This window comes from Coturnix japonica, chromosome 2, assembly GCF_001577835.2.
Source record: "Coturnix japonica isolate 7356 chromosome 2, Coturnix japonica 2.1, whole genome shotgun sequence".
NCBI classification, from domain to species: Eukaryota; Metazoa; Chordata; class Aves; order Galliformes; family Phasianidae; genus Coturnix; species Coturnix japonica.
Genome location: NC_029517.1, coordinates 24,327,947 through 24,388,894, shown reverse-complemented (window position 1 = coordinate 24,388,894; position 60,948 = coordinate 24,327,947). Strand labels below are relative to the sequence as shown.

The following is a 60,948-nucleotide window of genomic DNA, read 5'->3' as shown; positions in this document are numbered from 1 at the left end:
TAATGCCTTAGCCCGTAGTCAAATACTTTTAAAACTCACAGATGGTTTTTTATTTCCAGCTCACACCTGAACATCTTTCTCAAGTATTTGTGCCTGTACACAAATTGGCAAATACTGCTGATTGGTATGCCTAGCATGTTTACCTAAAATGCTTAAGGCTAATGTAAATGTAAGTAGAGATAGCACAACTTAGTTAAATACTGTATAAGATATATATTTTGCATATATGATGAACTTCCATAATGACCTTGTTTTCAGCACTGCCTAAGTGCCTGCTCCTTGTCACCCAACACGTCCACTTTCTCCAGTTTATCACCATCCCATCCCCTCTTTAATAAATCAGTCCTCTGCCAGTGAAAGCACTTCTGCTCCAGCTTCATTCCAAGCAGAGCACAGCTCATTCATGGATAGAACTGAAGAGTTCACCTAATATTGAATATGTATTTGAAAGCTTCAAGGAACAGACTTACATTGCTGGGAATTAGCCCTTGGGTAATTTTCAGAGCTAATCTTACCTCTCTCTTTAATTACTCATACAATCCATTTTTGGAAAATGCTGCTTTGTGTCACAATGTCTAATTGCTCCTTTGCATCAGTACTATTGCTGCCAACTTTGTGTTTTTAGAAAACTGTAAACTGTCGACAGTAGTGATGTTCTGGACTACATAATCATGCACATCAGTTTAAATTCTCCTTCCATTCTACAACCTTGTTTTATCCTCCCAAATACCCTATTACTTAATAGCATCCTAATAAACTATAACGTGACTTCACAGCACATCTTGAGTTTACCATAGCACAGATCTGTTTTATGCTGCATTTGATATGCTTTAATAAAACAATGTAAATGTATTACTGTCTAAAGCTTGTTGAAATTGCAGCCTGCTGGAAAGATCTATACTGCCACAAGCCTGACTTAGAATTACTTTCTTTTTTTTCTTCAGAAATTCACTGTCACTGACACAACTCTGTCCCCGTGAGACTGAATACTATCTATGGCAAGTTGTCAGCTATTCCAAACCCAACATGCTCTTGCTCTGCTGTTGCTGCAAGTCTGCAAGACTGATAGTGGCAGAGGGATCTGGCAGAGAAAAACCAGGCAGAAAAGATGAAAGGTTTCTTTACTCCAGCAGACATTATTGCCACCTCTTTTGTCTCCTGCATGATCCATGACTAGAGGTGTTAATCCTTCCATAAACACCATTCCATCATGATTAGCAGCGGTCAAAGAAGCAGTTCAGTGTTTAAACTTTGTCAGAGCTTCACAGCATCTCTGTTTCTAGTTCTTTACTTTGTAACATGTTTGGTAAAATACCTCTTACTTTCCTTCTGTCTTCTTTATAAAGACAGACAAATGCAGCCTTCTAGGACAAAAGTTTATCATATTTAGTAGCAATCCAGAAAATCATCGAGACAATTATGACAACTACTCATTAAAACTGTCTAAATGTTTAAGAAGAATATATTTGCCTCAGAGAACTGACAGAAATACAAGACAGAATTCCACGTTCAGATTGCACTAGTACTGCCTTTTAAAACGTTGCTCCTTTCATGGGGCTTCTTCCAGGCCAGATGATGGAGATGGCCCATCCCACAGTGCTGTACCTCTGTCCTTTTCCTGCCCCGTGGCATCCTGAAAGGACACTGATCTACAAAGTGCACACATGACTGCACCTCCTAGAGGCAGGATTGCCCAACAATTTTTGCAGTGTTTCAGTGGCTTGCAGTACGCTGCGGGTATGCAGGGCTTGTGTGTACTCCCCTGTGTCAATGTCATTTGTTTGAGTGAAGTCTACGCCTACCACTAGAGAGCATCCAAGGATATGCTACTAAGATGGGAAAGGATCTAGAGGACAAGATATGTGAGGAGTTGGACTCAGTGATCCTTGTCAGTCCTTCCCGGCTTGAGGATATTCTGTTATCCTATGATTCAAAAGAGAGAGCGAAACATCTCTACTGCTTGCTGTACAACCAGCTGAGTGCAAAATACTTCAGTGCCTGCACAGCCTGGAGATTACCAAGAAAAATACCAACAAACTTACCAAACTTTAAACACTGAGCTCTGTGCCAAACATTTCCAAAGAGAAGCACCTCCCAGCAAGCCTTGTAACTTGGCTGCTTGAAGTCATGTTTTCCATTCCGAGTTAATGGTGCCCAACACAGGAGTTTGTAGTTACGAAGGACCATTATAAACTACTCTCGGTGACCTAAGGAAATGATCATAGCATAAAGAGCAAATAATTTGAAACTGGCTCATTTCCAGTGTTTAACTGCACATTAGAAGACAGATAGAGCTCTGCGTTTGAGGAAATGACACTAACCAGCTCCACGAGACCCACATCAGAACAACGGAGCACAGCAGCCCCAGCACAGCCCGGCCGGGGCCGGCATGGAGGCGGGCTGAGGGCCGGGCCCCCCAAGGACCCCCGAGGGAGGGGCCGTATTAAGGAGGGGGTAGGAGCCCGTGTCCTTCAGAGCCACGACGGCAGCGGAGCGGTGAGTGGTGGGCGATGCCAGGGGGTGCCCGCTTGTGGCTGTGCGCGGCCGTGCTGGGCTGCCTGTCGGCTGCGAGGCCCCTCCGGAGAGGTAAGCAGGCAGGGGGGTACATGGCCAAGAGGGAGACCCGGGTGGGCGGATGCTCCGCATGCACAGCGCAGGGAGAGCAGAGAAATAAAACAGCCCTTACAAGATCCCCTCTACAACTCTTATATAGTTCTTATATGTATTTATAAATTGTTATGCAGCCACTTACAAACTTTACAGAGATGCCCCTGAGGTATAGAAATGAGTGGTGAAAAGTGTTTTGACACCCTTTCTGATAATGCTTTATCATTGTGTGAATGCTTACTGTTTCCTTCACTGTTCTTTGAGCAGGAGTATTTCTGTTCCTCAGAACTCTCATTGCTAAAATGTCTGTAATCATGTTTTTCTTATGTTTCTCATCCAGACCAAGGGTATGCTTGTGGTAGTTACATTCATTTTTATATTTCACTTTAAAGATGTTACCCTAAATAAGTATTTCAGGATAACTTCGCTCGAAAAGTCACTTCCTTTCTAATTGAATATTTTGTTGAAGTTTATATCCACAAATGTTTGAGCTCTCCTCTGTTAAAAACAGACTAAGCTCTGATTTATGCTGTGGGATGCAGATATACTACTTCCTTTAGTAGTAGATGCAAGAGAAAGGTTGCTCAGGATCAGAGTGTGCACAGAGAATCACAGAATACCCTGAGATGGAAGAGACCACGAGGGTCATTGAGTCCAATTCCTATTGATTGTTTTTACTCATTTATATCCTGACCTTGGGAGAGCAGAATATGCAAGCTGCACCTGAAGAGCTGTGGCACTGGCCTCTGCTCATCAGTGCTGCCTGGGTGCCAATGCCCTTGCTTGATTCACACCAAACAGCCCCTGAGAATTCCCTTGCTCAGGCCCAGCCTGAGAGCAGGTGTAAACCATGTATCAGCCTTTCCCTCAGTGCTTCATAGATAGTCACAGATAGTAGAAGGGCTTGGGTTGGAAGGGACCTTAAATATCACCCAGTTCCATGGGCAGGTTTGCGACCCACCAGATTAGGCTGCCCAGGGCCCTGTTCAGCCTGGCCTTGAACAACACCGGTGGTGGGACATGCACAACTTCTCCAGACAACCTGTGCCAGAGCCTCACCACCTTCTGAATAAAGAATTTCATCCCAACAACTAAAGTAAATCTCCCCTCTTTTAGTTTACAGCTGTTTTTCCCTCATGCTTATAAGCCTTCCTTGATTACTGTAAGGCTGCAGTGGGGTTCCCCACAGGACCTTCTCCAAGCTAAATAAGCCTAGTGCCGTCAGCCTTTCTTTGTAGGAGAGGTGCTCCAGTCCTCAGATCATCTTAGTGTCCCTCCACTGGACCCACTCCAACAGTTCCACATCCTTCCTGTACTGGGGGCCCCAGCCTGGACGCAGTACTGCAGATAGGGCCTCACAAGACCTGAGCAGAGGGGGAAAATCACCTCCCTCTCCCTGCTGGCCACCTTTCTTGTGGTGTAGTCCAGGATACAGTTGGCTTTCTGGGCTGCAAGAGTACACTCCTGGCTTGTGTCAATCTTTTTTCATCTAGCAGGACCCCAAAGATCTGCCAAGAACACTCAGCCTGATGTCCTGCCTAAAATGTTAAATTTTGTGTCTAGACTGTGATTAGAAGACAGTGCTCCAGAAACCACTGGCATTGTCACTTCAGAGATTTAATCTCTGTCTCTCAATACTTGCATTATTATCTATTCAGACAGATAACTGGAAAAATCTACCCAATATGGAAAGCAACTGGGAAAATCTCAGAATAATCCAATGTAATACAGTGTGAAGTTCAGGACGAAACAGCAGAGATGCATTAACTAAAACAATACATTAAAGTTGATGTTTTATTTACAACTCAGGTATTCACAACTCAGGACTGAGTTTAATAATGAGGACCCCATCTTTCAATCGACAACCAGCTCTCCTCTTAAATGTCTGTGATATGAGTGGGTCTGGTCTACAGGGGTTACTTTCTCACAGAAAAAATAACATTGTTATTTTTCGTATTTATGTGCCCATAAATACAACAGTTGTAATTGCATCTGCTCTTGGTAGAGTTAGGCAGCACAGCAGTTAGACACTCAGACAGGAATATTTTAGTCTGTATTACTGACGATGGCAGCTATTTTCAGTTGATTTGCAGAGAGGGTGAGGAAAAATAAAGCAGGAAAAGAAATGAAGCAGTGTGCTAGACAACATGAGATTTCAAAAGAAATAGCTATGGAAATACTAGCATACTTCTCAAAAGGGGGAAAAATATATGAAGAGCTGTGTGACATTTTAAAGTGATGTGCATAATAATAAAAAACGTATAATTTGATCTTTAGTAAGATTTATAACCCTATTACAAGTAAGTACAGTCAGCTGTTTTAGAGATCTATCAAATGATGATCTAATTAAACTGCAGAGGAAAAAAAATAAAGACTTGTCTCATGTCTAGCTTGATTTATTAATGGAAGACATAAGAGATATTAATTGTTTCAGGAGTGTTTCAGTTACAGGAAAGAAAACTAATGAGAGTGCTGTATGGAAGGTAGAATTACAATAAAAAATAGAAGACAGGAAGAAACTTTCACCATGGTTCGTAAACTGCTTGAGCTGAAGCTTGCTTGGAAAAACACTTCAATAACACACATGACTGACCTTTGATTCTTCAAGGGCTTTTCTTCAAATTCCAGTGAGGGATAAATTCTCAATAAGGTCAACTTGTAGGGACATGAATTGCCTACAGGCTACGACAAGCAACTCAGAAGCGCAGTGGTGGCACAGTCAATCACATTGACTTCCATCTGCCCTTAGAGGGTAGAAGATAAAGCTATTGTTACCTGCTTGGGTAGCCTAAAGCCATATCAGATTAAATCTTTAGTCTTTGAAAGTCTATAGGAACCTCATACTGTGTGTGAAAGAAATGAGATCTGTTGTTTAGCTAGGGCATCTTCAACATTCAGAGGGGGATATTATTTGATTTAGAAACTGTCTTAAAATTGTGGTTATCTGAACAGTGATACGAAACCACGTGCAATAGTGCATCTAGTGCAATTTAAACCAAAATATTTTTCTGATCAGTGGCACATTAAGACCATGCGAAACATGGGACAAATATAAAAAGCCCTGGGTGTGAAAACATGAGAAATAGAATAATAATATTCAAAATGCAATATTACACAGCTTTACTTACAGCTGAATGTTTTTAGTTCATCCCTAGTTTGGCTTCCTATACATATTTCTGAGCAAGAATGACCATTACAATTATGTTACTTGTAAAAGCACCATTAGCTGGAACTTCTATTGTCACTATCTTTGGAAGGAATTATCTGATTCCAAAGACTGATCTTACAAATTGTAGGGTTCAGTTCTATTTCTGAGAGTCTGCATTTTTTTTAGAAGTTGCTACAACTTCTACAGATTCTGATCCCTGATTTTACCTACCAGCCATTTTGAGGTTATTTTGAGGCCCGAAATTCACTTAGATATTCAAAAATCTGTTTGTCGATAGTATTTAGTGCATGCCAATCAATCTGTGATCAAGTATCTATCATATTCCACCCTTAATATGGAACATATTTGTTAAGCACTTCATTTTAATGCTCTTGCTTTACAGTTCTTGAATGCCATCCTGGTGGACATCAGATCCTGCAGAGTCCTTATCGAAGTGTTGATTTTGATTCATCCCACCTCCAGCAGTCTGCTATTCAGGATTTAATATGTGACCATTCCCTAGCACCAGGATGGTATCGCTTTATGATTTTTGATAAGCCTGCTGAGATGCCAACCAAGTGTGTGGAGGTATTATTGTATCTCATTTGTTTATGAAAAATATACAAGAATATACATAAAAATAATTACAGTTATGGAGACTAATGTGCAAAAAAGTCTCTGAATTAGACTATATTAAAATATGTGAATTAGGCAATAAAATTTATGTGTTGAAAAATATTACACTGAATGGAGCATGTCAAAGAATATCTCATGTAGCTTTTATAGCACTCAAAAACTGTTGTTTTAGTCTCTTCTAAAGGTGATTTTCTCAGTGCAACATAGCAGGGATGTCCTGTTTTAAAGCTGCATCTGTGTGATCAGCAGTCTGCTCCTGAAGCTACATGCAAGCATAGAAGACATATGATACCAGTAATTATGGAGCTTTTGAAGTGATCATTTTAGAGGGAAGAGATTACTCCTAAAATGACTTGAACTAACAGACCTAACTGCTAATTAGTTTCCTTGTCATCTGCAAGTCCCCTTAGATTCAAGAACTACTTAGAACATGTAGTACTCTAGACTTGTGATGTTTAATTTTGGAACCGTTTCAACATCTTTTTAACTGTTGCTTTTGAAGGAGATATGTCTTTGTAGCCTCCTATTTGAAAACATTTCCTTGTTTTAAAGAAGTGTCACTGTGCGTCGTTAGGATGCTTTATCTGTGAACCTGTGATTGTATACTGAATTGAAGTTGCCTGGGCTCAGTCTCTTTAAAACAAACAAAAAATTTACAAAAAAAAAAAAATTAAAAAAAAAATCTTTTTAAAAAAATGCAAATGAAAGTACAAAAATTACATTGAGTGTAGGACTGCATTGTAGAGACTGCTATTATGCAGGCAGTTACGCTGAAAAAGCTTGAGCAAAGTGTGCTTCCTGAACGACTTTTTCAGTTATATTTAATAGGAATAAATTAACTTAATAGTAGTATTTCTCTCAGCACAGACACTTCTTCACAGAGAATCAGCATTATAAAGCTGGGGAAAAAAACTGTGTTTCTTAGAACACAGGGTAGTCCAGCAAGATAATCTAGGGGAGTTTTGAAAATCTCAACCAGACTCTCTGTGCTTAGTAAATATGTGATCAAAACTGGCTGCCATCCATATATAGAAGAGTCCAAGTAATTACAGTTGGCAAGAGATTGATTCAAATATTATTCAGCAAATGAAATTCATGCCCTGATATCTACTCTTTTGTAACTGTTAGGAAAAACAAGGCCATTATTCTGAAATAATCAAAATCAAAACATTAAAACTGAACTAAAATGGATATCTTGTTTAGGAAGTTTCCTTCTTGTATGTGTTTTATAGGTATACTTAATCCTTGTCAAAAGTTAGGGCTCTGCTTAAACAATACATCATCCTTCTCATGGATTCTGTCTGCCTAGTGGATTGATAGAAGGCCCACGTATTCTAAATGTCCAACTTGCCTGAGTTGCACTATGTGAAGAGGAATTATCTTAGGACACAAAATATATAATATAGTTAATGTATGTAACTAATAAATTTCTTTTTTAAAATATATTTTTACCGAAGCAATAAGAAAAGTAACAGAAACATAAAAGAAGTAGATTGGACAAAAATATGCTCAGGATTAAGAAAAAAGTGTACTTTTGAGGTGAATTATTGCTAAGTGAACATGCAGTAGTATTTAATTTCAGACCAAGAGGTATGAAGACAACATGATTTGAGACCTTGTTTTACTGCCTGGGCTGTTTTGAGCTACATGGCAGTTTACCTAATCTGAAGACATCAAATAGCCACAGTGGTGTCAGGAGGACTGAGGGCTACTCAGCAGCACTGTTCTCTTCACACATTAACAAAAGAGCACTGAGCAAGACTTTTGTATGGGAGAGAGGGAGCACCAGCTTTCCTTCATCACCCATGGTGCTGGCATCTGAACCACACACCTTGTGACATCCTCTACTTCATAAACAAATTTATGATTGCAGAAGTTGTGGTGGCTCCTGGTTAAGGCACTAAATCGTATTCTGCATATACAAAGAGATTTTATGACACTCATATGAGGACTCTTCTATGTCTCTTCTATGTGTATTTGTCTTTAGATTTGAGGTTGTTAGAAAGCAAGCTCTCAGTTATAACATCTGAACTTTGCTAAAATCTAATGCAGGAATATTAGGAATAAGTATATATGTACATCATTAACTGTTCTCTGACATTTTTTCTCCGATGCTTCAGATGAATCACTGTGGTACTCAAGCCCCTGTCTGGTTGTCTCTAAAAGAGTCAGAATCCATGCCTCGTCCTGGTGAGATCAAGCAGCTCACAGCCTGTGCAACATGGAAGTTTTTCTTCAGCACTTCTAAAGACTGCTGCCTTTTTCGAATCCCTGTCAGCGTGAGGAACTGTGGAGATTTCTTTGTTTACTTACTACAACCCACGCAAGGATGCATGGGTTATTGTGCAGAAGGTGAGAAATATGTACACTGACTCATTTAAGAGCATATATTTATTAGTAAATGTGTTTTTCAACTGAACATCAGCATAACTATTTCTTTCATTTTAACCTTCTTAAAAAGAAGTCTGATACATCTTCAGATGTCTAACATATCACCAGATGTTCTCTGGTGTTTGGTCATTTTATAGTTATACAAAAATAGCTGAAAATAACGTAGAAGCAGTAACTGATGTTTCTGTGAAAACGTGGTATTTTGTAAGATATTTTGCTGATTGTGTCTGGCAATAGTTACACTTACTAAAGTTTTCTGCACTTTTAATTTTGATGTGATAGAACAATGATATCCCAAGGGAAGATGGATTCACACTACCCCTGTGTAATTTTCAGTTGATGCTCAATTATTGTTCAGAGCCCCCAAAATAAGGATTTTTCTTTTCTTCTTTTTCCATAGTGTCAGATGGGGATGTAAGGCACATCTAGAAGTCAAAATTTAGACTGCCTATGTTGGCACCCACATTGCATGTATTGCCATTACCAAATGTCTGTAGTGTTATGTGTAAGAATAAATTTTGTTTAATAAACTGAACAAAATATATACATTTACATCAGTTATTGTTTATTTTCATTAGGAATATTTTTCTTTCACAAATTCTTCTAAAGAATTTACAGATATTGTTAGTGACAAGTCCATGTAGTAGGAGATTCTTATCAGTTCCTGTAACACACTGCCAGTGAAAATACTTGCAAAATTTTTATGCACAATATATTGTCTTGCTCTAAGTCATGCTCTCTATTACCAACTGCTTGCAAAATCTTAATAGCAAAACTGCTGGTATTTTTTATGGTGCTTTATGGCCCATCATTATCCCTTTGGAATCGAATGTTAAGTAATTCTCCAAGAGGTAACTGGTAGAAGAAAAAAAAGCCAGAAATAGGACATTTCAGAATGCAAGTGGCTGAAGCCACAAAGAAATCCTGCAGAACGTGACTTTGCATTTGCTTTGGGAAAGAGAATTAAAATGATAGACAGCAGGCTAACAAATTTTTACTGATTGAAGACAAAACAGGGAAGAAATAAAACTCTGGGTTGTCTCTGGTGACTACCCTTAACTCTGAAGCCATGTGTTTAGTATGAAATTTTTCACACCAAGTGTTTTGTATTTTTGTGGTGCTTTTTATATCTAGGTTACCATGTGTACTGTGTTTCCCCTTTAACATTTGATAGCTGTGAACATTTGATGGAGATTTTCAAGCAATCATTCCAGTGGAATACTAAAGCACGGAACACCAAAATCTGCTTTAACTTCTTTCCAACGAGCAAGATTTTCAGTTTTGCTGCTTTTAACTTAAATTCTTTTTATTCCTGTACAAAATATACTGATATCTTCACACTTAATCAAAGTTCCAACACTGATGGTTGTTTTGTTTATTTGAATGATGTTCAAAGTAGCAAACAATAACAGTGCACACATATAGATGTTGCCGATTCCCATGTAGGAAAGACATTTTTTTTTCTCCTAAGTGAGTCTGCGCTGATTTTGACCATCTAATAAATAAATTAATATAATTTAAATAAGTTAATAATATAATTTAATAATAATTTGAATAAGTTAATAAATAAGCATTCAGATTTGGGTTCTGAGAGAGAAAGTATGTATTTGAGAGAATAGATTAATTCCTTTTTGTTCATTAGTAACATCTTTAGGTATCTGCTTTGTACCTCTGCTTTAAAGATACAGTGGCAGTGGTAAAACGTTCTGTACTCTTGCTCTTAGATGTAGTCACTCAACTTGTGTTTTCTTCTTTATGGTTTTGTACTGACTGCCACTGTGACTGTATATGAATCAAATCACAGTATTTTTTTCTGCTCTGGTAGATTATACTTCCATTGGCATTTGTTAATATTTGATGGTATTTCTCTTGTTATTGTTGATTTTTTAAATGTTTTTTTTTCTCTCTCTCTTTTTTATTTATTTATTTTTTTAACATGAGGCAATATTTTAAGAACACTGGTATAGGAATAGTCTGTAAGTATGTAAATATATAAGTTAGGAACAGTTTATAGTTGTTGCAGATGCAAAGCCACAGAGCTGTGATCCCAAGGGGATGGAAATTCGAGGCATCTGCAGCAGTAGGTATTTTCTTCTGACTTTTTTTTTTTTTTAGTTTTTCATTTGCATCCACAACCCAGTAATGCCAACTTTTAGATATATGTTGTCTTTATGAAAAAAGTAGTACATGTTATCAACTTGGTCCAATGTAAAATGAGCAATCTGGAGGTAGCAGAACTGCAATTGCAAAAGTACTTTTGCAGAAGAATGCATGAAAAGATTTAAAAATAATTTAGATCACTATGATTTGCAGATGAATTTTGTACCTGAATTGTGGTGTTGTTTATTCTTTTCCTTCTTACAAAGGAAGAGAAAAAGTTCTCTTCCTTGTAAGAAGAGAAAATATTTTTATATGTCAGCCAGATTCCTTTGGTTGTAGCTCTTTTCTATCTGTTAAAACAATTCATTGCATTTAATTCTCTCAGTATTTTTCCTCTTTAGCACCTTTGTATGATCTAGAATATAATCACTATTAATCATTTTAATCACGAATGCAATATACATGTTTTCTCCGATTCTCTAAACATCTACTTTAGATTTCCATACATCAAGAGAGGTAAATGTTATTATAAGGGTTTTAATTGATAAAGTATATGTAAATGTTATTTTATCTAGTGTTGTTTTTGAACAGAATAAAAAGCACAAAAGACATTTTTGTTTAACTAGGTAAGGTTGCTCCTTCAACATCTTCGTCTGTGTCACCACCACTACCAACCATTCCTGAGGTTGCAGCAGAGTTGATCAAAGGGAGTATTTACCTAAGGTGTACCTTTGGCATTCCTTTTGCAAACAGCTCAGTTGGATTCGTTGTGACTTGGTCAAGACTATCTCCTGAAGGCATCAAAGAAGAACTGAGACGTGAGACGACAGTTCATACATTCTCACTCATAGAGTTAGATGGGATAAACATCAGACTTGGAGAAAGAGTATGTAAAAAATTATTATAATCTCTTCTTATGGCTTTTTTGCCTAAAGGCATAATATTTCGTAAATGCTCAGAAGATATTAATAGTTGTTAGAGATGGAGTGTCAACATTTTGCTGTATAATTTCTCTTGGCAGAAATGTACTGCCACTAGTTTTTGTTTACATCAACACTGTCCCTACAAATGTGGAAATGTCATAGAATATGTCAGTAATTATCACTGCTATTAGTGTTTTGACACTGTCTCAGTACATTATACCATGCCTCCAACAGATGTTTATTCAAGTTGAATTATTTTCACTTTCTACTAGAATTTTCCTGATACTGTAAGTTAAGAGGATTTGGAATGTAACGATCTTAAGTGAGTGGCAAAATGAGTTGTGAGAAACTGTGCTGTTGATTCAGCAGATAGATTTCTCAGAACCAATAATGAACTACTGCTTGATGACTTTATATTGTGGATCAGATATAGTTTGATCTCCACCATCAAACTGCAAATTTAATGGGCAGCAGAATGAATATTTATGTTCACACGGTAACTTTTTGAAAAGTTAAAGCATGGGAAAGTCAACAAGCTTCCACGTGCATATACCAAAATACAGTTAAGCTTTCCTGGCCGAAATGAAAAGCAAATAAGCATGTAGCGCATGTATTAGTACCCAAATGAGTACTGTTTTTCCAAGTTGTTTAATGCTGATAGGGTGATGGGGTTCAAGTAAAAAGCAGACTGCCTGAATGGTTTACCAGACAATAGTAATTGCTAATCCTCAAGTATCCTTTGGGGCATTTGTGAATAGTAGTGTTAGGTCAGTGACAGTCAAAAAAGAAAAGGCACAGTTATAAATTATTGCTGTTGTGATTGTTTGTCTCAAAAACTGCATGTGTGGTCATGACATCTCAGAAAAGGATACAGCTAAACAAACAAAACTAACAAAAACAGCATCAAAAACAGTATTTAGCAGCATGGAGCTGGTTCAGTGTAAGGATATCACAATAAGCTTAGCCTGAAAAGGATAATTCAGGCTCATAACACTGGGAAAAAATTACAGTGAGAAGAGAGGAAGGGGCAATAATTGTTTTGTGTAATCTATGATTGAATGGGTGTTCAACAAAATTAAAAGGCAACAAACATAGAATCAACAAAAAAAAAAAAAGTAAAAAATAAGAAAGTGAAGAATGCATGTCCACAATATATCATGATGTGCAGAAATGCTCCAGGGGCGATTAGTTAAATCTGTGGAAATTCAGGTGCTTGTTAAATGTGATGATTTGTATACCAGGAAGAGATCTTGGAATATTGATCTAATTCAGTCAATTAAACAGCACCATTCACAGTTGGTAACTTTGGACTCAGACAGAAGCTTGGGCTTAACAAGTTCATCAAGCTGACACATTATGGCTGAGTTTTATATTCACACGATCACTTCTTACCAAAAATATATTGTACTGTGTTGGCTTTTTCTACAGGTCTACTGTAGCAGTTCTGCTTTCTTCATGGAGAAGCCAAGCATACAGAGCAGCCCAGTTGAGAGCGAGGAATTTTTTGCTGGCATTAAGGTCATTTGAACAGAAAACAATGTTTTACTTTATTGTAGCAGGAGTCTTTCTGAGCTTTAGTTCAACAGATATTTAACTATTCATGCATTTTCTTTGGGCATGCTAGAACATTTATATGAGTTGATAGTTTGAACATTTATGTAATTATTATATGTTCCGCTCTGATAAGACAAAAGCAAGCAAATCATAATAGCCACAGTAGATAGCAAGTCCCCTGACTATAAGGAACTCAAAATATATTATTGATTTTACAAAACATGTTAGCAGTAGTGAACTCAGATTGGTCAAATAGTGGAAGAAACAAACATGTTTCTATGTTTCCCTCGAGATTCCGGAAGATTGAATCAACAACTTCTGCAAGCTACAACAACCCAGTAAAAGCCTTGACCTCCAGCAGCTAAAGTAGACTCCAGTACCCCCTCTGTATTTGTAAACTAACCAGGGCCATGGCTCAGACTTGAGCTCAGGCTTGTTTTTGACCATTTAGCTGCTCTTTTGCACAATTTTAGACTATGCTATCCTCCCAGAGCATGGCTGACAGAACCTAGGTCAGGGTCCATTCTCATCTGGCTGTGGGGATGAGGGAAGGGTTAGACCAACCTGCCTTGGGTTTAGACTGGGATGCTGGGAAAAGTTTATAGCATGTAGGCATGAGCTGTGCCATGCTAGTTGATTAAGGGTGGAGAGGAAAACTACCATAGATTTACCTGTGGGTACTACTTTGTTTGTTGGCCAGGAATGGCCAACAATATGCACATAAATATTGTGAAAATTCCTGTTGACTTGAGTGAGGATTTACTTCTCATAATGCTAAGTGCATGCTTATATTTCTGCAGATTCAGGGTCCAGGTTAATCTCATGTCAGTGGAAGTCATTTTATAGCGCATAACATCTAAACACATTATTTTCCTTTTTATGTGAAGCTCCTAAGTAGTTTTTTTTTTTTTTTTTTTTTTTCCACACAATACAACAAATTACCTATATGCTGGTTTCAAGAAGCTACACAAAAAATGCATTTTTGTAGTGTTAATGTACTTGCTAATCCCTTTCTTACTAGCTTTACCTTATTCTAACCTGTTATTATCACTCTCTCCACACACTTTTTACAGTGTCCTCATCTTCTCCCCATATGCCAATGCTCTTTAGACCATATGGATAACAAGTGGGCCATGTATCACACCATTCAGTGTCTTTAGGTTTTCATACTTTACTCTTGCCTGATAAGTAGGGGTGCTGTAGATCACAAATGATGTTTGCATTTTAAGCATACTTTCTTCTGTGCTAGATACATCCAGAAACGTATGAGATATCAGAAGATGGCAAGGAATACAGACTGTCAATAGAAAGCAGTATCCCTATTCCTTGTCATGAATTTAACCAGGTTGAAAGTGACTGCAGTATATCACTAAGACTGAATACTGTTGATGAAGGTAAGTATTTTTGTATGTATTTTGTAAGCATTTTGGTACTATTTTGGTAAGCATTTTGTATGTTTATCATGTTTTTCTAAATATTCCCTCTGACTTGCACCTTCAGAGAATCTGGTATGTTATAAAATACTTTCTAAAATATTAAAGCAAATTACGCAAAGGCTGTATGTACTGCTGTTGAAAGTATGGATGAATACAGCCATCATCCTTTTTTTTTTTTTTTTAATTTTAATTTTTATTTTTTACTTACTGTGTTTTAAGTATTGAGTATACAGTCATGAAGTACTCAGCTTTTACTGTCTTTGTAGTATGCCCAAGTCATGTGAACATCAAGGGGATCCTTGCCTATTCAGACAGGCATTTTTGTCCCATCTGCAGGACTACCATGAATTTCATTTGGCTATCAGTGTAGAAAATTAAAACAATTTTCTTGGGTGTGTGTAGGGAGAGGGTTTTCCATGGTCAAACTCAAGTAAAATGCTCACTTATGTTCATTTATGAAAAGAAAAATCATTGCTATTTGTAGATAAATTAGTATTTATATTAAGAGTAATATACAGAATGTGCCTTGATTAGAGGAAAATTCACTAATGATGTGTTTTCATTAAAACAGGTAAAGAACAATTAGGTTTAAACTTGGTTCTTTCTTCTTGTCGTGTGGATCTTCTCCAGAAACCCTGCAGTAATGGAATCTGTAGTCAAGCTGCAGTTTATTTCACTGCTGTGACAGACTTCATGCAGGATGGAGACAGAATTACTAGAATTGCTGTCGAACCTATATCCAGTGAGAATTTCCTGTGGAATGGCTATGTTCCAGAAGGCATAAAGGTTGAAAATCTTCACATTAAGCTCTGTAAAACCAACAAGCCAGGAATGTGGCTGATATATATTAAGTTTGTATTTCAGTTTCACGCTTATTCTCACCAAGATTCCTAAGTAGTCAATTTTCCTTTGCTTTACTTTCATTCAAATGTTGCATTTTCATTTGTATTGTTTCTTATATTTGAATATTAACATAACTACTTAGATATAATATTACCTGCTTATTATAAAATAGGAACATAATATAAATAATGTGCCTAAGTCTAACCTGGTATGATTTACTATGTGCTTTTTTGTTTTGAAGATCACAGTAAAGGATCTACCAACTGCCTACTGCTACTCATTTACTGACCCTCATATAATTACGTTTGATGGAAGGTAATCACTTGATTGGAGCTTTTAATTTCAAGGATTGTTGTTGTTGTTTGTTTGTTTTTTAATCTATGCTAGTGATGCAAGATGTAGTTTTCTACATTTGTTCTATATATTTCACACTCTTTCCTAGATAATAGGATAAACATGCTCCAGTTAGTTAAAGCTTGTTAGTCATGTTTATAGTGTTTATATTTAGAAATACAAGTTTTAGGTTGTGGCAAAAGAAAGAAGCAAATTGACTATTACCTTCTTTAGAAGAATATGCCAAGAGAGAAATAATAGCTGCACATTGTGAATGTGAAAGGTGGAAATATTATTAAATATGATCAATGATAAATGGTTGAATAGACAAAACTGTTTTAATGCAGAAGTATTTCCAGTCTGCAGTGTGTTTTCTGTATTTCTGGTGTAACTATCTGAATCCCTGTATGGATCAGGTTGCTTGAAGCTATATTCTGTCAGTATGACATTGTGATGAGTTCATTAATGTCATCGACAGCAATGTATTCACTTCCGTCATTTGCAGCTCACTAAACCTTCTTTCCAAAGTGAAGACAGCTTCCTTAGCCACAGCTGGCATGGTTTTTGTGTGCTTCTGTCTTTCAAAGTGTTTCTAATTCGTGAAAGATTTCAAAACAAATACAGGTTCCACTCATGGGACTTGTATATTCCCTGCTCAGCAGAAGAACATTTCTTTAAATGACAGGGTGAGAGGAAGAGGATACATTGCCTGCACATAAGTGTGCTCAACACACAACACTTTCTTTTTTGTGATTTTGAAAGAAAAAAAAAAAAACAGGTTGTAAATGGATGCTCTGATAGCACTGTGACTAATAATAGTAATAAAGTCACAGGAGTTTTATACTGATTTGCAATTCTTTCTTCATTCAAAATTATAGGGATGCCTTCAGTGGTTTTTTTAACCATTGACATGATGTGATCAAACTTTCTTATGATGCAATGATTTACTGTAACATATTCTTGCTGGAATATGGCAAACAACCTTCTTTTTAAGGATAAGCGTTGCTAATTTATTTTATAAACTGGGGAAACAAACAGATAGGGAACTGTCCCTGCTGAATCACAGGTGTTCAAATGTAGTCCCAGCAGTTGGCCATCTGCAGTTTGTCTGCTAGGCCATTAAACAGAAGGCAAATCACTACTCTGCAATTAAATGTCAAATGCCATTTATAGCCAAGAGACTGTTAGACATGCAGAAAAAGTTTGTATTTTTTCTTTTCTTTTTTTTTTTTTCTTTCTTTCTTTTTTTTTTTTTTTTTTTTTTTTTTTTTTTGTTTAACTCCCTTGCTTCTCACCACCAAATCATTAAATTGGCTATTCTAACCTTGCTTCAGGGAGCAGATGGCTAACCCTCAGGGGAAAAAAATGAAGTCACTATTTATGGTTTTCGTCTTAAATCATTTTCAAATCTTTAGGAATAGGCATTCTCCATCTTAATAAAGCAGACATTTTTAAAAGTACCTGACTTTCTAAATCATTTTGTCAAGGGTACTTGTACAGACTTCAGCGTCTGCACCTCACCTCTGCACAGTTAAGCATCTTCTTGTTCTTTCTGGGTGTTTGCATCGCAGTAGAAACACAAAGGCTAAGCATCCCCCAATTGCCGGTTAGAGTACACAAAAGCACTATTAAAATGCATCAAGTATTGGCAGTGGTTTCTTGATTACCTTTCCATTCACAAACATTTTCTACATATTCCATTTGAGATCCTTCTCTTCTTCCTTCTGTTTCTGCTGTAGAACAGATTTAAAGTTTTTGTTTTAGAGCTATCCAAAAGAGATATGATGGTGTTTGTTCAGAACAAAGTTACTTGTGTTTGTGAGCTGTACTATTTTTTGTTTTTTTTCTTTCATAATGCATAGAAATGTATTGCAGTTTCAAAGCCTACCTAATACTAGAAATCTGTTTTAAGTTAAGTTGCCGACACCTTGGTGATATTATAACCAAAGTGACATAACATGCTTTTCTTTTGGTACCAGACTCTATGACAATTTTAAAACAGGAACATTTGTTCTCTACAAGAGTACAGCTCGAGATTTTGAAGTTCATGTTCGCCAGTGGGATTGTGGAAGTCTTCGGTATCCAGCATCCTGTAACTGTGGCTTTGTCGCCAAAGAAAGAAGTGATATAATTGCATATGACATGTGCAGTGGTCAGCTACATGAGTCACAACCACACTTATCCATAATAAGCAGGGACACAACAGGAAGAAATGTCAGAATCACTGAATCCTATCTAGGAAGAAAAGTAACAGTAAGTACATATTACTTTTGGATGCAGTAGTTATTTCAGTAATTATTTTTACCAACTCACACCAACTTCAGATCTAAAACATGCTTTATTTTCTGCAATTAAACAATGGCATAATGTTTATTTTATTGTCAGAGTACTTTGGCCAGTGCTTTGCCAGTAAATGATGTTTGAAATGAAGCAGAATTTGAAAGTCAAACAATCCACTGCTGTTTATCATTATGTTGGTCTGAAATGCAAGCCACAAAAACAGATAGGCCATTTCAGTTTGTCTATTAATATAAGATATTTAAGTTTTGAATACTTCAGATATTAAATATTAAGAACATCGGGCAATAGAGAAATTAAATTTCTCACTTTTAGAAGCAAGGATACTAAAAAGAGAAAAAAAACAAGTGACTTGTGTGAAGTTGTGCACCAAGCTCATAGAAACAACATTTAAACTTGGAAGTGAAAATCTTGTGTTGTCACTTCAGCTATTCAATTGTCCATGAATTCTCTCTCATGTATGATGAGCTTATTCTTCTTTGCCTCTGTTTTTTTTTTTTTTTCCCTTTTAGTAAAAATGTTGCTGAATTGTATTCTATAGTTCTTCAGACCAGTAAACTAAAAATCCTAATTCTTCTCAGTTTGCTTGTAAGACGTCCATAATTCTGCGGAGCACTGTGAAATAAAATAGATAGTGAATTCTTGACACTACTCTGGGCTATCTGGAATACTTAGGATCACACTTTTTGCAGGTAGAAAATTATTCTGTATTAAGCCGCTAACACATAGAATCATGTAGCTGGCAAAAAGAAAGTGAGAAAGGTAGGTGATCCCAAAGAGTCAGTTCTGTATTACCAGAATTATCCCCTTCCCATCTGGAGAGTAAATGGCCTTTTTTCTTTGGTCAACTAGTCTTTATTTCTCTGTGGTTTTGCAGTCATTGACCTTCTTCTCTAAACCTAATAATGATGGATGAAGCTTATTGGCCTGCAGTGTGCCATCTAGGTGTTTTCTGGGGTGCACAGGATTTGTATTTACAATGCTACACCAAAAGAAATAACAATTGCCGATTCAGAGTAATTCGGAAAAGTTAGAGCCAGACCTTAATGGGATGTCTTTATATGCCTGGCTTTGTAAATCATTCATTGTCAGTGTACCTGATTTTATTAGGAAAAACGAGAATAATGGTTCTCACAATGATATTGTCCATGTCTTTTTAGGTTTTTTTTTCTTCTGGAGCTTTCATTCGTGCTGATGTGAGTGAATGGGGAATGAGTATAACACTTAGGGCGCCCAGTTCAGATTACAGAAATACAATGGGGCTCTGTGGCACCTTTGATGGAAGTACAGCGAATGACTATCACACTGCCAATGGGGTGGAAATCCCAAACAATTCTGATGCTCTTTTTTCTTTTATAAAGGAATGGAGGTAATAAAGGATTTCAATCAAATGACATGACATCTCTCCTTTGTTCTCTTTAAAACTTTGTTGAAATAAAGACTTTTTAAGTTAATATCTGAGTAAATAGAGACTGAGAAGCCAAATATTTATTTAAGTAGTAAGTATGATGTAAGATGAGTTTGTTTTGAACAAATCATCAAAAAGATCTGTCTTAATTCTTTTTTTCTATTATAACTTATTTCCATGTTTTTTACAATTTAACTGAGATCTGTAACTGTTCTGTAGATTCTGTAATCTATGCTGTAGAAGTATTAAGTATGAAACAACAAGGAAACAGGCACAGATTATTAAAACAACAAAAACATATAGATAAATTGAGATAGAATTTCTTCTTTTTCGTCTCTAGAATTTCACCAGGAGGTAGCTTGTTTGACAAGACACCTGCTTCACTACCATCTTCTAGGAAAAAGGTCTTCTGTGGCTGCACATTTGAAGATGCTGGATTAGATCCATCTGTACATAAACTAAAGGTGGTTTCTAAATCAGAACCTCCCCTGTCTTGTAAAGATAGTGAAAATGGTAGATTTCTTTCTTTGATACCAGGACTGGATGTCACTGATGAGTATCTCGGTCCTGTTGATCTTGTCAAAGGCTTAAACAAACGTTCATCTGTGCGTGAAATGGAGTCCTCCACACTTCTGCAAAAGGAGGATAATCAAACCAAACTTCACCAATCATCATCAGTAAACACACATGTCTCTGCAACCTCAGAAAAAAGTTCTGAGGTAGAAAAAGAAGGAACTTCAAGCTCAGATATTAAAAGAATTTCTGACAGTTACAGTAAACTTCAAAAAAGTAAATCTGTTACAAGTAGAAGGAAGCGCCAAAGTTATTACAAATATCATCCAGAATTTCTATTCAAAAGTCTCAGTCAAACAGATTTAGAGGGGTACAGGTACTTTTTCCCGGAGGACCACTCCACTGACAAAGACAAGAAGTTTTTTCCTTCTTGGCCCACACCTTCTGGCCTCACTGAGTCTAGCGCTCTGAGATTGTGCCAGCAGGCAATAGCCAATTCCAGCATAGGAAGAGCTTGTGGTGGCCTTCTTGGCAGAAGAATGGAAGATGCAATCAGTATCTGTGTTAAAGATTTACTGTTGAAAGATGACCTCAGATGGGCAGAAGCTTCATTAGCTCTTTTAGAGAATGAATGTGAGAAGAGAGTTTTAGAAGAAATGAACTACAATCAACAGGAACTTCAAGGGTTTGTTGAGAACCTGCTTATTGCACTGAAGTGTCCCAGTCTGTGCAGTGGTAATGGAGAATGTACAGAATGGGGCTGCGCGTGCTTTCAAGGCTATGGTTCATATGACTGCAGTGTACTGTCTGGTAGGTGGGAAAAGCAATGAGATTTTCTGAAATAATGGTCTCCATGTTTGCACAACCTGTTTTACTTCACTGTTTTTCTCTCCAGCTTTTATTTTTTTCTCTTCCTGCATTGGCAGGTGTTTGCTGTGGTGGGCCTGTTCGTTATCCAGCAGTCTAGCTCCAATTTAATACAGCCTTTATTGTTTTCTATTTAGCCTTCTTGTTTCCCAAGGGGAAAAAATGGGCGTAGTTAATGGTATGTCAAATTTTAAAAATTTACTACTCAGTTTGCAATCCAGAGTGTTACCTCAAGAGATTGGTGTGTTTCCACATGCTGTCTTCTTCAAGGAGATCTGCCACATCCATACACTCCTGCTACTTATTAACTGCAAGTAAGATGTTTTTGGTAATGTTACATCTCCGTAAGCTGTTAAATGTGGAAGCAGAACTGATGGTGAAGAAAAAAGTTTGCCTAATAGAGCTGGGCAAGTTTTTTTTCTTTAAATGGGACATTGTCTGAAAATGCAGATAAGCAGATAACACAAAGAAAATATGAGAAGTGTTAGAAAATTTAAAACTTTTTCAGAACTGTTAATATTTAATTTTATAATAGTATTTTTGTTTTATTAATCTCTTTAAAATAAATGAAGGAAGAAGTAAGAGTAATAAAACAAATATTTGTTTCCTCTTTAACTCAAATATATGGGCTTTGCTTTAGAGAAGTATTCACAAATTTGTTATCACATGAATGTTTCATCTGCTTTGTAAAACTTAAGTTCCAAGAGAACATAAAAAGCCTGACTTTGAAGATAAAATTCATTTTAGTGACACAAAATGTTGTTGCCTGTACCTTTTCTCCACCGGCTTCAGATTTTTTTGTTCACAGTTTTCTTAGTTGGGCAGAGAAATAAAAATATTGCCTAAAGTAAATGCATATAAGTGAGTACATTATATTGATCTTTATTGTCTAATTTCTACTTCAAAGACCAAACTCCAGAAATTACAGAGCTGGAAAATGCTGGACTGTGTGATATTCGTCAGTATGACTGCACATCAGTGAGGGCTTTTGGACATGGTTTCAGGGAGTCATCGAATCTGAAGTGTGAAATTATCAGATTGCAGGTAGGTCTCCTGGTATAGTAATAATTCTGCTTAAATTTCTCTATGAATAAGGAAATAATCATCTATCTAATCATTTATGTTGGTATAACCCAATACTTTTGTAGAAGCTAAAAGCAGAGGCACTTGGCACTTTGCAGCAGGCACTCATGTCTTTGTCAGATTTCACTTTCCTCAATGATAAAAATATGAAACATAATGGGAATGCTCAGTGGCTAAGATGGAGATAACAGCAAACAGCAGCTATCCATCTGGAAAGGACAAAGGTACAAAGATAGCCCTATTGGTAGGAAACAATACGTTGCTTGCTCTTTCTATTCTTTTTCTTTTCTTTTTTTTTTTTTTTTTTCCCTTTAAGTGCTTATGGAGAAGAAGTGAAGTACCAGTTCTTTGGAAAAGGACAGCAAGGTTAAAGACGTCACTAGATTTCTGTCTCAAACTAAATGCTCAAAATAGCTTTTTTATAAATGTAATAAATCTGTTACAAAAAAAAATAAAAAGGCATTTTCAAGATGTTGTCCATTTCCTAGGGGCAGAATACTGTGGCTGCTTAATAATATGTCAGCTCTGTAGCATTGGATTGAGCAGGAGATTAAAAGTACTGCACTGTAATGTCAGAGTAGTCTGCACAGACAGAATTCTTTTAGTCAGACCTAGAATTTTCCCAAGGCAAAAATAAAAGCCATTTACAAGTGTTATTCTGAAATGAACAATCTGTTATTACAAGTTTTTACACGGTATTATACATGAGAATAAAAAACACCTCCCAAATGAAACTCGTTTTCACTCTTGGTGACTGGGGGGAGAGAATGACAAAAGTGAAAACATTCAGTGGGAAACTTCTGCTCCTGAAACAACAAAAAAAATGCTTTCCTTAGTTCTACTAGATGCTACTATTAAGCAGCGTGGGTTACATATTTTTTTTTTTTCTTTTTTTTTTTCCTGTGCACATTTATCCACTCATCTGCTTCATTGGCTTGAAATGGGGGAAAGTTAAGAGTATAGGTTAAAAGAATTTTAGTCTATCTCACAGACAGTTATTGGGAGTTCGTCTGCAAAAATTTGAATTGCTTCTGTCTTAGCTTATGGCAAGATACTTTGATAAAACACTCTTTGTGATATTATACGTGGCTCTGAACTATACAAACTTTCTAAATAATCACGTTTATTGTGACGTCCTTTGTTGCTTTTGGTTTGTTTGTTTTTTTTTAATTTTATTTTGATTTTTAAAAATTTTCTTCCTGAAACTACCAAGGAAAGTAAGTTTGTTTCCTTTTAATTTTCTGACTGGAATAATGGTGGTTTTGTGCAAATGCCGGCAGAGTTACAACATATAGCACTTCTTGTAGGTATTTTTAGATGAATTTAACATTTTTGCAAAATTTAGAGCTAATACAGTCACATTTCTTATTTCTAATGTTTGCACTTCTGAAAGATTAAATCACATTGGTTGTCTACAGGCTGTCCTACCATGCACAGTGCTATAAGAGATGAGTCAGAGAATTCTGTACTGGAGTACTTAACAGATGCAAAACCAGTGTACATCTCTTGGTAGAGGTTTGGGCAGGACATGACTAAGGAGTTAATGATTACACAGTGCCAGAATATACTTAGATTTTGCAAAAGATAAGAATGTGTATAAACCTCCATATCTTGTTCTAGTAGATTTGTAGATTTTTAATGGATTTTTGGACAATAATATTTCTGAAAAAGTATCTGAATGTGTCTCCAGCTGATAACAAAAGGCCTTTGGAAAAATAGCATCACATTTCAAAGCATCAATGATCTCAAAATCACATATTTGACAATGCTTAGTTTTTACATTTTTACTCACCCTTGCTATAAATTTTTATCACGGGATGAAAGAATATTGAAAAAATTAGTTTGAACAAAAATACGGCATTTTTTAAACTGATTTATTTTAATCTTAAAAAATGCAAAACTGTGGTCCCTACATCAGTGTCAGGATTAAATAAATGTTTCAGTCTGTTCCAGTAGCTGAAAAAATAACCAACTCAGTAAAACTTAGTTAAGCTCAACATGATTTTGATCTTTCTGTTCTCTCAATTCTTAATCTACCTCACCCTATTTTCAGTACTCTTAACCCTGCTTCCTATTGCAATCCATATTTCTGTCACATTGTACTACCATCCCTATTCTGTTATCTTGTACTCTCAAGACTCTTGGTTGATTTGCCCTTGCTGTAGTATAGAAAAAACTCTCCAGGGTTAATGTTGTAATCTGTTCATTTGTGCAGTGATTTAGTGGCTAACTGCCAGTATTTGCTGGCATCCAAAATCATAGCTGAGCATTGCCAGAACCTCATCTGTTCATTTGACTAAAGCTTGTCCACTTCTGTGAGCAGAGATAGAGAGGAATAAAGTAACTACTACATCAGATCAGTGCTACTTAGAGGTTCACCCACTGCTTAACTAACTCTTCCATCATTCTTCAGAATTCTTGTTGATAATGTCATGCCAAAATGCCACACAACAGGAAAGACTTCTAATCTTTCATTAACAGGTTCAGTTAGAAATTTGCTTGCGGGGGAAAAAAGTGATATTTAATGTTTCCTACAGCATTCTCATCCAGAGACAGCAGACACATTGAAACACAAAGCAATATGCTTTTGTTTTGTTTTGGTTTTTTTTTTCTCTGATAATAATATTTTCATATTCAATTTCATTGAAAAACAAATTATTTGTCCTAAAATTTAGTATATTGATAGCCAGTGGATTCCTGGAGAACCTCTAATTATGTCAGCTGCCTTCCAAAATGTCAGGACTGTCGAGTGTGAGTTACCAAATAATGGCCCACAGTCTGATGTCATGGATCTGGTTGATGATGAACCCATTGCCTGGTGGAAAATAAAGGTACCTGCAGAAATTTCAAATATTCACTTGCAGATACTAAAAGATGAAAATACACTGTGTAGATAACCATTATTTTTTAGTGGTACAGTGGGTGGAATTCAGCTTGCTTAACATGATGTCTCATTTCATCTCTTAAGCTGCATATGCATGAATGACATCTAAGATAAACTGTACGAGTCAATATGGTCAGTAGACCCTAAAAACTCTTAATTCTACCCTATCATAGACACCTACATACAGTCAGTTGAATACATGCCTCATCTTGTTGATACCACTGATTAGAGTTTTGCTGACTATTACGAGAGTTTAAACAGCTAGAAGTAATGCCTGTCATTGAGTTGAATCCCACAATAGCAGTCAGTGCTGCTGAGATGTTGATACCTATATTGGTTAAACTATTTTTACTCTATGTCTTTCAGATTTCTAATGATGGATTAACTTACAGCAATTCTAAAACAATGATAATATACGATGGAGCCTGTCAGATATGTGAACTACAGGAATCTGGATTATGTGCACTAAAGGTATATCTTTCATTCTTTGTATATTACAAAAATATGTGTCTTTTCAGGTAGTACGAATATACATCCTGTTCCTGTTTACAGCAGGAACTTTTCATGCCCAGCACCAAAAGAGAAGCTCAGATGAGACAAATTTGAAGGAAAAAACCCCACCAAAAACAAACAAAAAAAACCCAACACTGTATATAATTAACAAGTAGAGCCAAGCATACTGTCATTTGTTTACCTCTAAAAGTAGAATGTAGGGTTAGGTTTGATTAGGATTAGATATATTAGATTTCGACACTTTACAAATTCAAAACTTTACAAATACGTGACTCTGTGATTCACCATTTGACAGCTGACAATTAATCAATCACATTGCCATTTCTCTAAAAGGAGAAAACATGCAACATAGATGGACTCTGTTATGGTGAAGGTGATATGAATCCAACCAGCCCTTGCTTACTCTGCAGGCCTGACACATCAAGGTTAACTTGGTCAGTTGCTGAAAGTAAGTTCTGAATAGTTCTGATTTGTTGTCTGTTTGATATATATATGTACATATATTTTAAGCAGCAAGAAGTTAGGTTCTAAGTTTCAAAATGAACAGATATGCCAAAGTTTTGATCTTAGTTAAATGTTTCAGCAAAAGCTCAGTGGGTACTATTTTAGTTTGTAATTTGATCTTGTTTTTCATCTTGTGTTTCTCCTAATTTCTGAAAAGGATGTTTTCTTTTCCATACTAGACATGTGAAAGATAGACTTACTTGTTGGTTTTTATTTTTCTCCCCCCTGTTCGCTGTAACTAACAAGAAACTACTGAAATTAACAACTCTTTGAGCCTTATTGGCAGTTCACAGTATTTTGATTTTTGGTACAGCCATGTCCACAAGTATATTCAACATTTAGGAATAAAAGGTATCTCCCAATTAGCTGCATGTTCTTAGGCAAGGTTTTTCTTTCACTTTTTTGAACAGGTAGTTTGTATGCAGATATCAAATAGTCTATACACATAATTTCATCATTGGAAAATTCAGAGTGGAAGAGGTCTCAGGATGCCTGAGTCCATCCTCCTGCTTAAAGGTCATCTGTGAGCTCTGTGAACTCAATCACTAATTAACTTGTGGTGTTAATAGTAGCATAGAAGCTATTATTCTTTCTACATGACTCTCACAGAATCATAGAATCATAGAATTACCCAGGCTGGAAAAGACCTTGAAGATCATCAGGTCCAACCGCAGCCTAACCAGTACCCTAACTCTAAAAACCCTCCGCTAAATCATGTCCCTGAGCACCACATCCAAATGGCTCTTAAACACATCCAGGGATGGCGATTCAACCACCTCCCTGGGGAGCCTATTCAGCTACCTGTGAGTCCACAATTGCAGGCAGAACAATGAAAATAATAAATGAAATTGCAGTTGTAAAATTGTATGTTATCTAACTTACATTGTCAGCAATGTAGCTCTGCATAAGCAGCTTTTCTGCAACAGCAGCTTTTCTGTATATATATATCTACGAAAATGCTTTGTAAAGAGCTTTGCATAAACACTGGTAACACCTCATAGGCCTAGTAACAATGTTTAATACAATATTTTGTTCTACAGAGTCTTTGACTCATACCAAACAAGAGGTGAACACAAGAAACCAGATTAAAAAGCAGGTTTAATTAACCATTTAATTATCCACTTAATCTTTGGATCTAAGTCACACTGATTGCATAGATGCATAGCCTAAGCAAATACTTCAGTGTATATTTATATGGTGGTTATGCCTGTTTGTTTTCACCTGGTGTCTCAGGATATCTAACAACTCCTGCGAAATGAATTAGAGTCCACCAATGCAGGAGTCTTATTAGCCTTTTTCAGACTTAACAGTGAGTAGGCTGCATGGTTGAAATGCTTCCAAGGAACAGTGAATACCTTACCTATTCCATCTCACCATGCTCAGTTTTGCTTAGATGCTCATTTCAGCCCAATCCCAAGTAGTGTTTAACAATGTCTGTTCATTTCTTAAAGGAAACACCAAATAACTTTTGAGTTTTATGAATTCCTGTGCTTTCACTTTTAAACTGCATCTCAATAAAAACAATGTTTAATTTTTGGACTTTCTGTACTTTCACTTTTAAACTGCAACACTTTCTAAAAACAATTTTTAATTTCAATAAATTCTGAGGCCTTTTTATATGTAAATTCAAGCAATCTTTACAAGCTCTTACATACTGTAATTTCTTGTTACTGTTGTTACAGTTATAATGAAAATCTCTTTTCTTCCTGTCCTGTTGAAATGACTTTAGAATTTAAAAGAAATAGTCACATATGTCTTCCTTAACAGAAAAATATGTTCCTTTTAAATTTTAATAAGTATATTGCAACTCTTGCTTAAAAGAGAAAATATCTCCTTTGTTACAGACAACCAGCCTCCAGTGCTTGACACTTTGCAGGGTATTCTACAGACTTTTTATGGAGAAGATTTTGTATATCAGTTTTTGGCTTCAGATCCAGAAGGCTCTGCTATTCTTTTCACATTGGAGTCTGGTCCTGAAGGTGCCAGTCTTTCCCCATCAGGTCTCCTTTTGTGGAAAGCTGTGTCAAAGAACCCCCATAAATTAACATTTTCTTTGACAGATGACTGCAATGCGGAGACTAAGGTAGAAATAGAGGTAATTAATATTACAGTAAAATGACACAAGCTAGTAAGATGTTTACAGTATCTAATGACAACATTCATTGCTAGTTCATAAAAAAAAAAACTGTCTTATTTGTTTTGTAGGTCAGGGTAAATTCATGTGATTGCCTAAATAATGGCTCATGTGTGACAAACATTAATTTCCCACCTGGAAGTGGGAGATACCTGTGCATGTGTGTGGCTGGATTTGAAGGTGATCTCTGTCAAGTGAATACTGATGACTGCAAACTCAACCAGTGTAGTACTGGCAAATGCGTGGATGGAATAAACAGTTATTACTGTGAATGCCCACCTGGACTTCAAGGTAAACTACTACATCATATATTCATATTTATATTTTCAGTTTTCCTCTGGTGAAAATAGTAAGACAGGAACGATAGTTTTGGTTCCAGCATGGTTCCTCCCATGCCTGCAGATAAATGTCCACAGAGTGCATCTTCTTTGTGTTCTGCAATAAGCAAGAAACTTGGCATATGATGAAAAAATGTATGCAACAAGCATAGTGAGCTGTCCTTATTAGGTGTACTGAAATATTTTTATGTACTTAATATATGCATTTCTTTGTATTATATATAGAATATGCATCTGCATATATTCTACTGTTATCATTTCTAAAAATATTGTCAGAGTCTGGTGACAACATTATTATAAAAATCTGTTATTGGTTACAGGTGAAAATTGTCAAGATGACATAGATGAATGTGCCTCCAACCCTTGCTTCCCTGGAGTATTTTGCTTCAATACTTTTGGTTCTTACTATTGCGGTTCATGCCCAAATAATCTAAATGGAGATGGGAAGTCATGCTACGGTAATACGATCTGTTTTTCAGAAGAATACTATTGTCTTATATCCAGACAAGATATCTCTGGATGGGCTACAGTTCTAACAGTAAATTAGAACTCTACAATAGTCAGCAGAAAAGAACTCTCTGAATGTTGCCTATGGAGAGAGAAGCTCAGATGGTCACAATATCAGAATGTTGTGGGTCACACAGCTATAAACTCTTTTTCCAAATGTTTAGGAAAAAAAAAATAGCTACCAAATGCCCACATTCTTTCATACTAGGAATCTGTGCAGTGTATTTTTTGTGTTATTTCCATAATACAAGTAACTATTGACAAAACACTTTGTCTTTAGGCTGCTTAGCATAGATTTATTCAAATAAAGCCACCTGAGAAATCAGGTGCCTAAGATTAATTTACAATTTTTATGAAATTTCTGAATAACTCCCATTTTTAGCATACTCCGTTGCAAATCTTCAAGAAACATTTTTTAATCTTCATCTGCTGTCTGAATTTTTAGTTATTTTTTCTACTGGAATTCTGTAATTTGTTTGCTGATGAAATAAAAGTAACTATTAATGTGCCCTCTCATTTTTTGTTTTAGAAACCTTTGAAGATGTTTCTGTTGAAAGAAAAGATTCCACAGGAGAGGCTGCAGAGAATAAAGGTGATTTTATTTCATGAAGATAGTGACATTTCTGATTCACATACTGATTAGAATATATCTGGGAAGTTACAAGTTTTAGTCAGCTTTATGTTATTCACTTTAATTTTTCAGTTTAATTTAATTAAATTAATTACTTGGTATGCATTCTTATTTCTAATATTACAAATGACACTGAAATGTCAATATCAACAAATCCCTTAGGTCAGTCAAGTCATTTCATTGTCAGTGTGATGTATGACATTCTTTCTGCTGCCTTTTGTTTTTGTGACTAACCACTGACGTGCAATAGGTAACATGGGGATAGGGACATCTGTTATATGAGATAAGGAAAAGTTTATGGCATTATGTTGAATGCCATTTTCATACTTCAATTCAAAAGAAAGGTGAAAAATATAGCAAACGAGGGTTCTTAATTCCAAAACTCCTTAAACACTGTTACTGGCATTTCCAGCTCTGTGCCTGCTGAGGTGTTGTTCACAGAGAATTCTCCTTGGGTGTCTTTCTTTATCTCTGAATTGTTAGCAGGGGAGGAAAATGCTCTCTCACTCAATTGCCAATGCTGGATAATTCTTAATCATTTTCTTCTGATGCTTTGTTTTTCAGCAGTGGGAAGCATAACACTTCACAGTAAGATTTAGGGCAGTTTAACCTTTTTTTTTGTTTACAGTTTTCTAATACTGTTTCAAAGGACAGATCTTAAGTTGAACAATCTCCTCTAACTTCATTCCTACTCAAACCCATAATGCTAAAAACCCATTGGAGGCCTTCTGACATTCTTGGGTTAATGTGCCAGACTCCTTTCTACAATCTACCAGAACACCCACTTTTTCTGGGCAGATTATGGAGCACTTCTCATTCAATTTGCATTACCATCAAAAAGAAGGCTAAGTCCATCTTTGTCATTGAAAACACATATGGAAGATTCCACTAATAAAAAACATACAGAAACCATGAAAATGAAGAAAAATATTCAAAGAATTATCAGAGAGCTCTGAGATAACTGAAATAATTAAGTAAACTAAAACATGATAATATTTTTGCTACTAAGTAGTGAATTATTCATATAAATTACTTCATGTGATGTAAGTAAGCGTAAGTGGGTAAGTATATATTGTGACTAAATATTTGCTTCCAGACTCTAGGCTTATTACCTGCATTTAGACACACATGTGAACAGTAAGCAATATCTTTTGTTTAAACACCATTACAGTAATCTAGTTGGTATGGCACTTGTAATTTGCTCTGACAATAAATTTATTTGTTGACCCAATAGCAGAAAATCCCTGGCTGCCTGCTCCAAAAGGCCATGGTGAGAGTGGAAAAGGATGAAGCCAAAGTACATTTGTCTGCCAGTTGAGATTTATGTCCTACTGCAAACATTTGTTCTGGTGTAGCACACGGAAGGAGAGGAATGAATGGAACATATGTTTTTCTGTTCAGAAGATATTCTCCATTCTTGGAAGAAAAAAAATCTCCTAATATTTCTGTACATCTTTTCTCCTTTTCTCTAACATTCTGTAGGTTTTGAACAGTCATCATTTGGCAAGGTCTTGAGCTCTGTTCCCAGTTCTACAGATGTCCCCCAAAGATTTATTTCTATAGAAATGGACAATAATAGCACTCTATCAGCCTCTGGATCAAAAACAGTCACCACTGTGAAGCCATATAATTCTCAGAGAAGTGCTTCTGTACAACCAGATGTTACTGAAAACATTGCTCATACTATTGGTAGCACCAGTGGACACCTTAATGACACAGAAGGGGCTTCTCCAGAAAACACAGTGATGACAGCTTCTCCAAGCAGCCATGCTGTATCAACTGAGAAGAAAAGGGCACAAGTTGAGGCCTACAGACATTGGGAGTCTATCAGGAAGCCTTCTCTTAGCAGAGAGAACACAAGCAAAAGGCTTTCTTTGTCACACAAAGTGTTTAAAGGTGGAAATGCTCACAGAGTTCAGTACTTGTTAGCCAAGCATAGACTGAGTCCTTTACCTTTTGCCCTTGTTGAAGTGACTGTCCCACCAGAACTGCTTCCTGAAGCTTCAGATGAAATAGTGCTTCCCAAAGCAGTAACCTGTGCTGATCTACCTTGTTTTCCTGGAGTACCTTGTGAGTCAAGTCAGGATGGTAGAGTCAAGTGTGGTCGTTGTCCTTATGGTTACTATGGAGATGGCTTCAATTGTAAAGGTATTGCAAATGACTGTACTAAATGCAGATTTTATATATATGTATATAGGTTGCTCTCAAAGTAATGCTCCACGTTCTTCACACTACATGGCTGTAGTTACCATGTTCCAAGAGAAAGGTTGTCCTCTTCTCCCTCCTTATCCTGGAATTTTGAGGCTTCAGCTTAGTATCAGGATGTAGTGGTCAGAGCTGATGATTTGTCCAGGTTCCACGAAATCCAGCAGGATCATCTTTTTCCTATCCCAGAAGACTATGAACATCACTTTACTCACTAAGGTCTACATCTTGAACTTTTTCTTTGATGGAGAATTCATGTGACATGAATTCATGGTGAGAAGATGTCTTATCATTAGTAATGATGTACCACAGGAAAATGTCATCTTAAGGCCTGTATTGGTTCAGCAGGTCCTGACAAACTTGCATACAGTGGTGTTTCTGTTCCATGTGAACATTTGTGGGACCTATTTTGCACAGACTTTGCAATTCTTTAATGTTGCCACTGTCACTTCCAACACATAGAAGCCAATATTCAGTTTCATGCACATTTCCCTGGTTGCAGCCTGCCTATTCATGTGAATGAGCTGATTGAGATACATTTCATTTTGTAGAGTAACAGCTCTACATGGACATCCAGAATGTGGCTTGTCTCAAGTCTCTGTAACACTACTGAAACTCACCACCCACCACTTCACTGTGCCCATATGCACTGTTTAGTCTCCATAAGCAGTCAGCAAATAATGAATGTCAATGGGCTCCATTTTTTCCACGTGGAGGAATTCAGTGACACATCTTTTACATAATATGCACTTCCATGTCAGACTCCATTTTGTAGACTGCCCCTCCGCTGCCATCTGTCACATGGCAGCAGATTTAATGGAATATTGTTGGGAAGGTTCAGCCTTTCTGCCACACCACCATCCGTCTCTGACATTGTGAGCCAACATATTATAATAGGGGGCATTACTTTCAGAACAGCTCTTGTATTTTTATAATGTGAGAGTACATTGTTAATGTGTGATTGGCAAAAATGCATATAGCTATCTCAGGCTCCCCTCTTACAGTCAGGGACCTGACTGAGTCTTTGTGGTATGTTCATTGTGCTAAGTCGGACATAGTTAGGCTGAAATGCCACTGTTTATTTCTTTATTCCTTTCATGGTTTTCTTAATTGCCTTTCAGCAATATGTAGACAAACATGTGGCAAAAACATGGAATGTGTGGCACCCAATATTTGCAAATGCAAGCCTGGCTATGCTGGTTATAACTGTCAGACAGGTGGGTGTGACATTTTGATTTAGACCATGGTAGATTGTATCAGTGAGTTAATTATTAAGATCACTGTTGATTTTTCACAGCTCTATGCAGACCTGATTGCAAAAACCATGGAAAGTGCATTAAGCCCAATGTCTGTGAATGTCCACCAGGTTACAGTGGCTCCACTTGTGAAGAAGGTAAACAGAATATTTTATACTTTTGGATCCATAAATATCCAAAGGTTGATGTCAGCGACTTTCATAACTACTCATTCTGACAGGAATGCGAGTTTGTTTGATTTTTACTTTAACAGGTTCCTATGTTTAGTCACTTATAACAGCAAAATATCATACTTTGTTTTAACTTACTTACTGCATCATCAGTATACTATACTGCCTGCTGATCTAAAAATAATGAAAAAAAAAAAGGTTGTTTTTAATTTATTTTTTATCGCTCACATCTGAGGACACAGATCTTCTGTGCTTTTTCCACTGGGCATTTGTTCAGAGTTGCCCTTCCTCACTTTACCCCTTCACTTGAGATGCTCTCAAGTGAAAGGGAGATCTGGATTCTACACACATCACCCCACAACAGTTTCCCAATCACTATGCATTAGGATATTCTTAGTAAGAGCACTTAGCAGTTCTGCTGAAGTAAGTGACGTTCCCAAGGACAGGCAGCAGGAAAGGAAGTCTGGTCTAGCCCAGTGATTAGGGCTGTCAGCTGGAAAGACCCTGTCACCACAACCATCTTCTGTGGATAGGTTTGGACCATCTGTGTGCTGACTCAAACTGACTGACTATTTTAATTGTAATTCTGACCACATCTAATTTGTAGTCTTTCTCACTCTTTTCAAGTGGATTTATGTGCATGTTTCCTTACACTTATATAATAATACAGATATAGATGAGAGATATGCAAAGGTTTTCCTTCAGTATTTCTGATGATGTGAAATTATGTAAAGATGGTGGCCATGGTAACTTTCACAGCAAATAGAGTTCACCAGTAACTGTATATGCCTCTAAGCTGAATGTGGAAGCTGGAAGACTGCAGTCCTGTCTGGAAATTGTCTCATATTTCCATTCTCTGGGGGAGGCCACCAAAGTTGGAACTGTGTGTGCACCACTGAAATCAAATTCTTGTTTGTTCTTGTAAAAAGGCATAACATGTTACTTCATTTTATTCCAGTTCTATCCCTACTGTCAATTACCAACCTTGCCCTTTTGCAAAAGCATGACCAATCCACACATCTTTTTAGATGTGATTTCTTGAACAACTTAATTCTATTTTCACAGCACACTGTAAACCACCCTGTAAAAATGGAGGGACATGCTTGGCCAGAAATCTCTGTACCTGCCCCTATGGTTTTGTAGGACCAAGATGTGATACCAGTAAGTAAAAAATCATAAGCAAAAAAGACAGAAAATTCTTCCTGTTCTTTGGGAACAGCAAAGCAAGTTATAATTTAAATATCTGATGTGGTGTGTCTAAGACCCCTGCCTCTTTGAAGGGTCCCATGCTTGGGTTTTATGACCGGTTCTTAGACAGTACTGGTGTATAAATATTGATAACATAATGTACTACAAAAGCTGCATGTAGTTTTTTGGTTTTGAATAGGAACGTGGAAACATGGAGTTTTTTGAAAGTGAAATACTACCATGCAGCTACACTTGTTGAAGTGATGGATACCTGAATGAACATTTTTGGAGTCTATGAAATCCATCATGTAATCTGAATTTATAATCTTGGATTTCATTTTTCTAGATTTCATAGTTTGCTAAAACTACATAAAACCAAATCATGGGTAATTACATGGAACGAAGTTTCACATACCTGTAGTGCAACCTTTTTCTGGGTCTGAGATAGGATCAATCTATTCAGCAGTTCCTGAAAAGTGGATGAAGGATAAATTGTAACAGGTTTTTTTTTTTTTCCCCTCTTTGACCGATGGATGGTAGTGATTTGCAACAGGCACTGTGAAAATGGCGGTGAATGTCTCACTCCAGACATCTGCCAGTGTAAATCTGGATGGTACGGACCAACGTGCAGTACAGGTAACAGGGGACAGACACCACTATGGACTCCTGCAAGTTCCGCATTTCTGGGAGGCCTCTCATAATCTAAAATTTGTAACCATGTGGCTCAGACAGCAGCACTGGGTGGCTGCTTAATGGTGGGGAGCCCCCACTCTCCCTCTTGTCTCTGCATGATAGTTCTGATGCCAAGTAGCAGCTCTAGAAAACTGATCTCAAATTCTTTGGGTAGAGATTTTAAGTGAATAGTGTATTATGAACTCATCTGAGGCATTTAATCGCTGTAAGTAGATATTTTATGGACTTCATTTTTTTGCCACGGTTCTCACTCTTCCTCACCCTGTTTACGCAGCAATGTGTGACCCTGTATGTCTCAATGGTGGTTCCTGTACTAAGCCAGGTGTTTGTCTCTGCCCACATGGATTTTATGGAGCCCAGTGTCAGAATGGTAATCTTTTTTATTTTCTCCTATTTCCTGTCATTATGAGGTAATCAGTAAGAAAGCATTGTTAAGCTTGAGACACACATTTCATGATCGAGTCTTCAGAGAAGTAGCGCACCAAACATAAACATATATATGTAAAGCTTTTATGGCTGATTCAGTCAATGTTAAAGAAGAGATACTAAAACTTTGCTTTCTTGCATTCAGCTCTTGAGCAGTGTTCAGCCACTTGGCCACCTGCATCTGTATTATATAGTCTGGTCACTTGTATACATGTCTGCTTGCCAACCTTGACACATTCTTATCTTATTCTGTATTTGCTGTTGTAATAAATCCACTAATATAATTCTTACTAGACAGGTTTGTTAGTTTATATTGATGTTTGGCACTATCAGGATCTTAGTGTTGCGCTGATTTCCTGGAAATATGTTGCAAAAGCAAACAAAAACCAAAAATCAGCCTTTCTCCTTTATATCTTTTAGCTGTCTGCACGCCGCCTTGTAAGAATGGTGGCCACTGCATGAGAAACAACATTTGTACCTGTACTGATGGTTACGCAGGCAGAAGATGTGAAAAAAGTAAGCTTAAAATCCTTCCAAATTATGAAAGTAACCAATGAATTGCTCTGTAAACCATTAAAAAGTATTTAACATCAAATGTTTCTGAATTTAAGGTGTCTGTGAGCCAAGGTGCATGAATGGAGGAAGGTGCGTAGGGCCCAATATTTGCTCTTGTCCTTCAGGGTGGAGTGGAAAAAAATGTAACACGCGTAAGTATCATGTGGTTAACAAGGAGAACCACGTTGTAAAACTAATGTATGGTTAAAGGACAGCTCTGTCAACAGTGCATACGAAGTTAGTGCCAAAGAATTCTTAAATATACACACACTGACAAATAGTGATCTATAACTTGGCAGCAAAATGTAGAATGGGGAACCAATACCATGCAGCTCAGGCTAGATCATGAGACGAATATCCTTTTTATTCTTGAATGACATGTATTTCTGCTTCTTTTTCCACTCTTGTCTAAACAAGATGCATCTGTGTTTTTGAATACATACAGCTGCAAAGAACTGGGTCAATGAACAGAAAGAATTTCAGTTTGCACTATAGGACACAAAAAAAAAAAAAAAACAACAAAATAATATCACAGAAAAAGAACTACAGTGAAATATCAGAAAGCTGTGGAAACGGTGGGAAATGATTGGAATAGAAAATGCAATGGGCATAAATCCTCTAGGAAAGATAAAAATAGGAGTGTGATGGAAGCACAGCTGTGGATTGAGTTGTATCTTGATGAAGTTATAGACGGCACGTAAATAAAATGTGGCAGCTTGGATAGAGGCACAGTTTGTGTGAAAATCAGCATGAGTGTGGATGGTAGAAATACAATAGATAAAACATCAGTGTCTGTCATATCTCCCCACCTGAGGCTCAGATAGTGATATGGATGGTGAGGTACATGATGGCACGGATGAAAAACAATTTCCCCTGTATTATCTTCTGTAATTATTGGAAAGCTCTATTGAAAAATAATAATAAAATAAAATCATCCATATGGACAGGTGTTAGATATTTTTGGACTCTGTGGAGAAAGCAGTCAGCAAATAGTCAGCATCCTCAAATGTAAATAAAGAGCAATCACTTGAGATATTATTGAACTTTGTTGTGATGGTTTTTGTGCAGCAATCTGTCTTCAGGAATGTAAGAATGGTGGAGAGTGCATTGGACCAAGTACGTGTCATTGTCCTCCACAGTGGGAAGGAATCCAGTGTCAAACACGTAAGATTGATGTGACCAACAATGTAAACTCTTTGTTTCTGAACAGTTTAGAATGCTTCAGAAATGTGCAATACCTTCAAATCCTGTACCTTGGCTGTATTTTAACAGAAATCTGTGTTAAAGGCAGGACAGAGTACAGATTCCTGTGCCCATGCTGAAGCTCTTTAGAATACAAAGGTAGTCTGAGACCATGTATGCAGTGGAAAGGTGATATGCTGCTGTTGCAGCCCTGAGAAACCATTGCTATGTGCCACTTTTAAACACACCTTTGTCATGTCTGTCTCTCTATCTCATGTATTCTGTCAGCATGCTCCCATATTACATGTGCATCTTTGTATACAGAGATGGCATAAGCAAGAAAGTATTGTTGGCTCCACACGACTGTGAAGTTTCCTTTACTGAGTTGTCAGATAACTAAAGCCACATATCCCTCTCTCTTGGTCTAGCTGTGTGCAATCAGAAGTGCTTGTTTGGAGGCAAGTGTGTGTCACCTAATGTGTGCTCCTGCCGTCCTGGTTATACTGGAGTCCTCTGTGAAAAGAAAGTTCAGGTAACTGCACTGTCAAGATGTCATGACAGACGTGGCAGTTTGAAAGCCATTACTTAGCCCACTTGTCCAGAAAAGCAACACCAAATATACCAAGAGTGTTTTGTCTTCTTTCTTCATTTCAGACTCCAGTGAGGGAAAGATCCTAAAATTCCTGACTTATTCTATTATTTTACTCATTCCAGTACTTTGAGAATTCTTCCCAACACCTCAAGTAAATTTCCTTTGTTTCTAATTAAGTTGTTTCTTTTCCTGCTGCAGCCATTTTGGGAATTACTTCAATCATTACTCTCTTCTAGAGCATAGCCCTATACTGGGGAGGAGCATCACAATACTGATTTTCTCAGTGTCAAGTGAAGCCCTGATATTTTTTTATCTACCTACCTGCCTACACTGTCACTCAGTGTATCCCCATTTCATTTTTATGATGCAGAATTCACTTGGAGGAGCTGGAACATACCTAATTTTGGCACTGCTTGCTGGTACTATTCCTCTGCGTTCATCTATTACATTTATTTCTTTTTCCTTCCAAGGTACAAAGACATCATGGTTGAAGAAAGAAATTTAAATGCTGCATGGATCTGTGACACCTGAAAATAGCAAGAAGTCTGAAGGCATTCACAGATTTTATTTAAATGAGGAGAATATACAGAATATTTCTTATAAATGTCATGTCAGTTGTGAATTTCTGAAGAGCTTCAATACAACAACCTTGTAGCCATTGCAACATGTATGTATCTACAATTCGCAGCTACCTCAGAGCCTCTGATTCTTCACCCCATTCAGAGATTTCATAGATCACACAAACCCAGAGCTCTGCAGCCTGTTAATGTAGTCAGCTGGGCTATGTGTGAGCAAGACTGTAATGTCTGCTGAGCACCTCTAGGAAATTAGACAGCACATAATCACTTGAAAACTGTACATTCTATTTAAAAACACTGTTCACTTATGTATTATTTGGAAGCATACAGAAGGAAGAGCACAGGTGGGTTTGGGGTATTTTTTTTTCCCAGCTTGTATTTTCATTCTTGCACATGGTAGTGAGGAAGGAGGGGTAGCCTAAAAGACTTCAGTAGTAGTGCAGGCAAGGCCATGTGGCTCATTAACAGTCAACCAGCAGCAGATTAATTCTGGTGTATCATCTGTGGCAGGCCTTTGTATCCAGCAGCCAGATTCTGACTCTTCTTCATTACTTACACTCACTTGTGTGTACGTCAGTACAAAACGACTGCTGTCTCTAAGACTCTTTCATATTCTGAAACAGCATTTGGAAAGATGAGAAAATAATGTTTCTTAGGGGAATGTGGCAGTGTTTGACCGAGAGAGATTCCGTGCTGAGCCTTAAATGGTAAGAGTGGGAGTTTGCTGCACATCATGATGCCTGTATACATCTCAGAAATTATTTGTAAGCAAGCCATAAGGCTTTTTCCTTTTTTTCCCCCCTATTTCCTATTGCTCCCACTAATTTTTAGCTCCAACCAGCAGCAAATCAGTTTTGGAACAAATGAAACTCTGGTTTATTTTAAGCTTCCCTCCTCCTTCTGCCTATCTTTCAGAGAATGAATTCTGCTAACAGACACAAAACTCCCTTTGGGGCTGTGGGATGTTTTTCTTACAAAACAAGCAAACAAAAAAGCCTCATTATTTTTATGACCCATATTCCATTTATACGCAGTAATTCTGAATAGAAAGAAAATCCTATTCCTTTTGCCATTTTCTGCCACTGTGGGACGCCTCCTGCCACTCAGAGCTGTAAGAGCTCTCGTGAGCTTACATTTCTCCTCACCTTTCCATATCCCTCTTAATCCTTTCTGCAAAGTAAAGTGGCATTTTCAGAGCTCAGCACCATTTCAGAATGATTTCTAAGTTCCCAGTGTGTATTTCAGAAGTGTTTTCAATCCTCCACTTGCACTGTAAGTTTCAGTGGCTCCATGGCCTTTACCTTTAATCCAGCATCCAGGTGGCTGATAGCCAGAGGTGCTGGGAACTCTTCTATTATTTAAAACTTGATTCACTTGAACTATTTCCTTTCTCACAGCTCACAAAGATCTCTATGAACAAAACCTGACCAGCTATTGGAGCTGATGCCTCAGGCTTGAAGTCTTGAATACACAATATTTTCTAAACGTGGCCATGCTGATATTGCATAAGCTCATTTTGTAGCAGCCCCCACTCCACGCATCATTTAGCTACAGAGGTGGTGCTCTCAAGGATGAGGTGCCAGGAACAGTGTTTTAGTTAATGACTTTGTGCAACCCTCTGTTCACAGAACCGAACCAATACAAATGCCCTTCTAGGATTTCAGGCTGAATAAAGGGTTTTAAATAATAACTTCTAGTATTGCCCACTGATTTTCATTGTTGCTAAAGGCAGAAATAACTTCTTTTTACATCTTCCAAATGCAAGCTGAGTCAAGGAAAGCACATCCAGACTTTTGCTACACTAGTTAAAAGATTGGTGCCAATCTATGCTGTGTTCCTTTAAGCACACAAAGCAGGAAAACTACCAGTACAGTCATAAGGAAGAGGTTTTCAATGACTACAGAGATTTATGCTGTTTCTCTTCTAAGAAAGCAGCACGTGGCATAGCTGGGTTAATTTATTCAACTTTCTCTCACCACTCAGCTTAGAAAAAGATATCTGATTAAAGCAAACCAAGTAATTCCACCCTTGGTACAACCACTGATTGTGGAATATAAAATGTAAATGGTAAATTATACAGTATATAAGAAACAAACACTTCTCACCCTTCCATGTGTACTCTTAGTGACAGAATATTAGAAATACAACCAATGCACCTCCCTTACAATTTTCTCAGTCATTTAAATGAGAATCAGAGCATCAGTATAAGGCATGTTCAGCCTTCCAGAGAGTGGGAGGGAATGGAGAAACAAACAAAAGAGAGTGAATGCTGCCAGCTCTTTACACAGACATACGTGCAACTCTGGAAACAATCATTTAGATCTCATCTATAATACATCATGATTATGTTTGACTTGAGATGAGAAGGACACTTACTAAAAATATTGTGGAGATTTAAATGGATTTTCTTAAAAATAGAAAAAAACAACCCATAGACACAGCAAACCCCTCAGCCAGAAGATGGTGCTACATCCAAGCTGTTTCTAAAATATACCATCACTTCTGGTGTGTTCCATCAAATCACTGCTTTATTCATTTTAACTACTTCTAAACAGGTAACTATTTAAATTAGCAGTTGTTCCGGCCTGCTCAGACACACCAACTATAGATCTGCTTCATAGGCCTTTGTCTTATATGCCTATAATACGACTCTTAGGTTCTAATCACTGTTATTGTCACACTTGGCTTTATTATCAGAAGTGAGGCTTTCCAGGAACAATGCTGAGATATTGTGCCACCTCATATTTACTTACTTCTGTTCATTTGCTCTGTAACCATGGGGCTGATGCCATTTCTTTCTTTCATTCACTGCCCTGCGACTAGCATTTCACTTATGGTATTCAGCTGGACTTCTGAATTTCTGCTGTGACACAGACACAGAATTACACTGTCACAAAAACCTCCTCAAGATGTATTGAGGAAGGTATCTTATTCCATCGGCAAAAGCCACATTTTTCACCAGCGTGTCTGAAAAACCCAGGGTATCACAGTAAAAGCAGCACCAAGAAATACATTCCTCTTGTTCTGTCCCACGTTCCCAGCAACAAAACTTCCAGAAGACAGGCTTCTAGCAGGTTCCAAATGAACCAAGTGCAACAGCCTCTGATGCGAGGGTGGAGAAAGGCTTCTTGACTACACAAAGCAGCGACTACCTCATAAAAGAAAAGAACAGCCTTACAAATATGCCATTCAGTGTCTTCCGTCTGCCCTTGGTATGCTTTGTTTCTCTTCTAGACAAGTTCAGTAAATGTGAATGCCCCATTTCTTTTATTTCCAGTCCATGTTTGTTAGTGTCTCACCCCTGGAAAAACATGTCCTTCTAACTCATTTTCCCTTGGGAGGGATACCATGTTTGGCCTGGTTCAACTTGCATGTTTTGGCAAAGCCTTCCTGTGCTGTAGATTTCAAGAAACATGGAACAACGCTTGAAGTCTCAATCAGATCTGCAGCCCTCTCAGAAGGCTGCAAAACCTGAATGAGGCCAAAATAGCCAGGAAGGAATCACAGAATCACAGAATGATCTGAGTTGGAAGGGACCTCAAAGATCGTGAAGTTCCAACCCCCGTGCCTGGCAGGGCCACCAAACTTCCGCAATTACTAGATCAGGTTGCCCAGGGCCCCATCCAACCTGTCCTTGAACACCTCCAAGGATGGGGCATCCACAACCTCCCTGGGCAGCCTCAGCATCCTCTGTGCAAGTGATCCACAGCAAGAAGGGCTCTTCCTCACTGCAGGCCCACAGATCCCCCACTATGTTGCTCCTGCAGACACAACCTTGAACGTGAATCACTGATGTCTACATCTCCAGAAGGGAGATAAAGATTTTCCTGTCTTACTTGGATAAGGAAAAGAAATAAATTGGAAGCAGAGGAATGATCAGATACTCTAATTGTAAAAGTGATCGAGATAAGGACTCTTAGAGTATTAGCATGGATTAAGCTTTTAGAAGGTAAAAGTGAACCTGTCTGAATGTGTACACTTTTAAAATAAAGCATAACTGATCAAGATCAAATCTGGTTGTGGTGAGGGACAGGAAGCACATACAGATCTAAATTCTGATTGTTGATAAGATGCCTTGCAGTTTGCTGATGTTCCAGAAAGATGCAAACTTCATGCTTCTGCTTTCTACTGTGTCATCTCAACAAAGATGAGTTACACTTGCACTAATAACCCCTTCTGATGATATCATAGTATCATAGTATCATAGTCTCGTGCAGGTTGGAAGACCTTAGAGATCATTGAGTCAAACCCCCGGGATTCGAGCCTCCTGTGTAGCAGAGTGGCACTTCTACAACTTGCGCCACAGGGGATTCGAACCCGGGCCTCCGGTGTTGCAACGCGGCATTGCTACCACTGCGCCACTGGGGCACACTATGAGTTAAGGAGGTTTTGTTTCATGTGCTTCTTTAAAAACACACACTGATAATAAAACACAACAATCCCAGTCTGAAAAATAAACAATAATCAGATAGAAGAGCACACATCCGATCCAAAGTATTTTATTTGAAGAGTAAATTTTACTTCAAGGTCAGCTCTATCAACCGAGACATAGCAGTTCTGCTTATGAAGAAAAATGAGAACAGCACAAAAACATACACTACACACACAGTAGAGTGCATCATACACTACACACACTTGGATATTTTTAACAGCTTTATTACTATCAGCAATACACCTCTTTCATAGAGAAATGCATTTACTCAGAATACTAAAGACAAAAAGCTACCTGACATCAACTAGTTACCGCTTACATTCCTCCCTATCTCTTCCCCCAGATTTTATTTCTGTATGAAGAGTTACAAGAAGAAAATACAGCTTATCTGTGCTGAAGCTGTTTCATTCCTTCCTTTTCTTTGAGCACTGTAGACCAGAGTAGGGCAGTCGACATCTGCACACGTTCGGAGCTATGCATTTTCCTCCATGTTGACAAGGCAGTTTACATACAGCTGAAACGAGGCACCAGACACACAGTACATCTTCTGCACAACACAAGATCATTTTTCTTCTTTGTCTTACTGTACTAACAGAATTGTTCCCTGGTGAACCATGTTGGGACAGCATAAATAAAAGCACAATGGAAGAACCAAAAATCCATGCTTCTCAATTTATAACCTCGTGGCCTTCACTGGAATACAGCCACAGTACATCTAGTCTTATTTGTGCTCCCTTCCCCTTTTAAAATGCTATCATTTCTATCGTTCTTGAAAGTTCAGACTGTCTTTCAGATGGATATCTCCATGAGAGTTAGACAATGTAACACTGATGGAAAGCACAGCAATAACAGCAGCATAGCAAAGTTCAGGACTGCAGTAAGTGAGAAGCCCAAATGTAGCAATCATGGACACAAAAGCAAATGAGAAAAAAATAAATCTGTTTACTCTTGTAAGGCTTTAGGTACACAAGGATCTCCAGTGAGATACCTTCACCTCCACTGCCAACCCTTAAAGGAGGTCTGGGAGGGGCTGGATCCTGGCTCCATCCATTCTGGTCACTGCATGCACCTAAGCTCCCTTGGGTTGGCCCTGCCTCCCCACCAGGTGCTCAATGACTGGTTCGAGCCATGACTGAGCATTTCCACTACAGGGAACAATAAAAATTTCTGCTGAAACTTCTATAAGGCAGTTACTGGATCCACACATCCACATGCAAACAGTTTGTATGTACTAGGTGCTGCTTACATGTTGCCGTTCTTCCTTAGGAAGAGTGGGAGACCAAAAACACAATGGTCAAGTAAGCAGGCACAGCCATAAGTGTGCCCCCTTGACAGCAGTCAAGACAACAAACAAGAGGGCTGCGATTTTCTTATGAGCCCCTTTGCTAGGAGAGCTCAAATTGGAAGAAGTTTTAACTAGTTAAACATTATTTTGACATTAAGAACCTGAACACTTCTACCATTATGTCTGGTGCAGGGAGCAGAACCAGGCACTCTGCAACTTCTCTCTATGTCCCATACTTATCTTTTCATATCACCTTCTATCTCAATACACTCTTGAATACAAAGAATAAACATTTTCCCGATCAAATGGGAACATTATTTATTTGTTCTTGTTTGCTGGACAACATACATATTGCAGAAGAACTAATACAAGCCAATTTTAACTCCTTGAGCCACACAGATATTTCATATGCAGCAGGATTTAAACCAGAGACCTTGCATTCACTATATCCAGGTCAAAAGCAATGGTTAAAAGAACCATCTCTCAGTGTCCCACAGAGCAAACAAAAAGCTTTTTTTTCAGGCTCGGGACTATTGCCTTTAGCACCTGGGCAGTGCTGTTACAGGCATACAGAGCCATGCAGCTCTGAGCAGATTAAAGGTTGTATAACCTCCATCTGCTTTTGTGAATCATGATTTTCTGAAATGCAAGTACTTGTTCAGTCGGAATGTCAGTCAGTACTAATCTCCATCACAGACAACTTTCTCTTGCTTTTTTAAAAACGCCTAGAGTTGATTTTCCCAATTTATTCTCAAAGTGAGAAGCAAGTTCTCCACATCTGTAAAATGAAGTTTCAAAACTGTAACAGTAGTGATAGCATTTCTATAGTGGCTGTTTTTCAGCTCTTTAGACTGAACTCTCGGTTTACAGTAAATATTTCATAAATACAGTGTATTCAAAGTAATGAACTTGGCAACAATTGAGATCTGAATTTGAAGTCAGTTGAGGTGACAAAGTTCTGTCTTTCTGACCAAACTAAAAAGCCATCTGCTCCAGATGCATATACATAAGACCCCAGTATTCAGAAGAACTTCTCATTTACTGCTCCAAGACACTTTTCTAGCAGCTTTGTTAGGCATTGAAGATTTGAACACTGTGCTGTGTAAATCAAACAAGTAGAGAAGGGATACAAGGAAAATGTCAGAAGTTATTTACCTAAGTGACATGCTCCACCGACCCATCCAGCTGGACAGCTACAAATCCCAGGAGCCACACAAGCTCCATTATTCCTGCAACCTTGAGGGCAAATTGCTAGAAGAAAAGAATGGGAAAGAGAGCAGGGTTTATAAAACTGATGTAGAAGAATCCTGACAGAATGAAATATTCAGAATGATACAACTCAAAACAGCAAAATACATTTTATTCCAGGTCAGATGCTCAAATAGAATTACTCTAAAGGCATTTCCAGGACCATGGAAATGAAAAAAAGAAAAAATATATATACTAAGTGTATTTAAGTTTAAATGTTAACATACACACACTTTAATGTGGAATAAATTTGACAGTATTTTGTCTGAATACATACCAGTAATGTGGGTTCTTTGATTCTCCTATAATGCAGTGTTCCACAGTTATTAGCCTCTTAATCCTGTTAAAATAGCCACTGTCGCTACATTTTTATTGATATATCCTGAGACAAAGAAACCTGAGACTACTTCAATGATCTATTCATATCCATTACTTCTACTTTTACTACTTGAGTCTCATCAGGCTGCCATCAGGACATACTGTCAACACTCACCTTCCTGGCATCTTGATCCTGTCCAGCCAGAAGCACAAAGGCACTTCACCACCCCATTGACAGAGATGCATTCTCCACCGTTTTGACAGCCTCCTTCACAGCTTACTGCAGGGAAACAGCATGCACAGTACATTCAGGAGCAGCACAGGTAACTGAGTAATTATCTGTACAGAGCTGGCCGATCATCAACTACTTATCACATCTGTAAAGACTAAAATTTTGACTATTTACAGCAAGGCACAGTTCCATTAGGAATTAGCAAGGATGTCAGCACATGCCAACTCAAAACGTAGTTAAAATTAAGCACGAGTTTTTTGGCCACTTAAGATGAGAGTACAAACAAATATGATTATCATGGTGGCCCTACTGCCACCTCCCCCCACCAAAACTGTGAACCAACAGTCGAGCAGATACATCACAGCAATTAATGACATGTATTCTCATTAATCTAGCCAAATCAGAGCTGATAAGCCAGTATTATGTAGTCAAGGATTCACGTATTTCATTTCCTGACAGTTCTTACATTTAACAAGAGGAAGAAGTGAGGGGCATTATTACTTTGACGAATGGAACTATGACTACAGCCCAGTCAAGTGGTGCTTTAGTAAAGGCCAACTAAGTAAGCCTCCTCATTTCAGAATTGTTCTGTTCAGAATTATTCTGTTGGTAAGTTTCTGAGAGTCACAGAAAGGATTTTTCTGCTGAAAGAAAACCAGTGATTTCTTCTCCATCACTCTCAGGATTACCTTACCTACTACACAGGTTTCCCCTCAATCCGTTTCAAGTTTGCTTCTCTTTTTATCCTAGCTTAGCAGTGTTTCCTGGATTGCCCTTTCCAACCCACGCATATATTTACTAGGCTTCTCAAAACCATAAAAATTGGTCTTTGTAACTCCCTACCTCTATTATCCTGCACTATGACCAATACCTTGCTACGTATCTTTAGCAGCTTGCCCTCAATATTTCCATCTTACAGATACAATACCAGTTTCAGCCACCTAATGCAGAAATACCCATCTATTCAAACCACCTGATTATTCAGGAAGTCTGCTATATCACAGAAGCATTTAAAACATGGAATATCACACAGCATATCAACACTGCATTTGCAAGATTCAAAATTATCTCAGATTCTCCCAATAAATTTCAGTACAGACACTGCACACCATTATCCTGCAAGCACACAGACCCTCTAGTGCAGGCATGTCCCACTCACATAGCCCAGCCCATCCAGGGGCCAACCAGTGTCCCATATGCCATCGTTGTTCTTGCCCACCAAGCAGCCCAGCCCAGGTGCACATCCATTGCTCAGCAACAACCAAACACTGGTGTGCAATTGGCACTCTCTGGGCTGAAAGTGGGACATGGAGAGGGTGCACTGTAGTGCCAACTCAAGTTATGGCAAACAATTCTATGCAGTTTGATACATTAGCTAAACACGGTCCTGGAAACAGCAAAAATTATGCAGCCATGCTTGCAGTTTTGACAAAGGAATTTGAGAATAGGTTTTAAGATTGTTGAAAAAATCAGCAATTTTTTGCTGTAGTTGCACCTCTATTTTCAGTCAGCATAACTACGTTACCTGCAATTTTTCAAATGGAGTGTACTGAGATGCAGTCAGATATTTGACTCAGAAATGGTTTTTATGAGACCTTAATAAGATCTCTCTTACCAGAAAGAAATATCCCCCGCTTCACAATATTCATGTCATCACATTTTGGCAGCACACATGCTTGTGAACAACTGCATCAAGGATGAAGCACAGGAAGAGTAAAATTCCATCAAAAATCTCTGACAAACACCTTGAGAACTCACTAAGAATTGCAGCCACTGCCATTGAACCAGACTGATGCATTAGTTTCACAAAAACAAGGTCAAATATCCCACTAGTTTTATGATTTTGTTGCTCTCTTTTTATGTTTTAATAAAAAAAATGTAAAAAAAAGGAAAAAAAATAGAAATAGGTTTTCTTACAGATATACATTAACTATATTACATATAAAGGCTGCTCCAAAAGTAATGTCTCCTGTTTTATTACTCTGGCCAACAACACCAGAGATGGATGTTAGTGATATGGCAGTAGAGGTGAACCTTCCAGTATTCCCTTAAATCTGTTGCTATGTGACAGATAACAGCAGAGGGGCAGCCGGACAAAATGGCGTCTGACATGGAAATGCATATGAAGCAAAAGTGTGTCACTGAATTCTGCCACGTGAAAAAAAAAATGGCATCTACTGACATTCATCAGCATTTGCTGAAGATTTATGGAAGCCAAACAGTGGATGTGAGCACAGTGAGGTGGTGGATGGTGTGTTTCAGCAGTGGTGACAGCAAACCTGCTGGTGCAGATTTTTACAAGCACTGAATGCAGGCTTTTGTTCATCACTAGCAAAAATGCACAACTAATGGTGGTGACGATGTAGCTGAGAATTTGCCCTATCAAATAGTGTGATTGTGCTCTCTGTACCTACTGTAGTTTTTATGGAAATAAATACAAGGCATTATTTTCAGAGCAACATATGTATTTTATATATTGTTCAAGAAAATTCCTCCCCACTGAATGTGGACCAGGCAAATCAAAAGGCTGAACACCCGTGCTTTAGACCATGCATTTTTTGACAGCAAAGCCAGAGGTCTAGGGAATGAAGGTCATTATTTCAAAGTGCATTAAAGTCTGGAGTTGAGAAGTCCCAAATACATTTTATCTGTTCTCAAACTTTAAGCTTTTCCATGCTAACGCTTGTTGTTTAACTCACCCTTATGACAGTATCTGCCCCCATAGCCAGGTGGACATCGGCATTTTCCAGGTCTCAGGCACTCTCCACCATTTTTGCATTTTGGGTAACATGTTGCTATAAGAAAGATAACAAACATCGGTGAAACTTACTGAAGCTAATGCTAAAATACATAAGAGATGTGTATTCTTTCAGTCTCCAAATGCACAGTTTGTCTTCACATTTCCTAAGATATATTTGCTCTGCCATTCCATGCTGCAAAGGGTATCCCTGCGCAGAGAGCACCGTTTTGAAACTTTTAAACCCTCAAAACTAAGGAAGAATTTGTATCATAGACAGAACAGAGAGAAAATGTGAGCCATATAAAAAAGTAAAAAGAATACAGCTGGACTGTGATAGAAGTTTTTGGTATTTTAAGGCAAGAAGCAGCAGGGGAGAAAAGAGGTGAGAAGAAGAAATGACTTGTGCATAAGCTCAGTCTTGCAGAATTCAAGGGAAGTCCAGTCTGACTGCAAATAAATTACCGAACACACAGCCCTCCTTTTTCTAGCCCTAAATCACTCCTCAATCAGACTGACTTTCTGAGAAAACATTTGTTCATTCACACACAAATTCCAGGACACCACGTGTTTCAGTCTCCTCTGAATTAACTGCAGGTGCGAGATGACTTCTCTACATCACTCTGCCTTATCCTTTGCCTGGATGAGTGAGAATTCTGAAACAGAGGGGAGAAAAAAGATAAACACTGAATAGGGCCACTGCATGGTGGAAGTTCGAGGGCAAAATCCAGTTGAGGAATAGAGAATTTTTCATATTAGTAAACATAGAATGAGTACCTGCATGCAAATAAAGGACATAGACATATGAAAGAACAATTCAGCACTCAGCACTACATAGCTTTTTTATCAAATACTTAAGTCACAGGGAATATCACACAAGAGCTCCCAACTTAAGGAAAATCCTATTACTGTATTATTTCACAGGTTTATTGTATTTGGTTTTGCCCCCACAAAAACCAACATGGTAGCAGTATCAGAGAATCACTACGGAGTTGCATACAGAGAGAAAGAGTTGCTCTGCCCTGAAGACCAAACAGTTAAACTTGGTATCAATAGCACGAAGAAAGCATAGCAAGTAGGAATCACTGGTGTGAAACAGGAAAGAAACCAAGAGAATAGCAATGAGATCCTAAAAAGACAGTGTTGTGTATTGTGCAGTGCTGGGACTCATCGGCTAACTGTGACCATTTGGACAACCAAGTATTAGTTATATTCATAGGACAGAACTGAAGACTCTCCATAAGGCTTCAGAAAGCATTTCGACATAGGACTGTGGCTCTGATGAAAAGAAAATATCCTGAAATCCACAGCCTACAAACTGCACATCTTTTTCTTATGCTGGTTTCACCCTTTGCCAAAATATCCACAATTATTCTTTGCCTTCCCTGAACAAGCCTGACTGTATCCCCAGTGAATGGGAAGAACCTGATCTGCAGCTGCTCGCTAGAACAGAAGTTATGCTAGAAGCACCTGAAATACTCTACAGTACCTGTGTCCAGAGGTCCAAGGACTGCTCAGAGGTAGAATCCCCACCAGAACCTCTACCTACATGCAGCCTTGCCTGTCTCTGCAATCCCACTTGGAGCAAGCCCCACACAAATTGTTGCCCAGTGTCTTTCCTTCATTATATTCATTACATATAATTCTATGTCTAAAATTATTCCAAAACCTGCACTAAGCAAAGATTTGTGTGTATTACTGGGTCCAGTCACCTTGCAATCAAAAATTCAAATAACAGTTTTAAGACCATCTACTTTAAAGATTAGACGTTTTTTTCCCCCCTATTCACACTGCGCATTATCATCAGTGCAGCACATTACCGTGCCTACACACCAGATGCTATTTGCTGCACCTGTTACGCATCTCATTTCAAAGTCTGAAAGAATTACATTTCAGACGAAATGCGTTGAGAACTAGACGGAATACAACACCAACTACATCACATCTTCACTGGGGATATAAGGCAAGGCAGTTTTTCCTGGTTACTGAGTTTTAGTCACAGCGCTACAAAGTTAAACTTTTCAAGACACGGATCATTCTGTGCACACCCACAAGAACAAGTTACATATCCTAACCCAGATTCACACCTCCCAGCACGGCAGTGGGACATCCCAGCGACTGCTGGCCAGGTAACATCTGGGATATGAGTTTTTACGAGCACGACACAGTCTGAATAAGCATGGGATCCAGACAGCAACCTGCCTCCTGCACCCATTTTTGCCTTTTCCTTAGTACCTCTCTCACTAATCCCACCCAGAAACATCAGTTCACATTCCTCACATTTGGACGGCAGTCAAAGCCTCAAAAGCATCTTTCCTTGCTCAGGAAAGTTCACACACCCTTAGAGAAAACGACAAAAACAAGCCAATGCAGAATCCTAGGACACTTAGGCAAACTTCAAGCGGCAAAACCTGACCTATTGACAGCACCTCAATCTCACCTCTCGTTGCCCTACCCCTCGCCCCTCGCCCCCCCGTTACCGTGCTGGCAGAGCTCGCCCTCGTAGCCCTTGGAGCAGAGGCAGGTGCCGTTGCCGAGGCACAGCCCGCCGTGAAGGCAGCGTGGGCTGCAGGACGCTGCCGGGCCCCAGCTGACGGGCCGGCCCACCCCGCGGGAGTACTGTGCGCTGCCCCGGATGGCGCACAGCACCAGCCACAGCCACAGCCCTATTAGCACGAGGGGCGCTCCGCTGCCCCCGGCCTGCCGCGCCATGGCCGGGACGCTCCGCTCGGCTCCCGCTCGCTCCTCTTTCTCCCCCCGCTCATTCACGCTCCCGTCGTTTTTTTTCCTTTCGGTGTTCCTCCACTCCTCCCCCTCCTCACCCTTTCACCCCCATTTTAGCTCCTCTCACCGCCAGCCTCCTCCCGCCTCGCCGCGGCCGCCCCCCGCAGCCCCACGTCAGGCTGAACGCGAGGTGCGGGGGCCGAGCCCTGGGTTACAACCCGTTACCAAGCTGCTGGTGTCCTGCATGCTGCTAAAACACTCAGGTTAAACCACCCAGTTGTTGACCAAAGAATTTTATTCACTGCTTGTAAATCTCAGGACTCAGAACTGTGACCGATACTCTTTAATATCTTCATCAGTGACATTCACAGTAGGATTGGGTGCACCCACAGCAAGTTTGCAGGTGATCCCAAGCTGTGTAGTGTGGTAGGATGGACCTAGACAGGCTCCGGCAGTGGGCTCAGGGGAACACCTGGGTTGCAGTAACCTCCACTACTACTATCCGCTGGGGGATGTAAGGATAGAGCACAGCCCTGCTGGAAAGGACTTGAAGGTACTGGTGGATGGCAGCTGGACATGAGCCAGCAGTGTGCTCTCACAGCCTGGAAAGCCAACCTTATCCTGGGCTGCCAGAGAGCTGGACTACATGACCTTTGAAGGTTCCCTATGCTATGTTTCTAACCTGGATGTCCAGTGCTACATGAAAAAAAATAAAAAAATAAAAATACAGAGTGGGAGAAAGATATTCACAATGCAAAGAGTTTAATGACTGAGCAGCTACTGGGTGGTTATTTAGCTGGACTAAGTTCTACACAGTTCTGGTGAGATCATTTTACCATGAAAGCTAGAAGTGGACCATATCAGTTATTGGCCACTGCACCACATTTCAGGACAGCATCTTTTAGCCACAACTCTTGTCATGTAACTGATCTCTTGGCTCTTCTAGACTAGCAACTCTGTCTTCTCCTCGTTTTTGTCTCGAAGGTCAGGCTCAGGCATGAATATCATGACATAGTGCTTCAGAGATGTCTTGAAGAAGGGAAAGGACTGACATATGGAACTCAATGCCATTTTGCAGACAGGAAAAAGGGAAGGAGTATGAGTTTCAAAGCTGACTCCTCACCCAGCATGAAGTCTCAGGGATATATTGTTTGAATAACATTCTATGACAAGTAAACAACAATGTTTTAGTTCAAATGTGAAAATATCTTCAGTTACAAGAACACACACAAACAAAAAAAAAGGAAAGAAAATGTTTTCCCCTTCATTATTGCCCATCTTTCATGAGCATTTCCTAACATTTTTAAGCATTTCCCAGAGAAAGCACATGATTTCAATGCCAAGATTGAACCCAAGGGAGATTTTTCAGAAGAGTTTTATTGACTAATAGCAATAAAAAGACAGTAAAAGCACTTATGTAAAGGATAGAGAAAACATACTTCTACAGAAAAGTGAAATAAACCTCATGTCTCCTGTAAAACCAGAGAAAAAGCAAGCTTTACTTAAGCTGTGAGATTTGGCTTTGAATTTGTTTCATAATGAGCATGGAGCAGCTTGGTTTGTTGACTAGATGATGCAGTAGAACGACCTGATAACTGAATTCACTTTGATTGGAAAGTAAAGTTTGTAATTGTTTGGTGGAATGAAAGGGAAAAAAACTATTTCTGTCAGAAAAATTGATTTCATACAAGTGACTTACGGAACACATGCTTCATAGAGAAGTGAAAATACAAGAGAAATCTGCTACTAATGTTACAATGGGCTATCTTGTTTTTTGATTAAGGTACATGTCTTATAATCTTTGCAAGACTGTATTTACCTTATCAAAGAGCAAAGTGACATGTTAAATGATTAAACAGGAGAACTCTATATGAGCAGTACTTAATAACTGCCCAAAATGGGCACAGATTCTCCTCTTGTTTGTACCCACACAACCAGAGCATCTTTTAGGCAATAGCAATACACAGTTGCATTCATTGCTAATTTGCAAATACCCTTTCAAGTATTATTGATGCTGAATAAAAACACCAATGATATAATTACTTGTGTTTAAGTTGTCATAATTCACAAGTTTACTATCTGGAATAAAAGTGTCCACATCCTTTTCCTACTGCAGTTCGAGTTGTGTTTTCATATTCAATATTCCCTCTTGTAAATGTAAGGGTAATTGGATTGTGCAGATAGAACACTCTTGGTGAAATTGCTTGCCAGATATATATTAGAGAATAAATTCTTCCCAAATGGAATCACTTTGCCAATCACACAAGAGCAGAAAGAGAGAATGGAGACACTGACTGTGGGCTATATTATTCTCTGAGTACATCATAATTTTACAGTTCCTCAAGTTCTGCCAATAATTTTGGCCATCCTGAGTACTTCACATAATTATTTTTCTGCTTTTTACTTTTCTCCTTACAATGGTTTAGCGTGAAAGTGTGTGTTTCTGATACTAAACCTAGCAACAATTCATTCACACCAAGTTCTTTTCAGGTTTTATTGACTATTCTCATTATTCACGTTGAGAGTATGATTTTTAAAGTACTATTTGTTTTCAGTCCCTTGTCCCATCTTCTCTATTCCAAAAAGATGACTTGTGGTAGCTCAGATTAATTAAGAGCTCCCCCAGTTCTTTCTTTTCTCCTTTCTTTTTTAATTGCATCTCTTTCCAGGTTTCATTTGAGGATCTTAAAGTAATTAATAAGAAAGAAAATAATCGTGGTTTGAAATATGGCAGGTTCCCCTCCAATTGAGCTAATTAAATGCAAAGACTGTATTAAACAAGCTTGCCCAGGTGTTTCATTGAATGAAATAAATTTGTTTAAACATTATCTTATGTAGGAAGGATTAGGCTTCTTCACCATCTTTGTGCATCTAAATTCATCTCAGGGCTTATCAAATTTGCTGAGTGCATGTCTGCATTTTAAGGGGGCTTGCACCATGTTAACAGGGGTTTTCACTGAAAACAGAAGTGTCTCCATGCATCAGACATGTTTTAGTTCTAGAAGCAGAATCTGATTTAAAAAAAATAAAAATAAAAATCACAGTTAATGAGGTTGCTAATAGAGTTCACTTTTTGCAAAGAAAACTCACATTCAGTCGTGTTATAATTGTTATACTTGACTCTTATTTTCCAACTGAAAAACAGGTAAAGCAGTTTTAGAACTGGGATGTTCAGGGGCTCATCTCTTGCTTATTTAAGTAGTTGAGGAAGGATTGTGTACATCCTTCTGTTTACTGGCTACCTGCATCATAGATTGTAACAGTAAACAGCCCCACTGGGGGTGTTGCAATCCAACCTAGAGAATAAGATAGCGATGATGTCAAACCTGCATTATAACCCAAGCAGAGGCATTCGAAAAATATGTGTACTTTAATTCTGCTAAAAGAAGTAAAATGATAAATGATTTTTTCTTCAATAATACTCGTGTGTGATAGAGATGAGTAGAAGTATTATACAAAGGCTGCTCTGAAAGTAATGCCTCCTGTTTTGTTGTTATCCCATGACATTAGAGGTGGATGTTGGTGGGACGGCAGTAGAGGTTGAACTTTCTTGCTGATATTTCATTACATTTTGTTCCTGTGTGGAAATCATCCAGTCTAACCACTCTGCTAAAGCAGGTTCCCTAGTCATATTGCTCAGGAAAAAATCCTATTTGGTTTTGAATATCTTCAGAGAAGGAGACTCCAGAACCTCCCCAGGCAGTTTATTCAAGTGCTCTGTTGTTCTCAAAGAATTTCTTTCTTATGTTCATATGGAACTTATTGTGTCCACTTGTCTTCAGCACTTAGGTGTCATGCTCCTCATCCCAGCAAGTAAAGGGCATGATATTGCAAGGTTCCCAATACCTTGAATTTTGGCATGGTGTGGAGTTTGAGGGGCTCAGAATTTTACAAAGACTAGCTAAAATAGTTCTTCTTCACCTTGCTGAGGTGCTAAAGTCAGCTTGCAAGCAGATGAAAAGAATTTGATTTCCTCACTACTCGTGGGATTCCAACCATGTCTCTCATAAATAAACCATTTTTTTGTTCACTGAATCTTATCTTTTGCCCTCAAAGAAATTTGGCATAATATCCAATGAAAAGAATAATTGAATAGCACTTGGTGTAACTACTGAGTGTAACTCAGATACCACACCACTGAACACAGTATAAATACCAGAGACCTAACGTTCTGTAAATTAATTGAAGTGGAAAGTCCACATTCACAGTTCATCCTGATAAAGAAAATCTCAAGAGAGTAAATAGCATCCCCCTCCACCCCCCCCCCCCACACACACACAGTATGAAGTAGTTGATTTTTTACTGTGCCAAAAGTTAAATCTCAGCCTCACTGGATATTGCTTTGTATCCATCGGCTGTCCACATTAGGTATCAAATCTGGTATTAATCATTTGGTATTAATATAGTTATTATTGTATTATAATCCCTGCACATTCTTTTGCTGAAAAAAAAAAAGCCAAAGTAACACCACTCAAGCTGCCCTGGAGCAAAACCACTGTCTGAGGAAGTATCCAAAGATTCATCTTCGGGACATAAAGATATCACTTTGTCTGCCACAAAGACATTGCCAACTTTATGGTGAATGTGTCTACTGTTCCATGGTGCTCAGCAACACAAACCAGCAATGTGGCACAGGAAATGGGTAAAAAAAGACCACATCTAATTGATATTTAGATATGGTAGGATGTAATTACTCATGCTGGAATTCATTCAAAGCGTCAGCACTTTGAATGCTCCCTTATTTAAAAAATAAAATAAAAGTACAATCGCTTCTTTACTGCTCACAGACAGAGACAACTTTGGCAGATGGTGGTTAATAAATTTGGTTTGATACATATTCCTATGTTTTTCATGTCATTTCATTTTATCTGAAATCTACCTCTGGACAAAGCAAGTGGTAATTCGAACAACAAATAATACTTAGAAGCTTAGAAGCGCATGACAAGTTTTAAGTTTATCATCAAATTGCCTGGTTCTATTAATTTTCACAGCACTCCTGAGGGATAATTGAATAGCACAACCACTTGATAAATAGTGGGGCAACAGAAAGTTGTTAGGTACCTCCCACTGAGAATTCCCATTGGGATGGATGCTGTACTATGTAAGTAGGACTTAGATGCTGAGTAGAGGAGTACAAAGCTGCTGCAAGCAGGATTCCAGATTGAAACACAGTGAAAATAAGCTCAGTGAAAGTATTTCAAACAACTGAAAATAAAATGTGGGTTGGATAAATTTGGTGAAGGTAAGCACAATTAAAGCCCTGCTGCTAAACACTCTTGTATTGCGCTACTTATATGTATGATTACTCTGCTTCCAAAAGTAATGTTGCTGTCCGTCAATTTGTAGGTAGACTGGACATATACACCATGTCATATTTGAGGAAAAGAGAATTCTAATAGTTAACATTGAAATTTAAAAATCATGCTCAGTTCTGCAAAGAGCTTATAAGAGTGCCTCCTTCCCTATGCAGTGTCTAGTACTGATGTTGACATCCTTCATTTTTTACAGTGATGACAAGTCTAGTCCTGCATTACTTAGTATCTTTTTTGCTTTAAATAAGATGACTAAACAATGCCAGAACACACCTTTCCCTTTTTAACATAGTATTTTTGCCAAACACTCATTAAGTGTTAAAAACAACAAACAAACAAACAAACAAAACCACTACTGCAGGATGGAATGAAACATAAATATGTTATAATTAATACTGTCAGGTTATTTATGTCCAGAGGCGGCCATTTCAAAAGATAAAATATAGCTTCTAATCAATGACCATATCTCACCACAGTGACAACTACTGACTAACTTGCTGGTAATGCTTTAAAAAATATTCTGCATAAGCAGTTGTGTAGTATCCCTTTCATCTATATAGAGTCTTCTTACATTAGGAGCCATGGGGTTCCTGTTAAGACCCTATGTGTTGGTTGACTAAAGGAGTATACAAAAGTACTTCAGTTGGAGATGTCAATTGTAACATTTCCTTACAAAGTTAATTCTATGGACTGCTTAATGTGGACTGCAGTTTGAAGGAAATTAATTGTTAGAAGATGATAGGCTTGATTCTTTCAAGATTGTTCTATCAGAAAAATGAAAATAACTTCTGAAATTGGCCACTTGCCATTATAAACTTGGCATCTTACTGTCCTGACACCTTGAACATGTCAGCCCCGAGATTGCAAATCAATACGTATTTTCAAGGAATAAGGTGACAAAACAGTCGTGCTCTACTCTGTAGATCGTAGATCTTCCTTTTCACTTGCTTTGTAATGGCACTCAGAGGAGGAAATGGGTTGAAGATCACAGAAAAAGGGTCATTGCTTCGTCTTCAGCCAGCTCAAGGGGAGTGTTCGAACGTTCCAGGCACAATTTACGCTGACCTTTACACTCAGTGATCAATATGAAACATTGGTAATGTTTGACTCACCATTAAAAATGGTATTTTTATTAGACAAGAATACAAGGCTGGTATCTCTGAGGACAGCTGGTTACTGCCTCTTTAGCACCTGGAGCCATCCAGCCCCAACATCCCTGCATAAACTAAGAACTCTTCGTGCACAACATCAACCACTTAAGAAAAGTAGTTTATTCGTCAGAAATAAGGAAGGAGATAGAAAAAGAGATTGTCAAAGCCTCCATTGTTTACACTCCCATTAATTTTTCTCAGTGAAAAATTAAACACAAACCCTTCTTGAACAGCATAGTCAAAACTAGGTAGCAATCATTTTGCATATATAAAAATAATTCCACCAAAACCCAGTATTATTACCCAGGTGCTAACCAGTAGTAGGCTCATTCCACTGTTACTGTGTATACTTCTTTATTCTATTTCTGTAATTTATCTTCACTGATATAAAGGTAATGAGAGTAATCATAAGTAATATAAGCAGTACATGGCCAAAATCAAGTAGGACTGATTTTGAAGGAGTACCAAACAAGGAAAGTTGCAAAAACTACAACAGTAGAAGTTTTGGTGGTTGTTTTTATTCTACTTCTCAGTAAGATGAAAAATAGTGTAATAGTGGATGGAAGTTTAATTGACAGTTTTCTACTTCTAAGAACACCTTCATGGTATAACCCAATATTCATGACTGTTTTTCCTCTATTGCTGTTATCTGTAAGCTGACGTGGAAGTCAGTGCACAATACAGTCTAGCAAAGTGAATGGAGCAGTTATGAGACTGTAAGAATTTTTGTCTACTTCGCAATCCCAGCATTCAGTATTGACCGTTATAGATTTGCACGGGACCAAGCTGAAGAGTCGATATAGTGCATCCCATTGTCTCTCTGGGACTTGAGGAGTGCTCATATCTGGTCTGTTCACATTTCAGGAATACAAGGGAGCTAAACTGGAGAGTAAATACCTAAATGTCCTTCTTGGACACTAGCACTACATCTATAGGACATTGTATAAGCTGTGACAGATGTATCTATTCAAATCTGTCATAGATTTCTACTGACTGTGGCTTTTTGACATGTCCCATCAAAGAGCCAATAACGATGTATTTTTGGCATCCCTAAAAGTGCTTCCCATGTCTCTCAATTACTCGCCCACAGCAGAATGGCTGCCTTTATTAGCTTCTGCATTTCTATGTCATTTGTGTTATTCTAGTGCCATGTGAAGTATGACTTCCTGCCATTTACTGGCTAAAGGCAGCTAGCTGCTTTTTCCCCCAGAGTTTTTTTTTTAATCCCCTGAACATACTAGATTATGTGCTGTCCAGAAATATTATTATTCTTGACTGTCAGTACGTTCATTGGTTTCTTTAGGTTCTCTTTACATCTGGTAAAATAGATGCTATAAATACTCAGCAACAATTAAGCTTAATTACAATTTTAAAGTATAATTAAGAAATACTTTCAAAGTACCAAATTCAAATAGCACATAACTATTCAACATGGATAAAAAATACAGCCTAGAAGCATACCCTGGGACCACTGTGTTTTACCGTACATATGAGTGGGCTTATTGGTCTCCGCCAGCAAAGAGACATGAATGCTTTTAATATCTGGTCTAGATGCAGCTTTGCAGCCCTAGCACTGCCCTAACACACAGTAAGATGCCTGCCTCGTGACCAAGCAGATAACCTGCTACCTCACCTGAATGGGATTTGAAAACAGAAAGTTCCCAATTCTGATTCACCTCTGAGCAGAAGAGCCCTTCAGTTCAGAGGAATGGCAACCAGCCATTTAATTATGTGTCAAATCCTATTACTGTATTTTTATCTTAAACACACAGGCATGATATTAGGTTACATGTAGAAAGTACTAATTCTGCATGTAGTAAAGATAGAAGTGCTCAGCATTCAGATATCAAAATGTATTATAAAAGACTACATTTAAAAGGTTAATGCAATGAGAAACTGCTGCACACAGATTAATAGAGAACTGTTTAGAACAGTTTGTGTTAAACTTAGCATCCGTGTGATTAGTTGCTTTCTTCAGTACCACTGAAGGCAATACTCTCTTCTTAAACTCTTTCAGCTAAGGACATTCCACTGCTGTCTGATGTATGTCATAATAGGTAATAGGAAAAATGTTCCAAGTATGTTTTCTTTATTTTCCTTTCCAACCTGGTGATTCCATGATTCTATTATGTTTTAGTGGCTTAGTGGGTAGTAATGGTTTAGGAGGGTGATAGGACTAGATGGTTCTTTCCAACCCTGTGATTCTATAATTTTATTATTCCTACTGCAGCTTTGAGTTATTCTTCATGTTTTGATGTAATTTGGGGGGGGGGGGGGGAAGTAATCTTTTTCTTGTGTGGAGAATGAAGGAGCTCTGACTATAAACTTGATAATATGAAGGAGGAAAGCACTACTGAACTGATAATTAAAATGGCTTTTTAATTCCCAGTCTATTCTCATGGTAGCACGTATTTTGCTTAAGTTTTGTTCCTGAAATCAGATTTACAGGCTGGAGCCTAACATGTGAACAACACAGGTATAGCCACAGTCTGTACAGAAGAAAAAAAAGACAAAAAAAAAACCACAAACCACCAAAGTATTGCGATAAGACTTTATAACCAAGATAGCCAGGAAAAAAGACCAACAATTGAGACACCTTTTAGAGGCAGTAAATACCCTCCTCCCCCNAATCCCCCCCACCCCCGCTCCCCAATAAGTTGTCCATCTCAGGGTTCATATGTACACCTGGTTTGCAAAGAAATCAGTGGTAAGCACTAACTATACTTTCTGTAACTCATCAATTAAGAGAATCTCCACATACATCTGACAGAAAGCAGACTGACTAATACTTCTACTTAGGAGCCTACAATTTAACAGATGCAATAAACAAAATGGATACACAATTTTAAAGGTGTTTTCTTTCTTTTCTACATTTTGTGGGAATTAAAGTTCTAGACTTTTAAAGTTTGAGTTCAGTCACAACTATAAATAAACAAATTCCAGAGCAACTTCTATCACCCTGCAAAACAACCATCAACAAAAACAACCTAACACCAACAGTACTTACTATCTC

General features: G+C 38.1%; 2 protein-coding genes across 2 annotated transcripts; one reads left to right on the top strand and one right to left on the bottom strand.

Annotated features, from left to right (window-relative positions):
* The first annotated feature begins 2,335 nt into the window (after nt 1-2,335).
* VWDE (von Willebrand factor D and EGF domains) lies at nt 2,336-38,006 on the top strand. The gene is made up of 28 exons (XM_032442389.1): nt 2,336-2,586; nt 6,159-6,343; nt 8,512-8,743; nt 11,509-11,768; nt 13,234-13,323; nt 14,609-14,753; nt 15,367-15,581; nt 15,880-15,953; nt 17,951-18,224; nt 19,430-19,638; nt 20,018-21,000; nt 21,965-22,101; nt 24,816-24,971; nt 25,391-25,495; nt 25,871-25,985; nt 27,886-28,136; nt 28,247-28,466; nt 28,834-28,971; nt 31,134-31,799; nt 32,978-33,073; nt 33,154-33,249; nt 34,348-34,443; nt 35,011-35,106; nt 35,438-35,533; nt 36,010-36,105; nt 36,201-36,296; nt 37,213-37,308; nt 37,755-38,006. Exons 1-28 carry the CDS (start codon nt 2,511-2,513, stop codon nt 37,913-37,915), a joined length of 5,460 nt encoding a protein of 1,819 aa, XP_032298280.1. The 5' UTR covers nt 2,336-2,510; the 3' UTR covers nt 37,916-38,006.
* Nucleotides 38,007-42,979: 4,973 nt separating this feature from the next.
* Nucleotides 42,980-51,546, bottom strand: LOC107309133 (von Willebrand factor D and EGF domain-containing protein-like). The gene is made up of 5 exons (XM_015853668.2): nt 51,229-51,546; nt 48,711-48,806; nt 45,955-46,059; nt 45,369-45,464; nt 42,980-43,442 (listed from the first exon to the last, which is right to left on the bottom strand). The coding sequence occupies exons 1-5, from the start codon at nt 51,458-51,460 to the stop codon at nt 43,333-43,335; spliced, it is 639 nt and encodes a 212-aa protein (XP_015709154.1). The 5' UTR covers nt 51,461-51,546; the 3' UTR covers nt 42,980-43,332.
* Between the last annotated feature and the right edge of the window lie 9,402 nt (nt 51,547-60,948).

Excerpts from the sequence above, each read along its gene's own strand:
- VWDE (XM_032442389.1), top strand. The coding sequence starts at position 2,511 with ATGCCAGGGGGTGCCCGCTTGTGGCTGTGCGCGGCCGTGCTGGGCTGC. Across the intron at positions 13,324-14,608 it reads AATTTTTTGCTGGCATTAAG|ATACATCCAGAAACGTATGA; the intron begins GTCATTTGAACA and ends CTTCTGTGCTAG. Across the intron at positions 34,444-35,010 it reads AGGACCAAGATGTGATACCA|TGATTTGCAACAGGCACTGT; the intron begins GTAAGTAAAAAA and ends GATGGATGGTAG.
- LOC107309133 (XM_015853668.2), bottom strand. The coding sequence starts at position 51,460 with ATGGCGCGGCAGGCCGGGGGCAGCGGAGCGCCCCTCGTGCTAATAGGG. Across the intron at positions 46,060-48,710 it reads GGGCAGATACTGTCATAAGG|TAAGCTGTGAAGGAGGCTGT; the intron begins GTGAGTTAAACA and ends GTTTCCCTGCAG. Across the intron at positions 45,465-45,954 it reads AGGATCAAGATGCCAGGAAG|CAATTTGCCCTCAAGGTTGC; the intron begins GTGAGTGTTGAC and ends CTTTTCTTCTAG.